At 38.2% G+C, this 72,089-nt stretch overlaps 3 protein-coding genes and 2 pseudogenes across 4 annotated transcripts; 1 reads left to right on the forward strand and 4 right to left on the reverse strand.

The window, feature by feature from the left end:
• Window positions 14,148-16,085, reverse strand: LOC18773672 (probable mannitol dehydrogenase). Its single transcript, XM_007206794.2, has 5 exons — window positions 15,930-16,085; window positions 15,679-15,792; window positions 15,034-15,547; window positions 14,737-14,890; window positions 14,148-14,625 (listed from the first exon to the last, which is right to left on the reverse strand). Exons 1-5 carry the CDS (start codon window positions 16,031-16,033, stop codon window positions 14,420-14,422), a joined length of 1,092 nt encoding a protein of 363 aa, XP_007206856.1. The 5' UTR covers window positions 16,034-16,085; the 3' UTR covers window positions 14,148-14,419.
• LOC18773771 lies at window positions 17,051-44,335 on the reverse strand (annotated as a pseudogene).
• LOC18775461 lies at window positions 44,316-50,975 on the reverse strand (annotated as a pseudogene). The gene is made up of 11 exons (XR_002272032.1): window positions 50,620-50,975; window positions 50,295-50,408; window positions 49,469-49,982; window positions 49,234-49,387; window positions 48,953-49,149; window positions 48,774-48,836; window positions 45,926-46,342; window positions 45,625-45,857; window positions 44,994-45,509; window positions 44,761-44,914; window positions 44,316-44,637 (listed from the first exon to the last, which is right to left on the reverse strand). The product of XR_002272032.1 is annotated as an uncharacterized LOC18775461 (transcript).
• Window positions 53,900-55,345, reverse strand: LOC18774854 (probable mannitol dehydrogenase). The gene is made up of 4 exons (XM_007206402.2): window positions 55,289-55,345; window positions 55,014-55,202; window positions 54,758-54,911; window positions 53,900-54,636 (listed from the first exon to the last, which is right to left on the reverse strand). Exons 1-4 carry the CDS (start codon window positions 55,343-55,345, stop codon window positions 54,431-54,433), a joined length of 606 nt encoding a protein of 201 aa, XP_007206464.2. The 3' UTR covers window positions 53,900-54,430.
• Window positions 69,295-70,745, forward strand: LOC109949726. Its single transcript, XM_020565838.1, has 3 exons — window positions 69,295-69,532; window positions 69,612-69,830; window positions 70,545-70,745. Exons 1-3 carry the CDS (start codon window positions 69,467-69,469, stop codon window positions 70,743-70,745), a joined length of 486 nt encoding a protein of 161 aa, XP_020421427.1. The 5' UTR covers window positions 69,295-69,466.

Raw genomic sequence — 72,089 nt, forward strand, 5'->3', positions numbered from 1 at the left:
TCGCGCGACAAACTTTTGCGCGACGACAATACATCGTTTGGGGGTGGAAATGAGGCAATATCTACAATACCTGGTTTAATCAGATATGTTTGGCTTTTGATCTTTCACACCTAATACTGACCCAACATAAATAGAAACAAATCCAATAAAGATCCCAGGTGGTTGAGAAGATGGGTTTAGAGGCCTATATTCTTTTGCAATATTCTAGGCCCATATATATCAACCCCAACATAGAGATTTTTATTCAAGTAAAGAAGGGTATAGATGCTTCAAAGCGAAATTCTATAGTGACTAATGATAAGAAGAACATGAGTTTACGCACTTCACTTCTTCTGCCAAAAAAGTTGTGGCGATGTGCGGTTTATATGGAGAGTCGAAACAGTAAAATATAAAATATATATGGTCTTTTTAGGGAATTAGTTGACCTTAATTACGTTGTTACAAACGCTACCAATATATAAAGCTAAGTTGACTATTGAAACGTTTGAGAATTAACCCAGTCTTAATCTTTTATGGGGTTTTTTTAATCATTATTTTGAAATCAATTATCTTTCCTTTCAAGATGCATGCTAGTTATTCCTGGTATGATACTTTCTTTTTAAAAAATTGGAGTCATTAATGTGCTAGAAATCAGGGAGTTTATGACATGCTTTAAAATATATTAAATACAAACATGAAGGTAGATCACATATATTGTAATTTAGTTAATAATAATAGAGCATATATACCATACCAATTTAGGTTTTAATTAGATGGTTAAAATTATGTGAGTTTATGTTTAGGATATAAAAGTTGTAAAGACAGCTATGTGAAGAATCAAAGACGGCACATTGCAACGGAAAGCCTGAGCACACAGAAATGACAAAATGCCAAGATAATTTTATTCAACTAAAGAAGGGTACATAAGATTGAAATTGGAAATGACGATCTAGTCTAGTAGGGGAGGAGCCCCCCTACCTAGCCAACTTAAGTATCTTAGATAAAACTGTTAACTAATTAATAATATTATGGAATAGGGTTGAAAGAAAATCAACATAAGCAATGGCAATGATGATGATCGCCAAATAGTTTGCAGATGCCTCCTTTCTCACAATCTGAAGTGCAAAATGTCCAGCATTTTCCACCGTTTGGGTTGTCATCCGCACCAGGGACACACTTTCCAAGTTCAGAATGATCAGTACAACACTTAGACCCTTCAACAGTTGTAATCTTCCAAACTGAAAAAAAAAAAAAGAAAAAAAAGAGAGAGACAATTAATTAATTCTCAAAAAAAAAAAAAATAATCTTATTATGAAATGAACCAAAAATTAAAAAACAAAAAGCCTCTTGAACAAACTCTGCAATATATAAAATTATATTACAAAATATTTACAGAAAAAACAAGTGTAGACATGAGTTTATGCACTTGAAAAAACTCTAGATTCTTAGATTAAAAGTAATTAAAAATGATCCAATTTAGATTTTCTATCGACTCATGCATTGATACGATCAACCAAAAAGAAAAAAGAAAAAAAAACCCTGATAGCTTGCATGCATGGGCATCTGTTTGACCATATATATAGGAGATTGTAAATACTTAATTGAAAAGCCTAACTAACAGGAAAAAAATAAAATATATATGATTGAAGATCATTGAAACAAACCATTGGTGGTTGACAAGAGCACCAAAATGAGGAAGAAACAAGGGATTGTAAACTTAGCCATCGTTTTTAACTAGAATTCACTTCACTTGTTCTGCTAAAAAGTTGAGAGGATGTGCAATTTATATAGAGAGTTAAAATACATAGTCATAAATATATAATTACGTTCAAAATATATATGGTATTTTTTGGCAAATAGTGGGATTTTTGTTTGGAAATGGGAAATTAAAAAAATTGTTTGGGGGTGGAAATGAGGCAATATCTACAATACCTGGTTTAATCAGATATGTTTGGCTTTTGATCTTTCACACCTAATACTGACCCAACATAAATAGAAACAAATCCAATAAAGATCCCAGGTGGTTGAGAAGATGGGTTTAGAGGCCTATATTCTTTTGCAATATTCTAGGCCCATATATATCAACCCCAACATAGAGATTTTTATTCAAGTAAAGAAGGGTATAGATGCTTCAAAGCGAAATTCTATAGTGACTAATGATAAGAAGAACATGAGTTTACGCACTTCACTTCTTCTGCCAAAAAAGTTGTGGCGATGTGCGGTTTATATGGAGAGTCGAAACAGTAAAATATAAAATATATATGGTCTTTTTAGGGAATTAGTTGACCTTAATTACGTTGTTACAAACGCTACCAATATATAAAGCTAAGTTGACTATTGAAACGTTTGAGAATTAACCCAGTCTTAATCTTTTATGGGGTTTTTTTAATCATTATTTTGAAATCAATTATCTTTCCTTTCAAGATGCATGCTAGTTATTCCTGGTATGATACTTTCTTTTTAAAAAATTGGAGTCATTAATGTGCTAGAAATCAGGGAGTTTATGACATGCTTTAAAATATATTAAATACAAACATGAAGGTAGATCACATATATTGTAATTTAGTTAATAATAATAGAGCATATATACCATACCAATTTAGGTTTTAATTAGATGGTTAAAATTATGTGAGTTTATGTTTAGGATATAAAAGTTGTAAAGACAGCTATGTGAAGAATCCAAGACGGCACATTGCAACGGAAAGCCTGAGCACACAGAAATGACAAAATGCCAAGATAATTTTATTCAACTAAAGAAGGGTACATAAGATTGAAATTGGAAATGACGATCTAGTTTAGTAGGGGAGGAGCCCCCCTACCTAGCCAACTTAAGGATCTTAGATAAAACTGTTAACTAATTAATAATATTATGGAATAGGGTTGAAAGAAAATCAACATAAGCAATGGCAATGATGATGATCGCCAAATAGTTTGCAGATGCCTCCTTTCTCACAATTTGAAGTGCAAAATGTCCAGCATTTTCCACCGTTTGGGTTGTCATCCGCACCAGGGACACACTTTCCAAGTTCAGGATGATCAGTACAACACTTAGACCCTTCAACAGTTGCAATCTTCCAAACTGAAAAAAAAAAAAAGAAAAAAAAGAGAGAGACAATTAATTAAATCTCAAAAAAAAATATAATCTTATTATGAAATGAACCAAAAATTAAAAAACAGAAAGCCTCTTGAACAAACTCTGCAATATATAAAATTATATTACAAAATATTTACAGAAAAAACAAGTGTAGACATGAGTTTATGCACTTGAAAAAACTCTAGATTCTTAGATTAAAAGTAATTAAAAATGATCCAATTTAGATTTTCTATCGACTCATGCATTGATACGATCAACCAAAAAGAAAAAAGAAAAAAAAACCCTGATAGCTTGCATGCATGGGCATCTGTTTGACCATATATATAGGAGATTGTAAATACTTAATTGAAAAGCCTAACTAACAGGAAAAAAATAAAATATATATGATTGAAGATCATTGAAACAAACCATTGGTGGTTGACAAGAGCACCAAAATGAGGAAGAAACAAGGGATTGTAAACTTAGCCATCGTTTTTAACTAGAATTCACTTCACTTGTTCTGCTAAAAAGTTGAGAGGATGTGCAATTTATATAGAGAGTTAAAATACATAGTCATAAATATATAATTACGTTCAAAATATATATGGTATTTTTTGGCAAATAGTGGGATTTTTGTTTGGAAATGGGAAATTAAAAAAATTGTTTGGGGGTGGAAATGAGGCAATATCTACAATACCTGGTTTAATCAGATATGTTTGGCTTTTGATCTTTCACACCTAATACTGACCCAACATAAATAGAAACAAATCCAATAAAGATCCCAGGTGGTTGAGAAGATGGGTTTAGAGGCCTATATTCTTTTGCAATATTCTAGGCCCATATATATCAACCCCAACATAGAGATTTTTATTCAAGTAAAGAAGGGTATAGATGCTTCAAAGCGAAATTCTATAGTGACTAATGATAAGAAGAACATGAGTTTACGCACTTCACTTCTTCTGCCAAAAAAGTTGTGGCGATGTGCGGTTTATATGGAGAGTCGAAACAGTAAAATATAGAATATATATGGTCTTTTTAGGGAATTAATTGATCTTAATTACGTTGTTACAAACGCTACCAATATATAAAGCTAAGTTGACTATTGAAACGTTTGAGAATTAACCCAGTCTTAATCTTTTATGGGGTTTTTTTTTATCATTATTTTGAAATCAATTATCTTTCCTTTCAAGATGCATGCTAGTTATTCATGGTATGATACTTTCTTTTTAAAAAATTGGGGTCATTAATGTGCTAGAAATCAGGGAGTTTATGACATGCTTTAAAATATATTAAATACAAAACATGAAGGTAGATCGCATATATTGTAATTTAGTTAATAATAATAGAGCATATATACCATACCAATTTAGGTTTTAATTAGATGGTTAAAATTATGTGAGTTTATGTTTAGGATATAAAAGTTGTAAAGACAGCTATGTGAAGAATCAAAGACGGCACATTGCAACGGAAAGCCTGAGCACACAGAAATGACAAAATGCCAAGATAATTTTATTCAACTAAAGAAGGGTACATAAGATTGAAATTGGAAATGACGATCTAGTCTAGTAGGGGAGGAGCCCCCCTACCTAGCCAACTTAAGTATCTTAGATAAAACTGTTAACTAATTAATAATATTATGGAATAGGGTTGAAAGAAAATCAACATAAGCAATGGCAATGATGATGATCGCCAAATAGTTTGCAGATGCCTCCTTTCTCACAATCTGAAGTGCAAAATGTCCAGCATTTTCCACCGTTTGGGTTGTCATCCGCACCAGGGACACACTTTCCAAGTTCAGAATGATCAGTACAACACTTAGACCCTTCAACAGTTGTAATCTTCCAAACTGAAAAAAAAAAAAAGAAAAAAAAGAGAGAGACAATTAATTAATTCTCAAAAAAAAAAAAAAATAATCTTATTATGAAATGAACCAAAAATTAAAAAACAAAAAGCCTCTTGAACAAACTCTGCAATATATAAAATTATATTACAAAATATTTACAGAAAAAACAAGTGTAGACATGAGTTTATGCACTTGAAAAAACTCTAGATTCTTAGATTAAAAGTAATTAAAAATGATCCAATTTAGATTTTCTATCGACTCATGCATTGATACGATCAACCAAAAAGAAAAAAGAAAAAAAAACCCTAATAGCTTGCATGCATGGACATCTGTTTGACCATATATATAGGAGATTGTAAATACTTAATTGAAAAGCCTAACTAACAGGAAAAAAATAAAATATATATGATTGAAGATCATTGAAACAAACCATTGGTGGTTGACAAGAGCACCAAAATGAGGACTAAACAAGGGGTTGTAAACTTAACCATCCTTTTTTCTTGAATTCACTTCACTTGTTCTACTAAAAATTTCAGACGATGTGCGATTTATATAGAGAGTCAAAATATATAGTCATAAATATATAATTACGTTCAAAATATATATGGTATTTTTAGGGAATTAATTGACCTTAATTATTTTGTAAATGCTACAAATATATATAGCTGAGTTGACTTTTGAGAATTAAGCCTAGTCTTCAATCACGTCGGCTGCAAAACTAGGAAAGGAAATGCATACTTTCTTTCTTTTATGGGGTTATTGTTATGGAAAGGAAACGCATCCTTTCCAAGATGCACTAGTTATTCCTGGTATGATACGTCCCCTAGGATCATTTTTGTTCTTGTAATTTGCTTTATTTTGTTAATAAAAAAAGTTGTCGTTTCTTCTACAAAAAGAAAAAGAAAATCAAGCATAAATTATATCTTTTCCATACAATACTATTAAATTTTACACATGTTATGCATGTAAGTTCCACATTAAAATCTGTAATCTAATATATGAAAATTTTAGAATTAGATTAATTAGAGAGGAGTAGTTGATTTCTCTCTCTCTCTCTCTCTCTCTCTCTCTCTCTCTCTCTCTCTCTCTCTCCAGTTTCTCACTTGCCCGATTCAAGACTTTCCCTATAGATAGATATGACCCATATATATGTTGGCGTGACTTGTGGATATTGACTTACTTTCCTTACACACCAAGAATTCCTATTATAATTGTAATTGATTTACTTTAATTCTTGATTTCTTACTGTAAATAGATTTAGGAATTTATTATTTACTTGCCCATTCAGGTTTAAATGTATTATAAATATGACCTCCTACAAGGAGAATGATACATAGAAAATTCCCACAAACAAATATTCTCTCATAGTTTTTATATTTTAGCATGGTATCAGAGTGGCGATCTTGGAATTGCTGACTCTAGTTTCAAACCCCCGCTGCCGCTATGGGGGTTGATTTTTTCAACCCTCACGGAGGTAGCACCACTGACTCTTTCTCTCTTTCTCAACCAGCCATTGTTGAGTTGAGTGCCCAGATGGCTCCGCCCCTACAGATGCAGACTTTGACCCCGAATCCGATCCAGAATCAGGATCCTCTTTTGATGACCCAGACCCGGACTCCGAAGACGACCCCGACCCCCACTCCAATGATGACCCCAACCCCGAATTTGTCTATGATTCATACCCCGATCCTAATTTCGACTCCGACTTTGACCCCGACTCAGGCTCAGATTCCGATCCAAATTCCTACTCAACCTGTATCCTATGCATCTTCCGCTGCACAGATTATGACTTCTAGACTAACGACCCCGACATATGGACCAAATTGCGCATATTGTGGTGATCCGAGATACACTTGTGAGACTTGTTTTAAATCACATGGCTACCCTAATTGGTGGGCTACTCTTACAGATCGAGGATAATGCAATATGACTAGTAATGGTACTGGTTATGGATTCCATACTTCCGATAAGATTGATTCCAAGAGCTAGATAATTGATTCCGGTGCAACTGATCATATGACGTTTGATCCTGATGATTTTCTGAATACTATACAACCTCGACGAACCTGTATTGCAAATGCCAATGGTGTTACTTATCCTGTGACAGGGGCTGGCACTGTTGCACTCTCATCCTCTCTCATATTGTCTAATACTTTACTTGTTCCATCTTTATCCACTAAATTGTTGTCAGTTAGTCAGCTTACTGAACAATTGAATTGTTGTGTACTCATTTACCCGAGTTTTTATTTGCTTCAGGATATTCACACTAAGGAGATTCTTGGTCGTGGTACTAAGAGAAGGGGGCTATATTATGTTGATGACTTCAGTCCCAGCGTGGTTAACAGTGTGACACATCCTTTTGATAGCAAACAAAAGCAAATCTGGTTGTGGCATCGTCGATTGGGACATCCGTCTTTTAGTTATATGAAGCATCTTATACCAGATTTATTCTCAGGTTTCAAAGACTCCGACTTCACATGTGATACTTGTATTTTGGCCAAGAGTCACCATGTGCCCTATCCATTGAGTACGAACAAGTGTACTACTCCATTTACGTTAATTCACTCTGATGTCTGGGGACCTTCGCCTATTATTGCTCCTTCTGGTGTTCGATGGTTTGTCACATTCATCGATGATTGTACACGGATGACATGACTTTATTTGCTGAAGAATAAAAATGAAGTGTTTTCCAGTTTTCAGTCCTTCCACAAACAGATAAAAACTCAGTTTAATGCTCAAATCCAGATTCTTTGCTCAGACAATGGTGGAGAATTTTTCAGTCATGACTTTCTGACTTACTTCCAACAACATGGAATTATCCATGAGATGACTTGTCCTCAGACACCGCAATAAAATGGTGTTGTTGAACGAAAGAATCGACATCTTTTTGAAACCGCTCGAGCACTTCTGATTAGCACTCATGTTCCTTGCCATCACTGGGATGATGTTGTTGTCACTGCAGTTCACCTGATCAACCGCATGCCTTCTGGTGTATTGACCTTTAAAACTCCCTTACAGGTGCTTGCGCAACACAGACCTCTGCCCTCTGTTTTGGTACTCACACCCCGAATCTTTGGATGTGTGGCTTTCGTTCATCTCCACAAAAATCAATGTAGCAAACTTGATCCCTGTGCGCTTCGTTGTGTTTTTGTGGGTTATGCCACTCATCAGAAAGGCTACCGCTGTTATCACCCTCCTACCCAACGAACCTATGTCACTTTAGATGTGACCTTTCTGAAATCTGAGCTGTTCTTTCATGACCCATCATCCAATTCTGCGCTTCAGGGGGAGATACGAAGTGAAGAGCAGAATTGGAGCAACTTGGAAAACAAAGAAATTCTCCTCTGTACAGAAATGATTGATCATCCCGAGTCTGGAGCACGAGATTACTCTCTGTTGAAAAGCGACCAATCGCTCATTCATAGCGATCAGTTGCCTGACCCACTTGATCCATGCAAAGATATTTCTAATCCGAGTCTCACACCTACAGACAATACAGAACAACAAGATGAAGACCCCCCTTCTAACTCAACAGTACCAACAGACCAATCTCCTGAGAATATCTTTGAGGTAACTACTCCTACTAGACTTGTGTATTTATATGATAAAACTATTGGATATCAATTACCTTTTAGGCAAAATCTTGGGAAGCCACCAAACCGTTATTTACCTAATATTGGCAAGACATCCAAGTATCCAATTGCAAATCATGTATCAACTAAAAAGCTGTCTGAACCACTCAAGGCTTTTGTGCATCAGTTGTCTGCTATCCATATTCCAACCAAGGTCACTGAAGCATTGAACGATCCTAAGTAGGTCCAATCTATAAAAGAGGAGATGAAAGCTCTTGAGAAAAATCAGACTTGGACATTGGAGACTATACCCCGAGGAAAAAAAGACTATCGGATGTAAATGGGTGTTTACTATAAAACACAATGCAGATGGATCTATCGAGCGATACAAGACAAGATTTGTGGCAAAAGGTACACACAGACCTATAGTATAGACTATGAAGAAACCTTTGCTCCAGTTGCAAAGTTAAACACCGTCAGAGTCTTATTATCCCTTGCAGCTAATTTGGATTGACCACTACACCAGTTTGATGTAAAGAATGCTTTTCTACATGGCGAACTCACGGAGGAGGTGTACATGGACATTCCTCCTGGATATAATACTACTCATACTAGAATAGTTTGCAGGTTACAAAAAGCATTGTATGGATTGAAACAGTCACCACGTGCATGGTTTGGACGGTTCACCGTGGCAATGAAGAACAATGGTTTCAAACAGTGCAACTCAGATCATACTCTGTTCTTGAAACATCGAAAATGGAAGATAACAGCATTAATAATCTATGTTGATGATATGATTATTACTGGGAATGATAAATAGGAAATATCACAGCTACAAGACTATCTGGCTACGGAGTTTGAGATGAAGGATCTGGGTGGACTCAAGTATTTCTTGGGAATTGAAGTGGCTCGATCGCAGCAAGGCATATTTCTCTCTCAAAGGAAATATGTCTTGGACTTGTTGACAGACACAGGAATGCTAGATTGTAAACCTGCAGACACTCCTATTGTTCAGAATCATCATCTTGGAGAATATCCGGATCAAGTTCCAACTAACAAAGAAAGATACCAAAGGTTAGTGGGAAGATTGATCTATTTGTTACATACTCGACCAGACATTGCTTATGCGGTGAGCGTTGTCAGTCAATTTATGCACTGTCCAAGTGAAGACCACATGAATGCAGTTCTTCGTATACTTAGATATTTGAAGTTTGACATGAAAAAGGACTTATGTTCTCAAAGCATGGTCATCTAAATATTGATGGTTATTCAGATGCAGATTGGGCAGGTAATGTAACAGATAGAAAATCCATATCGGGTTACTTCACATTCGTGGGAGGTAATTTGGTGACATGGAGGAGCAAGAAACAGAATGTAGTAGCTTTATCCAGTGCAGAAGCCGAGTTCAGAGGCATGACTAAAGGGATTTGTGAACTTCTTTGGTTAAGAAAGTTGCTTACTGAACTTAGGTATAAACTTACATCCACAATGAATATCTTTTGTGACAACAAGGCTGCTATAGCCATTGCACAAAATCCGATTCAGCATGATCGTACTAAACATGTTGAGGTGGATCGACATTTCATCAAACAGAAGCTTAAGGCTAAAGTGTTTCAATTTCCTTTTGTGAAATCCGAGGATCAATTGGCGGATATTTTGACAAAGGCGATTTCAAGTAAAGCATTCCATAATTCACTGGATCAGTTAGGCATTGGCGACATCTATGCACCAACGTGAGGGGGAGTGTTGGCGTGACTTGTGGATATTGACTTACTTTCCTTACACACCAAGAATTCCTATTATAATTGTAATTGATTTACTTTAATTCCTGATTTCCTACTGTAAATAGATTTAGGAATTTATTATTTACTTGCCCATTCAAGTTTCGTTGTATTATAAATATGATCTCCTACAAGGAGAAGAATACACAGAAAATTCCCACAAACAAATATTCTCTCATAGTTTTCATATTTTAGCAATATATACAGAGAGCTTCAGTTGATGGATCCCTCAAAAAAGTTTATCTCAGGGACACCCATGTAGGTCCTATTAAGCCCTCAATAGGAAGGGATTGTATATACACTACTACAAAAAGTGAAAAAGATGACCACAAAAAAACAATGGTAGGATAAAATACCGTCGTTGTGTTTAGAAAGACGAGGGTAACAGAAAACCGTCTTGGATGAGTAACATAAACACCTAAAAAATAGAGATCCGCTTAGGTATTTTTAAAACACGACGCATCGAACTAAAAAAATGTCATCTTATTAAAAAGGTTTTCTTTAGACTTAAACACTGACCCCAAAAATAATGACAGCAGGTATGAAGCCACTGACGTAGAAAGTTAAGACGGCGGTTTACCAATACCGCCATCGTGTTAACTCCTAAATAAACATGACCAGCTGTTCTTAATTTGCGTCGTATAATTTAAACGGAATCCCCGTCGTTATATTACAAAATAGCATTGTCATAAAGCAATGTTCCACGACGGTAAAGATAAATTCATCGACGTCTTATTTGGGAGTGTACTACGGCGGTATCTGTAACACTTCTGTCGTATATATTAGTGGAGAACCACGACACCAGAAGAGTAGATAATGACGTCTAAATTCATAATATCCATGTCTTGTTGTACTATATCAAGATGTATTAAGTTACTACACGACGACGGTCCATATAAGTTAGTACTAACCACGTTGGTATGTTCAATTGGAGTTGTATAATATTACTTTACCACATCATGAAGTGAAAGGTATCGTCGAATTATTTCAATTAATACGTCTGCAAAATGCTAAAAGGGTATGTTCAGAACCATACTCACCCTAAAGGTTGCATTGCTGAGCGGTATATAGCTGAAGAAGCTGTAGAGTTTTGCACCGAGCATTTATCTGATGTTAGTACAGTTGGAGTGCCATCAAGCTAGAAGATGGGAGTTCCGAAGCCATTATCAGGTTGCACAGTGAGCTTAGTTGATCGAGACCTGTTGAACCAGGCACATCTATGTCTTGGAGAATACGGAGGAAGTCCTACCTTATATCGAGTATGAGTTTTATTCTTTAAGATATATGATTAATTTGCAGGTTCAAAGTGAACTTAATGGGGAAGAAAATAATGGCGTATCAGAAAATTTGAGGTGGCTAGTAACTGGTCCAAACATGTCAGTGCCATCATATAGGAGCTATCTTATTGATGGTGTTAAATTTAACACTAAAGCACAAGATGATGTGCAAACTGTCTAAAATAGTGGAGTTTATTTACTTGCACATACTATGCAAGTTGCTAGTGCCAAGGATAAAAACCCTATTGTCTCCAATATGGGTTTTTATAGTGTCATTCAAAAAATTTGGGACCTTGACTATCAAAAGTTTAGAATCTCAGTCTTGAGGTGTGATTGGATAGATAACACTTCGGGCCTTGTAGTCGACGAACCTGGATTTACCCTTGTAGATCTGAGTAAAATTGGATGTAGGAATGACCAATTTGTTATGGCTTCTCAAGTCAAACAAGTATTTTTTGTTGACGACCCAATGCATTGTGGTTGGTCGGTAGTATTAATAATGCCTAATAGAGAATTTAATGATGTTATTGGTGATGATGTGCTAGGTGATATTAGAATTGAGTGTTAGCCATTTACTAGAGGGATACCAAATATTGACACATTTGATGACCTAATGGGTGAGTTTGGGAGTGAAAATATTAGAGATGGGTGTGAAGATATATGGCTTGATTGATTGTTGTAATGACATTCCACATTAGTTATGCAGTTAATTATATGACATTAATTAATAGCTCTATATATCATTTTAATTCTGATCACATTTTCATTATGCAGGCTTTGGGCAAACAAATTAAAAATATTGGGTTAAAGGTGTACAATACAACGGTTTAGTTAAAAAATCACAAAAACAGACGTCTAAAATATAACCAACGTCGTATTTTTACAAATAACGTGGAATGACACTACAAAAGTCCGTAAAGAAATAAAAACCGCCATTTGAAAAACAAAACATGTCGGTTAATTAAAATTAAATTACACGGGCTAATAAATATTACCAAAAACGATGGTCATGAAAATAATGCACGTCGTAGATTTAAGAATACCACAACGGAACAGTACTCCAACCAACGAATTTTGAAAAACACTATTTCCATCGATTAATAATTACCGTCGTCTAAAGTTGGAAATAAAGGCAACTCAGTTTCATTAACTGTCGTAACACCTCTTCTGCACGTCGGTTAGGCTAAAACAATTGACGTCTCAGAGAATACACACGTCAAAGAGGGTTATAAAAGCGACTTTGAAGAGGCCAACCACGTCAAGACCTACACAAAAATTGATGTGGTAAGTGACATAACAACGTCGACAAATTGGATGCTTGGGACGTAGTGAAGAACTTAACCATGACCGTTGTTTTATATTAACCGTTCTTGAAGCACTAATCCACGGCGTTTCTTTTCCTGTTCACGCCGTCAAAATAATTTTTAATGTCTTACCACAGGAGTCGTGGTTAGGAGTTGTTACGTCTTTTTTCAATAAAGGTGTGCCATGTTAAATCTTTCAGACGTCAGTGTTTTAAAAAAAGCATTGTCTAACTTTGTCCAATAGGCTTTTTTTTACCATTTAAACGTCGGTTCTCACAAGAAACAGACGTGGAATATATTTAAAAAGATGATTTTTTCCTCCCTAGCGATGTGTTTAATACATTTTACGTCGGTTACGGTATGATTTTTGACATGTAATATGCTTTAGACGTCTGTTCTTTTCTCTAAGCCTTGTCTAAGTTTGTCGAAGTTTTCATTTTTTTGCGTTTTTATATATTTTAGACGTCAATTTTTTTTATTTAGTGAATGTAGTATATGTTAACCACGACGGTTTCTACGTTATACACGACGGTATTCCTTCAAATAGAGATGTGGATAACTTTTTTTTATGTCGGCGTTTATGTAGTTTTTGACATGTAACATTCTTTAGACGCCTCTATTTTTAAAAAAACTATCGTATAATGTTGTTGAAGTTTTCTTTTTATGCTATTTATATATTAATTAGACATCGGTTATTATTTTGGTATGATGTTGAATGTCTTAACGACGTCGGTTATTTGTCATCGATGTTTTATGTATCAAAAGATGGCGGTTGATTTCATGACGGTTTAAAAACCTTCTAGACGACGGTGGATTCTCGTCGTCTATTTCAAATTTTTGTAGTATATATATATACAGTCCCGATCTGTTGGACCACAGGAGTCCAAGAGATTGTGGTCACTCACCGTTGGATATTAATCCAATGGTTCAAAAAGTTTCTTAAGAGTGCAAGAGTGAGCGAACCGTTGAATTTACATCCAACGGTGAGTGACCACAAATCTCTTGGACCCCTGTAGTCCAAGAGATCGAGACTGTATATATATATATATATATATATATGCATTTGAAAACTAATTAATAGTGCTTTTTAGTGAAATTTATATCTCAATTGGTTCAAAATTAGAAAAATTAATTCTGATTGTAGCTTGTATTATTTTTGTCATGAATTATGAATGAAAGTACTATTTTTTAATTTTTTTTAGTGTTATTTTCATCGTAAACAAATTTCTGAACTTTTACACCACCAACTCTTGAGGTAACAATCAGGTATTGATGATAGTGAAGACTAGAAGTTAACATTCACCTGAAAATTTTAGAAGGACTAGAGAAGTTTATATGGAGCTCTCATATCAAAGAATGAGTAACAAAGTTTGCCTAGAAATTAATAGCCCAAAAATTTCATAAACATCGACTTTATTTCAAGAATAAGATACACACGACAAAAACTTAAGCACTCCCTTGTGCATCTTAAAATATATTCTTCGTCTCTATGGAATTAATAAGGCCAAACATCCCATGTGCGCGATGATGATCCTTAGCAATTCATCTTATTGCCAAACAAGGCATGTTGGCTAGGAAGTTATTTTCATATCAATATGGAGATTTTATGGTGTTTGCCACATCAATGACAAAGCGGTACTTAACATCAGTCTTGGCAACTCGTTCAAGGGCAGTGTTCACATAATCCATTGGAATAACTTCAACATCTGCTGTGATATTGTGCTTTGCTGCAAAGTCTATCATCTCTTGGGTCTCTTTCATTCCCCCAGTTGCACTGCCAGCAACAAGCTTCCTCCCTAGTAATTAAATCACATAATTTAGTTAATTTTGGTCTTAGAGATAGAGTTTAGATTACTCTGAAAAAAAAAGTAATGAGCAAAACTAGGCCGAAAATAAGATGAAATTACCCAAGATTAAAGGGAAAACTGGTAGCTCAGGAGGCTGGATTGGAGCACCAACCAGAATTAGTTTTCCATTGGTCTTCAACAGGCCAACCAAATGCAAGAGAGGGTGAGCGGCTGAAACTGTATCGATGATACCATCCATTGTACCCATGGCAGCCTAATTCCATATAGTGCAATATTGATATGCAAGTACAAAGAATAAATTTAGACCCAAAAAAAGTACAAAGAATAAATATAATTTAGAAGAAATTAGTGCATGTAGGCGTTACTCAAAACGAGAATTATTGCTAGCTAATGTACCTGTAATTGCTCTTGGTCGTGACTAATCAGAAATTCATCAACACCAAGTTGTTCCACAGCTTCCTTCTTCTTATTGGGGGAGGTACTTATCACAGTAACTTTTGCTCCAACAGCTTTGGCAAACTTCACGGCCATATGGCCAAGGCCACCAAGCCCCACTACACCCAAATGCTTACCAGGCTCCATCAGTCCAAAGTATCTCATAGGGCTGTAAACTGTGATCCCAGCACACAGCATTGGGGCAGTACCTTGTAGTGGAAGGTTTTTGGGGATTTGAACGACGAAGTGCTCATCGACTACTATCTTGTCGGAGTATCCACCGAAGGTTCTTGATCCGTCTTCGTGGTGTTTGTTGTAGGTCCACACCATTTTGGGGCAGTAGTTTTCCAGGTCCTGTGTACAGTTGTCGCATGAGCGACATGAACCCACCATGCACCCAACTCCGGCTATGTCTCCTACTTTGAATTTTGTGACATTGCGCCCCACCTTTGTCACTTCTCCTACAATCTCGTGTCTGCAAAATTTTGATGAAAATGCATATTATTTTCCGAGTTATTTTCATGCCTTCTCATTATTTATAGGGTGACATTTGAGATTAAATTCCATGTACTGAGCTTAGTTGAACCAATAAATTAAATAATGTACCCTGGGACAATGGGATATATGGTCATTCCCACTTCGTCCTTGGCGAGGTGAAGGTCTGAGTGGCAAATTCCACAATAAAGTATCTTCATGCTGATATCATTATCACCATTGCCTCTGCAAGTACCCCAAAAAATAAAAAAACCACACAAGTTTGGTGAAGCCTATATCTTAAGCATTAATAATTCAAAATGAGGTCTATAGTAAGATTTAGCGAAATGGTGTGGAAAGGAAAGAACAAGTAACTCAAATACCTCCTGGTGAAGTGGAAGGGAGAAAGAACACCAGAGGAATCTCTAGCTGCCCATCCATAGGCTTTCACTGCTTGTTCTTCGGCCCCTGTTAATTCTTGAGACATTATTGTACCTTAATCAATATTGTGTATGATCTGTATATGTACCTTGAGAGAATTGAAATGAGGCAGAGTGTTGTGGTGTCTTGGTTGGGGGGTTTACGAAGGGATATATAGCATATGGCGTAAGCTTCAAGAAAGAAAGTAATGCACCAGTTGGCGGAAATATTATATCATATGCATATTTGAAACTGTGAGAATCAGCAATGACGTAGTGCGATCGACTTGCCGGCCATGTATGAATTTTCTGCTCCTACTTTTCAAACCATTTTAAAAGTTTTTACCCCATCCTCAAGCCAAAGAACATGCGTTGACCAAATCAACGGAGCCACCAAGACAAAATTATGTAAGGCGAGAAGAAAAACCACAAGTCTTAATTGGATGAGTCTTGCCTCATGGAACATATTTGATTACCTTATGAAGATAGAGGCATCCACAGGGAGAGGATTAAATCGAGAGAGGAGATCAGTTTAGGAGGAGATCGGTTGGAGTGAGTCTCATTTATTTTTTTTACCTGCTAAAAGTGTAACGTTGGATTTAATATCTACTTTGGAGATTCTCTTAGTTTGTTGGCCTCTTGGAATCGGTGGTGTAGATGTCATGTTGATGTATTTGATTGTATTATTGAAGTTTATCTAATGAAATTTCTGTTTGAAAAAAAAAAAATTGTTAGATCTGATCGTATTTCTAAAGGGGATTATTTATATATATACACGCATATGTTATAACATCAATTTTTAAAGATACGTTATTTATAGGCATATATAACTCTCTCAATCTTGGTGAAAATTGATCCAACAATTATATATGCGAGCATCTTTAAGAGAATCTCCAAGGGAGATGTCAAATATGAAACATTAAATTTGAATTTAATGACTTATGTTGTAATTTGATATATAATAAAGTTTTACATTCCACCCGATATTTCAAATTAAAATATAATTTTATTCTATGAGGATTGATTGATTGATTATTTTCTAGTCACATTAATTAAAAATAATAATTAAATAATTAAATAACATCACAAAGTCAAACATAAAAAAATTACAGCAGAATGGAGACATTATTCCACTTTGAATTTAAGGAGATGCTTCATCATGATTATTTATGGTTTTTGCCACATCAATGACAAAACGATACTTAACATCACCCTTGTCAAGTCGGTCAAGGGCAGTGTTCACATAATCCATTGGAACAACTTCCACATCTGTTGTGTCTCTTTTAGTCCTCCCATTGCACTACCCGCAATAAGTTTCCTCCCTGTTTTTTTACACACCCCAAAAAAAAAAAAAACAAACAAACAAACTCCCGATATCAATTACATCAATTTGAAATCACTATTTTGTGAAAAGAAAAAAATAATAATAATAACCAAATAACAAGAAAGCAGAAAAAAATTAATAATAATAATAGGGGAAGGGAAATTGCGTACCCATAATTATAGGGAAGACTGGTAGCTCAGGAGGCTCAATTGGAGCACCCACCAAAATTAGTTTTCCACTAGTCTTGAGCAAGCCAATCAAAGGCAAGAGAGGGTGAGGGGCTGAAACGGTGTCAATGATACCATCCATAGTTCCCATGGCAGCCTAAAAATATTATATGAAAATTAGTATTATACTGAACACATTGGCTTTTTTTCTTTGCGCTTGAGGGCAATGTAAACAATTTTTTAATAAATAAAAAATCTTATTAATTAACTCCGAAAATGGACTTAAGTGTTGGATTTTTATATTTATTTTATTGTATGATTCAAACCTTTATTATTAGTTTAAATAATAATATGAAGAGTAATAACTGTTGGATTTAAAAGGACAGTCATAATCTTTTATTAAAGATTTTCGTAAAGTCATGTCTCATGTAAATGAGAAATTTTTGTACCCTTATAGTCTTCTCTTACTTTTCTTCTATTAATGGACAATCTGATAAACTCTTGGCATCCCGATTACAGTGCATCTCTTGACATCACATAGATCTTTCTAGTTCGATTTTTGTTTTATATAATGGTTTATATTTTATATCAATAAACATTCACTGCACTGCAAACTGTATCATAAACATGTCACGTGGCAAAACACTCAGGTTTTGCTCATTAATTTAACTCAAGGTATATCATTGCTACCATTTAAAATACTTGACACACATGTTCATACATAACCATTGTTTTATAAATACAAAGTAAAAAGTTAACCATTGTTATGCCTATGGACACATGTCAAGTATTAAAAAATGTGATAATGATACACCTTAAGTTAAAGCAGTGAACAAAAATATTTCAGTTTTGAGTTTAACTTGCTAAAACACCCAATCCTAATACTCTTGGCATCCCGATTATTGTGCCCATTCTAATAGCGTACCTCTTAATTATGAAATTTAGAAATTAGGGAGTATCAATAACAAATTAGGAAGTTAATGACATGCTTTAAAATAAATTAAATACAAAATATGACGATAGATCGCATATATTGTAATTTAGTTAATAATAATAGGGCATATATATCTTACAAGTTTGGGTTTTAGTTAGATGTTTAAAAATATGCGAGTTTATGTCTAGGATATAAAAGTTGCAGGGTATCTATGTAAAAAGCACACCATAAAAAACAGATGAACAATTTCATTTTATGGCGTGCATTCAATGCACGCCACACCATAAATACTGACCTATTACGGCGAGCGCTGAATGCACTGTGTAAATGACGCACCGTAAATACTTAGTTTTCTTGTAGTGTGATGACACATCGTAATTGATGGTTTATTTCAAACACCGAAAAAAAAATAGAGAAATGAGCGTATGTAAGTGAATCGGGAAGGGAAGCTTGAGCACACAAAAATAACCAAAAAGCCAAGATAATTTTATTCAACGAAAGAAGGGTACATATGCTTGAAATAAGAGATGACAATCTAGGCTGGGTAGGGAGGAGATGACGATCCAGGCTAGTGGGGGAGGAGCCCCCCTACCCAGCCAACTTAAGGATATTAGATTAAAATGCTAACTAAATAATATTATGAAATAGGGTTGAAAGAAAATCAACATAAGCAATGGCAATGATGATGGTCGCCAAATAGTTTGCAAATGCCTCCTTTCTCACAACCTGAAGTGCAAAATGTCCAGCATTTTCCACCGTTTGGGTTGTCATCCGCACCAGGGACACACTTTCCAAGTTCAGGATGATCAGTACAACACTTGGAACCTTCAACAGTTGCTATCTTCCAAACTAAAAATAAAAACACTATTAATTATTTCTTCAAAAAGATTATAATCTTAGCGTGACATGAACCAAAAATAAAAAAAACAAAATAGTAACATGGACTTGTGCAATATATAAAATTATATTACAAAATATTTACGGAAAAAACAAGTGTAAATATGGGTTTATGCACTTGAATAAACCCTAAATTCTTAGATTAATAGTAATTAAAATTGATCCAATATGAGTTTTCTATCGACTCATACACTGATATGATCAACCAAAAAGGAAAAAGAAATAATAAAAAATCCTAATAGCTTGCATGCATGGACATCTGTTTGACCATATATAGGAGATTGTAAATACTTAATTGTAAAGCCTAACTAATAGGAAAAGAATAAAATATATATGATTGAAGATCATTGAAACAAACCATCGGTGGTTGACAAGAGCACCAAAATAAGGACGAAACAAGGGATTGTAAACTTGGCCATCGTTTCTTTCTAGAATTCACTTTACTTGTTCTGTTAAAAAGTTGAGACGATGTGCGATTTATATAGAGAATCAAAATATATAGTCATAAATATATAATTACGTTCAAAATTTATATGGTATTTTTAGGGAATTAATTGACCTTAATTACGTGGTTACAAATGCTACAAATATATATAGCTGAGTTGACTTTTGAGAATTAAGCCTAGTCTTCAATCACGTCGGCTGCAAAACTAGGAAATGAAACGCATACTTTCTTTCTTTTAGAGGGTTTTTATTATTATTTCAAAATAAATTATCTTTCCTTTCAAGATGCATGCTAGTTATTCCTGGTAGTATAATACTTCCCCTTAGGATAGGATCATTTTTGTTCTTGTAATTTGCTTCACAATAACGTTTCCGTTTCTTCTATAAAAAGTAGAAAAACAAAATAGTACCAAAATCAAGCAGAAATTATATCTTTTCCAGCTCTTCTTCTAATAGATATGTGGTACCAAAGAGGATGATGCTGCCGTCTAGCTTTTTCAAATCCCAAACAACCAACTATAATTTCAACCATTGAACAAGCTTTTTCAAATTTCAATTTGCAATATTGATAAATAGTTGTTTGGGATTATTGAAAATTGAAATTTTAAGAATTTATGTGTTTTGCATCTAAGTGAGGATTGGATTGGCTCTAGTTTGGTTGTATTTATGTGTTCTGTAATTTTCTTGCTCTGTTGCTTGTTATTTTTGTTCTTCTTCTAGGAATTTTTGCGAGTATTTCAAAATACAAAAAGAAATTTTATTACTTAATTATGTTGAATTTAATTTTCCAAATTATTTGGTTTATTTATCTATTTAACACTGAAATTATTTTATTATTTATTATATATATGAATTATACAGTTATGAATTTATTATATTATATAAGTGTTAATATCTATTTGATTGGGTTTTAATTTCGTGTTAGCTGTGGTCCTATAATTGCTTTTAATATCATTTCCATACCGTTGGCATTTAAATATTTGAGTCCAAAAATTACTTGTGTCAGTTTTGGTTGACCAATTTCTATTTTGCATTTGCTATATTGGTTTTGCCAACTAACTTAAAATTTTTATGGCTATTAATTTCTGAAAAATGGGCAGAACTTTTAATGTTCTTTATTACAATTGGTTTAATGCCTTTGAGAAGCAACCAACTATAAAAAGCCTTATTTTAGAGTATGAGAAAAACGTTGGAGCAACATTGGCACCTTTCTCCAATTTGTTTTCTTTTATCAAGAGAAAGATTTGAGTTGTTTATTCGATTCAAGTACATTGCGAGTGTATGTATATGAGGGTCATAAGTTGTTGTATCTTGGAAGGTAGGCCGCCATACAACTTTGCTACACTGAGGCATTGTCTCTGAGGGGCAAAATTTACATTAAAACCCATAATTTAATATATGAAAATCCAAGAATTAGATTGATTAGGTGGTTTGGATCATTGAAAAAAATTTCGTAGGGAACCTTATAAAGTGTCCCTCAAAAGAAGGGGACTATATATATATATAGTTCTTTTGTGTCGGTGTGTATTATTGTTGAACTTTTTTTGAGATGTTTTTGCTTGTATTGATAATGAAGCTATAATGCAACGTTTTCATAATTAGAAAATTTAGTTGTGGTTATAGCTTGTATTGTGTTTATAATGATGACAGTAAAATGAAAAATTAATACTTAATAATTACCTCTAGTTGCTCCTGATTATGACTGACCAAAAAAGAATCAGCACCAAGCCTTTCCACTGCTTCTTTCTTCTTATTTGGAGAGGAACTTATCACAGTGACTTTCGCTCCAAAAGCTTTGGCAAACTTCACAGCCACGTGACCAACGCCACCAAACCCGGCCACGCCCAAGTGTGTGTCAAGCTTAGAGAGTCCAAAATATTTCAGGGGGCTGTATGCGGTGATCCCAGCGCACAACAATGGGACAGTACCAGCTAATGCAAAACCATTTGGGATTAGGATTGCATAGCGCTCTTCGACAACCCACCAAAGGCTCTTGTCCCATCTTCATGATGTCCATTGAAGGTCCATAACATTTTGGGGCAGTAATTTTCTAAGTTTACAGTTATCGCATGGGCCACACGAACCTCTTATGCACCCTACTCCGGCTATATCTCCAACTCTAAATTTTGTGACATTATGCCCAACGCTTGTCACTTGACCCACAATCTCATGCCTGCAAAAGTTATCAAACAAAATGTGATAAATTTATTTAATAATACAAAGTCTTTAGTATTGATTGATATATCATGTCAATAAATTTACAATCTTTAGTATTGATTGATATATCATTCCAATAAATTTGCAATGTAATTTTTTTTGGGTTCAAAGAGTAAATAATAATAAAAGGTTGTAGGGACTTTTTCTTTTCGGCAACTATGGATGGGCCTGGGTTGCTGTAAAAAGCAAATAGATGGATCTGCCCTTGTGTATGAGTTCAAGGATGATAGGTGATACTTGCTCTCTCTGGATGTGTGTTGTCACATCCCAGAATCGGCTCCGCCGTAGCACGATATTGTCCGCTTTGAGCCACCCTCTTTGCCCTCACGGTTTTGTTTCTGGGAACTTACGAGCAACTTCTTAGTGGGTCACCACTCTTGGAATTGCTCTAGCCCCAACTCGCTTAACTTCGGAGTTCCCATGACTCTGAAGTCAGTGAGCTCTTAAAAGGCCTCGTGCTAGATGGAGGTGGGCCATTTACATATAAGGCACATCACCCCTCTCCGTTGGTTGATGTTGGATGTTACAATCCACATCCTTAATTATCACATCCCAAGATCGGCTCTGCCGGAGAACTATATTGTCCGTTTTGGGCCACCTTCTCTACCCTCACGGTTAGTTTCTGGGAACTCATGGGCAACTTTCTAGTGGGTCACCCATCCTAGGATTGCTCTAGCCCAAACTCGCTTAACTTCGGAGTTCCCATGACTCCGAAGTCAGTGAGCTCCCCAAAGGCCTCGTGCTAGATGGAGGTGAGCATTTACATATAAGGCACATCACCCCTCTCCGTTGGTTGATGTGGGATGTTACAATCTACCCCCCTTAATTGTCACATCTCGAGATCGGCTCTGCTGGAGCACAATATTATTCGTTTTGCGCCACCTTCTCTGCCTTCACGGTTTTGTTTTTGGGAATTCACGGGCAACTTCCCAGTGGGTCACCCACCTTGGGATTGCTCTAGCCCCAACTCGCTTAACTTTGGAGTTCCCATGACTCTGAAGCCAATGAGCTCCCAAAAGACCTCGTGCTAGATGGAGCTGGGTATTTACATATAAGGCATATCACCCCATCTCTTTTGGTTGATGTGGGATGTTACAATCGACCCCACTTAATTGTCACATATTGAGATCGACTTTGCTGGAGAATGATATTGTCCGTTTTGGGTCACCCTTTCTATCCTCGCGGTTTTATTTTTGGGAACTCACGGGCAACTTCCTAATAGGTCACCCATCGCTCTAGCCTCAATTCGCTTAACTTTAGAGCTCCCATGACTCCGAAGCCAGTGAGCTCCGAAAAGTCCTCGTGCTAGATGGAGGTGAACATTTACATATAAGGCACATCACCCCCTCTCCGTTGGTTGATGTGAGATTTTACAATCCACCCTCCTTAATTGTCACATCTTGAGATCGGCTCTGCCAGAGCACGATATTGTCCATTTTAGGCCACCCTCTCTGCCCTCACGATTTTGTTTCTGGGAACTCATAGGCAACTTCCCAGTGGGTCACCCATCCTGGGATTGCTCTAACCCCAACTCACTTAACTTCAGAGTTCCCATGACTCCGAAGCCAGTGAGCTCCCAAAAGACCTCGTGCTAGATGGAGCTGGGTATTTACATATAAGGCATATCACCCCATCTCCTTTGGTTGATGTGGGATGTTACAATCGACCCCACTTAATTGTCACATATTGAGATCGACTTTGCTGGAGAATGATATTGTCCGTTTTGGGTCACCCTCTCTATCCTCGCGGTTTTATTTTTGGGAACTCACGGGCAACTTCCTAATAGGTCACCCATCGCTCTAGCCTCAATTCGCTTAACTTCGGAGCTCCCATGACTCCGAAGCCAGTGAGCTCCGAAAAGTCCTCGTGCTAGATGAAGGTGAGCATTTACATATAAGGCACATCACCCCCTCTCCGTTGGTTGATGTGAGATTTTACAATCCACCCTCCTTAATTGTCACATCTTGAGATCGGCTCTGCCAGAGCACGATATTGTCCATTTTAGGCCACCCTCTCTGCCCTCACGATTTTGTTTCTAGGAACTCATAGGCAACTTCCCAGTGGGTCACCCATCCTGGGATTGCTCTAGCCCCAACTCACTTAACTTCAGAGTTCCCATGACTCCGAAGCCAGTGAACTCACAAAAGGCCTCGTGCTAGATTGAGGTGAGCATGTACATATAAGGCACATTACCCCCTCTCCGTTGGTCGATGTGGGATGTTACATGTGTGATGATAGGTAGGAGATGCCTTTTTTTATAAGGGCTGGAAGCTCCTTCTTCCCAAGAAACCCTAGCTGGTTCCTCCCCAATCTGCCAAGTCTTCTCTTCCCTTTCTCTTCTCCTCCTTCGATTCATCCTCATTTTTGTGAAATCCTTCTCAGTCCAAACACACAGAGACAAGATTTTTGGGAGCTCTAGAGCCTTCCTGCAGCTATTCCAGTGGCTATCTCCTATCTTTGGCTACTACCTCACCTTCTTTCCTCCCATATTTCATGGCAAGAGTTAGTGGGAGAAATAAATTGGGTAAGGGCGTTGGTCTAAATGGAGCTTTTTCTCCTAACAACCTGCGCGCGCTAATATCCTTTGGTTTTTTGAATGATCTACCTTGAGGTTTGCTTTGGCCACGTACTGGAGTCTCCCAGCAGTCTACATACATGGGCAACCCTTGGACTTTGTCGTGGTTTTGGTCTCCAGCCATGTGCTGGAGACTTTAAGATATTTTCTTGGTCATTTGGGCCTTCCTAGGGTGATGGGTTAGTCTACTAAGGGAATGTGTCAACTTCTTAAAGTGATGGACAATTTTTATTAAGGTGATGAACCAATTTTCTAAAGTAATGGACTACCTTTTTGTGTCTTTTTTGCTTACCCACATATTTGGACTCAAGAAATGAGCTCGAGTTTTGGGGCTCCCAAGCAGCCCAAAACTTCCATTTCTTGGCTCATTAATGGGCCTCATGAATGCTCATTACCATCCACACCACAACCCACTTAGCAAGCCCCGAGCATTTGCGTGGCTTGGGCCCACTTAAGTTTGTAGCGTGGCTAAGTGTAAAATAAAGGGTTTTTCGCTTCGCATGATGTAACACCCCGACCCCGAATTTAACCCTTATTTAATTATTTAATTATTTAAGGGTATTTTAGTCATATATTTAACCGGAGAGAGTTTGGGGCAGTGACTAGTATTTTTGGATAGGTCGTACTGAGACGAGTTCATAGACACGTAGTGAGCTCGAATCGGAGTTGTAACGAGAGAGATATGGTCAAAAGAAACCCAGTGGCACAATCGTAAATATTTCGAAATGGGATTTTTATAAAAATCTGGTTTTCTCTCTCTCTCTCTGTCTCTCTCTGTCTCTCTGTCTCTCTCTCTCTCTCTCTCTCTCTCTCTCTCTCTCTCTCTCTCTCTCTCTCTCTCTCTCTCTCTCTCCCCCGCGACCTCTCTCTCTCTCTCCCGTCGGTCTCTCCTCTCTCTCTCCTCGTAACTCCAGCCACCGGCCGCGGCTGCGGACGGGGCCTGTGCCAAAAGAACCGGCTCGACCTCGGCGTCACGACCCAGCCCACCCCCGACATCGGCCGCCGCTCCAGCCGCCGGAAAATGGCGATTTTCGCCCGGATGTCGCCCGATCTTCACGGCCGCCGATCTCCCTCCTCCGGCCGCCATTTCTGACGATCAAGGTATGGAAATTCATCCCTTCTGCATGTTCTAGCTGATGGTTGGGTAGGATTAGATCGATTCTTAGCGTAGACAACTCGATTTTCGAATTGAAAATTGGCCGAACTTCGGCTGCCGTGATCGGCCATTTTCAGCCACTTTTTGGGGTAGGTCCAAGAACAAAAGTGGCTCCAAATAGGGTGTTATACCTAGGGTAGGAGTTTGGAGCCGTGGTTTTCAGATTTTCCGGCGAAGCGTTATCGCTTTGGGCACCCACGCGCTGCCGGCGCTTGCGGCGGCGCGTGGGCACTGTAGAAAAAGTGGCACTGTATCTCGATGAGATCCTTAGGTTGTCACGAGTGCGTAGGATTTCGCGGATCTCAATTCGGACGTCGTTTGACTATCGAACGGATATTCGCATATTGTGCGTTATCCGGGTTCGATAGGTTGGGACCGTTGGATGGTCCCAAATTTAGTATATGTTAATCTAGGTAAGTCTAGGATCGTGTAGAAATTCACGGATCTTGAATCGGAGCCCCGGATGTTCCGAATAATAATTTTAAAGTTTATATTTTATATTAATTGTCAGATCGTGCGATCGTGAACAATCCGACCGTCCGATCTGAACCAAACTCGCAGGACAAGTGTCCTATACCTGGTAGAACCCATAGGGACTTCCGGATCGGAAATTGGAGGTCGTGGGTTCCGCAGGTCCGGTTGACCAGGGTTAGAGTAGTTTGACCCTTGGTTGACCGTGAGTCTCCCGAAGTAATCTCACATTTCTAGGGAGATTATCGGGTGCTAGATGATTGTGGAGGGTTACACAATATTAGAATTAATTTATATAACTATAATTATATATGGTTGTACAAGGGTACAACAGAGTCTAGAGTGTCAGTTTGGAGTGCTATACGCACTACTTTAGGTACCTCCTCGGATGTTGGATTCACTACAAGTACCACCAAGTGAAAGTTAGGTCCCGCGTGGAGTAGGTTATCCGGCTTTGGGACAGGCCCCATACGTGGCGTTGGTTGTACCGGCATATGGGGAGCTATGTAATATGATGTTCAGGTCTCACGTGGCGTAGGTTATCTGGCGTTGAGACAGGCCCCATACGTGGCGTTGGTTGTACCGGCGTATGGGGAGATTATGTGATATTGTGTTGAGGTCGCACGTGGCGTAGGTTATCCGGCGTGGTGACAGACCCCATACGTGGCGTTGGTTGTACAGGCGTATGGGGAGATTTGTGATATGATATTGAGGTCCCGCGTGGCATAGGTTATCCGGCGTTGAGACAGGCCCCATACGTGGCGTTGGTTGTACCGGCGCATGGGGAGATTATGTGATATTGTGTTGAGGTCGCACGTGGCGTAGGTTATCCAGCGTGGCGACAGACCCCATACTTAGCGTTGGTTGTACCGGCGTATGGGGAGATTTGTGATATGATATTGAGGTCCCGCGTGGCGTAGGTTATCCGGCATTGGGACAGGCCCCATACGTGGCGTTGGTTGTACCGGCGTATGGGGAGATATTATGATAGTATGGCATGGTCGCACGTGGCGTAGGTTATCCGGCGTGTTGACAGGCCCCATACATGGCGTTGGTTGTACCGGCGTATGGGGAGATTATATGAAATACAAAGAAATGAAATAAGGTATCGCCCAAGTGTGGAATTGGGTATTTGGAAGAACTACGTGTGGCTTGATCCCTCAAGGAGGGTACGTAGACAGCCTAAGGTTATTAGGTGCAGCCGCAGACTAAATGTTAGTCATAATTTAGATTTGAATTGTTTGCCTTGTTTAAGGCATGAATTGTTTTGTTAGCATGTTTGGTAGTTGGTTAAGAATTATTGGAAGGCCGAAGGCCATTTGTGTGAATTGCATGAAATTATATTGTGCATGCTGCCAGTTGTGGATATTAAATGCGTTTTTATGCATGTATAAATTTTGGAAAATGTCCAATTTATAGGGGAGACTCTGCCGAAATTTCGGCAGGAAGTCTCAGTTTTTAGTAAGTGGGCCTGGCATCGGGGTGATGTCAGAAATTCCAAAGGGTTCGTCTCGGGTTTTGAGAAAATTCGGGGCGGGTCCTTTCACATGACATGTCGATTGGTGTGCTCATGCTCGAATTTCATCGTATTGTAAAGGGCTATGGTCGAGTCAAAACGGCGCTTGGTGGGATAATTAGCATGGGTTCATAAAGCCGGTGCATTTTGTAGGCTTGCTACAACTCTTAGCGTGACAATTTACACATTTGCTTGGTGTGGCACGTCGATCGTGACTCGTGCTAGAGCGTATGACAAACTTTCGCGAGCCCAAATCAAATTTCTTCTCAGTAAGGTATCGCATTAGGCCGGGAATATATTTGGGCCTCAATAAAAGTAAATTGCCATAGAAAAAGGTAAGTAGCATAACTTATACTTTAGGGACATTGCAAGTCAAAAGTTCTTATCTCGATAGTTAATAAATTTCACCAGCCTTGTCTATAATTTTTACCCGGGGACAGTAGGATAGAGGGTCTGCCAGACTCTATTCTTGACCAGATGAATGTCTCCATGGCAAATTGCAAGAGTAGAGTATCTTTATGGTGATATCATTATCGCCGTTAGCCCTGTACACAAAATCATGCAACGATCCTCATATATCAGAAATTACAAGTCATGCATAATACATAGTTTAAAAGATTTTGAGCCTTTCCATTTATTAGCAATTGGTTTTATCTTATGTAGTCGAATGTCGAAAAAAAAAACGAAGAGGTTGAATTTATTACCTTCTACTGAAGTGAAAGGGGGAGAGAACTCCTGAGGAATCTCTAGCAGCCCGTCCGTAGGCATTGACAGGCAGTAATTCTCGAAATTATTGGCACAACTATCACAAGATTGGCAAGATCCCACCATGCATCCAACACCTACCTTGTCTCCAACTTCGAATTTTTCTACTTTGCTTCCTAGCTCTGTCACTACACCAACAACCTCATACCTGAATTCAATCAATCAGTTCCACATTTGGTTAGTTAAATGGACATCACAATGAATTCCACATACTAAGTTCAATAACATAAAAATAATGGTAAAAAATGTTGTGCTGTTGACATTCAAACCATTAATTAAATGAATATCAACATGAGATGAAACTAATTAACTTTTAATCTAATGATATTTCTTCTTTCAGTGTCAAAAGAGGTTGGGCCTCACTCCCACGTCGTTTATCGAGATTCCCAAAAAATAAAATTAGTATATTTGTGAGACTTTGTATACGTACCCAGGAACAATAGGATAGCTAGTGGTCCCCCATTCATTTTTGACCTTGTGAAGGTCCGAATGGCATATCCCACAGTACAAAACTCTTAAAACCACGTCTTTCTCTCCCGTTTTCCTGCAACCAAATACCTTCAAAAACTGAGTTCATTGGAAGGAAAGATTGTACCAAACACAAAATAAAGCATGGAGCTTATACGAGTTCAATATATTATTTTGTTTTAATTTTTGAAGAAACCAAAGAAAGACTGGTATTCCTAGAGTGAAAAGAAAGCGGCAAATAAATAACAGGCGAGAAGATATAGAATATATAACAACCTTCTTGAGATTTTGAAGGGAGAGAGAACGCCAGAAGAATCTGTGGCAGCCCATGCAAAGGCCTTATTTGGGCACTACTACAAAAAAGCAAAAAGACGACGGTAAATCACCGTCGTGTATTTGGTTTTTCAATGGTCGTGGAATCCACCGTCATCTTTTCCCTCATAAACCACGACGCTAAATAACCGTCGTTGTTAAACTATACAACGTCATCAAAAAATACAAAACGACGTCTTTGTACTGCAAAAAGATCTAAAAAAAGCAATCGAGGATGATAATAGACGACCAATTCTCTAAAAAGACCGTCGTTAAAAAGGGAAAATATGACACATATTAAGAGAACAAGGCCGCAAGATAGACATACAACGACGACAATAAAAATACGCCGACGTTAAATATAATTTTCACGACAATAAAAAATATGACGTCTTTAAATACATTAGAAGACGACGTTATTGATACCTACTACGTCGCACATATAAACACAACTGTCGTACAATTAATTTTCCACTTCGATTTTTCGATAAAAGATGACGTGGAAATAGTTGTCAGTGTCATTATTTACGACGTATGTCTTTCTATAGTAGACGTTGAAAAACTAAACAACGTCAGTTACAAATATATGAGAGTCGTATTAAAAAATTTATACGTCCTATTTTCAGAAACAAACAACGACGATAAATATTCGACGTTGTTAAATACAACAACGTCGGAAAACAATAAAAACAGACGTGTTTAGTCTGCTAAAGTTCTAGAAAATAGTCGAGGATGAGAATAGACGACCAACTCAAAAAAATCACCGTCGTTAAAAAAGAAAAATATGACACATATTAAAAGAACAAGGCCGCAAGATATACATACAACGACGACAACTAAAATACTACGCCGTTAAATACAATTTACACGACAAGAAAAAATATGACGTCTTTAAATACATGAGAAGACGACGTTATTGAAATCTACAACGTCTCTTATTTACAAAAAACCGTCGTGAAATAAATTTTCCACTTCGATTTTTCTAAAAAAGATGACGTGGAAATAGTTGTCAGTGTCATTATTTACGATGTATACATTTATATAGTCGACGTTGTATTTATATGTATTCATTACTCACGACGCACTTAATAATATAGACGACGTTGAACTTCTAAACAACGTCGGTTCCAAATAAATGAGAGCCGTATTACAGAACATATAGACGACGTAGATTATGATGGGAGCCGTATTACAAATAACGTCGTTTAATTGTTATTAGACGGCGGTTATATGAATTTCCGTCGGAATTAATTTCGTTCCTCTTCGTTTATAAAAGAACTTGCGACGTGGAAAATGTATGATGACGTCGTATTTTTTAACGTTCAGATTATATATCTCGTTTTTTAGACGTCGGTATTATGGGATTGGAGTCGTGTTATTTTGAATTACATGGCGGTTCTTTATCCTTCACCGACGTGATATCCTGAATAATTGCTTCACAATAGCGTCGTGGTTCTTCATTGTTACGTTGCTTTAAGACGTCGGTAAATATGCTGAATAACTGATTCACAATAACGTCATGTTTTATTTGAACGTAGAAAGTGAAGAAATCACATTACAATATATTACAAAATTAATGTCATACACTGCCAATTACATAAGCATCATTCAATCCATATATCTTCACACCCATCTCGAATATTTTGACCGCCTAACTCACCTACCAGTTCATCAAATGTGTCAACATTTGGCATCCCTCTAGTAAATGGCTCACACTCAATTATCACATCACCTAATACTTCATCACCAATAACATCATTATATTCTCTACTAGGCATTGATAACACTACCGACCAACCACGATGCATCGGGTCGTCAACAAAAAATATTTGTTTGACTTGAGAAGCCAAAACAAATTGGTCATTCCTATGTCCAATTTTACTCAAATCTACAAGGGTAAATCCAAGTTCGTCGACTACAAGACCAGAACTATCTATCCAATCACACCTAAAGACTGGGATTGTAAACTTTTGGTAGTCAAGGTCCCAAATTTCTTGAATGACACCATAGAAACCCATATTTGAGAGAATTGGGTTTTTATCCTTGGCACTAGCAACTTGCATGGTATGTGCAAGTAAATAAACTCCACTATTTTGAGTTGTCCGCACATCATCTTGTGCCTTGATATTGAATTTAATACCTTTAATAAGATAGCTCCTATATAATGGCACTGACATGTTTGGACCAGCTGCTAGCCACCTTAAATTTTCTGATACGCCATGATTGTCTTCCTCAAGTTCACTTTGAACCTGCAAATTAATCATATCTTAATTCATCCTAACATATAAATAAGAAGAAAATTAAAAGAGAAATACGTTATTCAACAACATATACCTTGAAGCGTAGCCATTGAATGAAAGTGCTATTGTGCTTATCCTGCAGCCACTTTGTTCTCTTTCTAAATTTTGGATAAGCAGTCTTGATGTGGATCATATGTTGCCTACATGACACGAAACATTCAAGCATTACGGTCCCAAATATATAAGATAAACATAAGAAATAATTTTAAATGGAAACTTAAAGAATAAAACTCATACGTACTCGATATAAGGTAGGACTTCCTCCGTATTCTCCAAGACATATAGATGTGCTTGATTCAACAGGTCCTGATCAACTACGCTCACTGTGCAACCTGATAATGGCTTTGAAACTCCCATCTTTTGGCTTGAAGGCACTCCAACTGTACTAACATCAGATAAATGCTGAGTACAAAACTCTACCGCTTCTTCAGCTATATACCGCTCAGCAATGCAACCTTCGGGACGAGTACGATTCTGAACATACCCCTTCAGCACTTTCATATATCTTTCAAACGGATACATCCACCTAAAATATACTGGCCCACATAGACGAACTTCTCTGACAAGATGTACTACTAGATGAACCATGATATCAAAGAATGAAGGGGGAAAGTACTTCTCAAGCAAACACAGAGTAACTACTACATCTTCTTCCAACTTATCTAGCTTGGAAACATCAACAGTCTTTGCACATATAGCATTGAAGAAGAAGCACAAATGAGTTATTGCATACCTTGCAGGCTTCTCCAAAACAGAACGAATTGCCACAGGGAGCAATTGTTGCATTAAGGTATGACAATCATGTGATTTAAGGCCAAGAAGTCTTGAATCTTGTACAGATACAAGATTTTTAATATTTGAAGAATAACCTTCAGGGACCTTCATACCATAGAAAGAATTGCAAACCTCTCTCTTCTCTGCTCTTGACAAATTCCAAGGCCCAGGAGGCAAACGAGTACGTCTTTCTCCATACTCGGGTTGCAAATCAGTTTTGACCCCCATGTTCAATAAATCTAATCGAGCAGCAATCCCATCTTTATTTTTTCCAGGGATCTCCAGCCATGTACCAATGATACTATCGCAAACATTCTTCTCAATGTGCATAACATCTAGGGCATGCCTCACAGGAAGGTATTTCCAATACTCGAGATCAAAGAATATTGATTTCTTCTTCTAACAAACTCTGTCACCATTTTCAACCATATGCAGCACTTCTTCTCCGGTTAATGGCTCTGGAGGTATGCCATATTCAGGTTTCCCATTAAAAGCTGCACGTTGCCTCCTATATGGATGATTGATTGGTAACCATTTTCTATGCCCAATGTAACAAATTTTGTGGCCATTTTTCAACCTGTGACTAGGTGTATCATCGCCGCATATTGGACAAGCTTTATATCCTTTAACAACACAACCAGATAAGTTTCCATAGGCGGGGAAATCATTAATTGTCCACATTAATGCAGCTCTGAGTGTAAAGTATTCTCCATTATGTGCATCATACACTCCTCTAATCCCAACCCACAAGGATTTTAAATCATCAATCAAAGGCTCCAAGTAGACGTCTATATCATTTCCGGGTTGTTTAGGACCGGAAATCAATAAGGTTAACATCATGAACTTTCGTTTCATGCACAGCCATGGAGGGAGATTATATGTAACTAAGATAACCGGCCAACAACTATATCTGCTACTTAGAGAACTGTGGGGATTGAATCCATCAGATGAAAGAGCCAATCTCAAGTTTCTCGGCTCATTACCAAACTCAGGCCATTTATCATCAAGAAGTTTCCAAGACGGGGAATCCGCCGGATGAGACATCTGACCGTCAATTGATTTTCTAGCAACATGCCACCAAGTCAAACTCTTAGCTGTCTCATGTGATTGAAACATCCTTTTAAACCTTGGAATTGGGGGAAAATACCACACCACCTTCGCTGGCACACCCTCTTTCAAGATTGCATCTTTGCCTTCCTTCCACCTTGAGATACCACAAGTAGGACAATTAGTTGAATCCTCATACTCCTTCCTATACAAGATGCAATCATTGGGGCATGCGTGCATTTTCTCATAACTCAGCCCCAATGCACACAAAGTCTTTTTAGCCTCATACATGGAGGTTGGTATTGTATTTCCTTCTGGAAGCAAATCGCCTTGAAGTATCAATAATTCTGTAAAACAGACATCACTCATCCCATGTTTTGCCTTCAAATTATACAACTTCACTAATGCCGATAACTTCGTGTACTTTCTACAACCAGGGTACACTGGTTGATCTCCATCCCCAATCACATTGGCAAACTCATACGGATCCGAACCAAAATCACCAAAATCATTATCATCCATATCAATTTCTTCAGACACAAAACTGTACCTACTATGGCCATCATCTTCTTCAACATTTCTGCTAGCATTAGTAGTTGCTTCCCAAGGTTCTCCGTGAAATGTCCAATTCTTATAGCTTTGGTCAATTCCATTAAAGTATAAGTGATCCCTTATAATTCCAACCCCAAACAACTTCAAATTAACACATTTAACACATGGACAACGGATATGTGTTGTAGTTAGAAGATTTTCTACAGCAAAGTTCAAAAATGCTTCCACCCCAAACTCATATGCCTTCGATCTTCTATCCGAGTGCATCCATGACTTATCCATCTCCGACACTATAACCTATTATCTATAATAAAGTGAAAATACAGGCAATGACCATCACTATAGCAGATTATACAATGATCTAATCGCAAGTAATAAACAACAGAGACGACGGGTTTTAATCAAAAACAGACGTATTTGGCATATATAGACGACGGATTTTCAACAGACGTCGTCTATTATAAGTAATACAAACGACGGTTTATGAAAAAACCGTCGTGTATAAGTAATACAACGACGGTAGTTTAAAAACACCGTCGTGTAATCGTCGTCGTACGCCTTAAAATTCGTCGTGTCTCAGTTTATTTACAAGAACACAAAACCCATTAAGAACACAACATATATATGAAACCAAGCAAGAAACCAACATATACATGAAACCAAGCATGAAAACAATAAATCCATTCCCAATTCAACATAACATAGGGTGATTAAAAGATACGACAAAATTAAATCCATTCCCAATTCAACATAACAGATAATGTAATCCATGAACCCATTAAACAGAAAATCCATGAACCCATACCTATAAGCATTGGTGCACTTTGCACCTTCTCCAGAGCGGAAAATGACAAGATCAAATAAAGGTGTCCTTTTGCTGGAAATCATTTGGAAGTTGGTGATCTGTGTCTTTTTGTGTTGATTTCCAGCAAAAGTACACCTTTATTTGATCTTGTCATGAACCCATTAAACAGAAAATCCATGAACCCATACCTATAAGCACATTATTAACAGATCGCAAAGCATATACCTAAAACCCTTTAACAAAACAACCTAATATCATTCAATGAATTTACAAGGGGAAGATAGGGTTTGTACTTACAGGTTGGACGAGCTCACAGATTCGACGAGCCTGGAGAGTGCAACTTTTAATTAGAGCAGAAGTGAGAGAGCGAAATGTTATGTCGCGTGAAATCTGAAATTTTAGGTTTCAGGGATCGAAGTATAAGACTAAGAGCCAAATCTAAAAAAATTTAGGTCGCGCGAAAATTTTTAGAGCGCGCGCGTTATAAAACGTCGAAAGAAAAACCAAGGCGAAAGTTCTACAAGTACCGACGTAAATTTAATATTCCACGACGGAAACTTCATTTTTCGGATTAAGAACGTAAGGCCGTTCATTTTTCGGATTAATTTTAAATTTATTTTGAATTTTTTATATAACGACGACTGAAAAACCACGTCGGTGTTAAGAAATTAAAGACGTTGTAAATTATATAAACCGACTTACATATTAAAATAACGTCGTTTAAAGCGTAAACCATGTCTTATGTTTTACTGTACGACGTAAAATATGTATTCCACGACCCAACCACCGTCGTTAAAAATTAATACACTAAACCCATAAAATTAAATTATACAATTTAAAAAATTAAGTTTATAAAAGGTTTTATGGTTTTAAAGCCTAACATATAACATAGACTACCCAAAAATTATACTTTAAAAATAAACCCCAATAAATAACAACACTAATCTCTAAACCCTAGACTCTAAACCCTAAACCATAAAAATAGAAGTGATTTTATGACTCATCAAAACAATTTTGTTTTGGATGGTCATTTTAAATTTTTGTTATTCAAAATGAATTTTTTTCAAGGTTTATGTGGAAGAAAATATATCAATGACTTCATAGGAGTTGACTTTTCAATTTTCTGATTTATTTTATATTTATTTTGAATATTTTGATATAAAAATAATAAAATATTCTTACCATACAACAAACCACGTCGGTGTTAAATAAATTGTAGACGTTGTAAATTGTAATAGACTACTAAGTCGTTAAAATGACGTCGTTAAAATGAGAAACCACGTCGGTGTTAAGAAATTAAAAACGTTGTAAATTATATAAACCGACTTACATATTAAAATGACGTCGTTTAAAGCGTAAACCATGTCGTATGTTTTACTGTACGACGTAAAATATGTATTCCACGACCCAAACACCGTCGTTAAAAATTAATACCCTAAACCCATAAAACTAAATTATACAATTTAAAAAATTAAGTTTATAAAAGGTTTTATGGTTTTAAAGCCTAACATATACCCTAGACTACCCAAAAATTATACTTTAAAAATAAACCCCAATAAATAACAACCCTAATCTCTAAACCCTAGACTCTAAACCCTAAACCATAAAACTAGAAGTGATTTTATGACTCATCAAAACAATTTTGTTTTGGATGGTCATTTTAAATTTTTATTATTCAAAATGAATTTTTTCAAGGTTTATGTGGAAGAAAATATATCAATGACTTCATAGGAGTTGACTTTTCAATTTTCTGATTTATTTTATATTTATTTTGAATATTTTGATATAAAAATAATAAAATATTCTTACCACAACAAGAAACCACGTCGTGGTTAATAAATTGTAGACGTTGTAAATTGTAATAGACTACTAAGTCGTTAAAATGACGTCGTTAAAATGAGAAACCATGGCGGCTATTTAACTATACGACGTAAAATATATATTTTACGACTTAACCGCAGTCGTTACATAAACGTCGTCGATTATACCCTGAACCCTTAAGAAATTGAAGATATTGTAAACCATTAACGACTCAATTGTTCAAAGAACGTCGTCTAACTATTTTTTTACGTCGTATTTGTTTAAAACACGCAACAACAAAATACGACGGTTATTGACTTTATTAGGTCGTTGGAAAAGTATTACACGTCGGTTAAGCAATTTGTATGTTTGTTTTTTTTTTAATTTAAGAAAACCTCAACAAATTTTTACATTACATATTATAGAGAAAATTGGTACATTATACATAAATATCAAGTGTTCAATAATTGCCCTGTTTAATAATTTGGAAAACAAACTCTGCCCATTCATTCCGGACTTCATCAATGGCTTCTTGGGGGTATGAAGCTTCCTGGTTTCCCTTGGCATACTGCATAAACAATGACTATTAGGGTTTATAAATAAAAAGAAATTCAATCATAGACGACGATATTTTTCATAACCGACGTAGTATATCCATTCAACGACGTTAATTTTACACGACCGTCGTTGATAATACAAAAAACGACGTGAAATGTATGAAGGTAATTTCTTCTTACCTTATTCTCAAACCCCAAGGAAGGATCCATGATGATGTCCCTCATGAAGCGCATTACATAATACCCGCATTCGACATTGCTGGGTTGCTTTGGTGTGCCTGAGAGAGTTTTCCAAATTATATTTTTACGTCCTGCTCGGGCTATGTGGGTATTATATATTTTTAAAGCACTGTTCACGATGTTTTTGGCCTCTTCATCGACCACACGATTTCCTGGCAGAGGATCCAGAAAATAGACGGTTTCTCTCTTTGCTCTTACAATCAGCAAAATCCAATGACGGCTGCACAAAATTAATATAAAAACGACGGTTATTTACAAAAACGACGTATTATAGTATTTCACACGACGAAGTAAAGTAGCTTACGACGACATTATATATTTATCACGACGATAAATAAATACCGACGTGGTTAGTAGTTTCAAACGACTAAATAAAATAAAACACCGACGTGGTTAGTTTATAAGCTGTCATTTATTGAAAATCTTAAAAACAAAATCCTAAGGAGACTAACCCTGGATTGTAAGGCATCATGAAAATCTGTTCACCGTCTGTCTTCTGAAGTCGAGCTGCTACCAGTCGTGATCTTGCAGTTATTGTGCCAGAGTTGGCACTAACTGTAGCAGGGTCGATAAAGCCAACCATACTGCACATATTGGCTTTTTTCAAAACATCGTGTAAGTACCTAAACAAATAAAATAATATAAACAAGTCAGCACACAAAACACGACGGTTATGTATAAAAAAAACGACGTATTATAATATTTCAAACGACGTACTGAAATAGATGAGGACGTTATAATATATTTATCACGACGGTTGTTAGTTAAGACGACGTGGTTAGTTAGTTAAGACGACGCAATATATAAACCAACGAGTTATTATTTTAGAAGTACAAACCTCATATATACAGCCAATACAGTAGCTCCAATTTCTTCCATGCCTGCAAATTGTGTAATATCTTCAGGCAGGAGGAAGGTATCGCGCTCACCACCAAACACCTCCTTATCAATTGTAAATTGGACTGTCTTATCCTCAGGCAGGAGTGTCGTTTCCACAAAACGACAAAGGGTTTTTAAAGAAGATGGCGCCTCCATTTTTGAATAAGCACCAACTTCAATAACCTGTTTAAAGAAATAAAAAAAATGACGTGGTAATTCAATAAAGACAACGGTTTAAGGAATAAAACGTCGTTTTAAAAGTATTTAAACGACGGTGAAAAAATTGTCGTGGTAATTTAATAAAGACGACGGTTTTATGAATAAAGAGTCGTCTGAAACCATTTAAACGACGGTGAAAAAACCGTCGTTTAAATATTTTATTACGTCTTAAAAAAATTCCGCCGTCTAAGTTGTAAACAAACGACGGATTAAATAAAAATATCGACGTCTGAAATTTTGAAAAACAAATAAAAAAGTTATGTTAACATACCTTGTCGTCATGCTTTTCTTCATCTTCTTTCTCCTTTTCTTCTTCCTTCTCTTCATCTCTTTTTTCTTCTTCCTTCTCTTCATATCTTTTTTCTTCTTCCTTCTCTTCATCTCTCTTTTCTTCTTCCTTCTCTTCATCTGGCTGATGTTTCCCCATTTTGGCAGTATCATCCTCCAAATGTAGGGATCTCACATCACCTCCAGAGCAGCTAGCTTTGTCAGACATTGGATTTTTGGGGCTTTGGCTAATTCTTGGTTTAAGCATGCTTGGATCAAAATTGGGAATTAATTGGGAAAGCTGACTCAGGAAATGCTCCCTCTCAGCCTCTACCAATTGTTTTGTCCTAGCCTCCATCCTTAAGGCCTCTTCCCTTGCCTTAGCCTCCATCTTTTTAGTCTCTTCTTGAAGGAGAACTCTTAAACTCTCCTTCAAACGGTCGTCAAAGCTCACCCTCTGTGGTTTGGGCAAATTGAAATATTGCCTTGGGGAAACACCAGCACCAACTCCCCTCACCCTGCCTGGATGCTCGGGGCCCAAAGCCATGGTCAGCACATCATTGCTGCCATCTACTCTGACTTTGCCTTCCGAGACTTGTTTCTGCAATTCATCCTAAAACAAAGATAAACAAAAAAACACACGACGGTTATTTATGTACAAACGACGTATTATATAATTTCACACGACGCAATAACGTATAAACCGACGTTATTATAACTTATCACGACGGTAGTTATACCGACGTGGTTATTTATTTAAAACGACGAAATGAATAAACAACCGACGTCTTATGCTATAATTAAAGATAACAGAGTAGTGATTCCTATTTAGACCGTTAACGACGTTTTTAAAAAAATTTCGACGTGGTAATATCCTTCACACGACGCGAAAATGAACCACCGACGTCTTATGCTATAATTACAGAAAACATAGTAGTGATTCCTATTTAGACCTTTAACGACGTTTTTAAAAACTTTTCGACGTGGTAATATCATTCACACGACGAAAAATATAACATACGACGTAATAAGAATAATTCACAGTTTAATAAAAATTTAAAACAGAGTGAGTAGGCTTACAATTAATTTTGCCTTCTCTGCCACCTTTGGATCAGGGATGTTACCATGTTTGTCCTGTCTAGCTCTCTTCCATAAGGTAGATCGATCAATTTCTACCCCAGGCATGGTTTCCTCCAATTGATCCTCCAATCCAGCATATCCTTTTCGAGACAATCGATGATTGTACTCGAGTTTCTCCCTAATCTGTGAATGTTGAGAATGCACAGACTGAAAATCTTTGGATAGCCTTGAAGCTACAAAGGCATCCCATTGTGCTTTCTCTATGAATTTATATGTTTCAGGGGGTTGGCTTAATTTCTCCCTGTCATTGGTGTATGGAAGGATATAATGCCTCGTTAGTGTAGACTTGAAATCCTTCCATTTTTTGGCAGCAGAAGATAAAACAGAGGTCTTGCCCCCTTGGCCTACGACAAAAGCCATGTCAACTGCTTCCCAAATCTGCTCCTTTATATCCTTTGGGATTTGGGACCATTTCTTGTCCACAAGTGGGATCCTGGAGCGTGCCAAGACACCAATATACGACTGCATCTCAATATGTGCTTGGCCAACACCTTTCCCCCTTTTATTGTACTCAACAATTGGCCTCAGTTTCTGAAGCTTTCTCTTCACAACACGAGGCATTGTGCTCATACCTCGACCAGTCTTTGAATCATCAGAGATTGTTGTCTGGCTGGTTGGTTCTGTCTCAGCAGATGATGAAGCAAACTTCATCTTCTTCGAAGACTTCATCTCCTTCGAAGACTTGTCTTGGGGAGCTACCACTCCAAGCTTCTTGGAGCCAGAATCCTTAGTTTGTTGTTGAGAAACCATTTTAACAGACAAAACTGCAAGTGAAAATATTTCAGGAAAACATTAAGAACACAAACGACGGTATTAAAAAAATACGACGTATGATATGATTTTAGACGACGCAATGAAATAATCTCAGACGTAATAAATGTTTAAAACCATTATTTATATAACGTCGTGGTATATATGTTCACACGACGTCAATAGTAATACACCGTCGTGGTAAACTATTATTTATATAACGTCGTGGTATTTATGTTCATACGACGTCAATAGTAATACACCGTCGTGGTATTAACATTCACACGACGTAAAACAATAAGATATTTTGTCGTCTATATTAGATACCAACCCTAGTTTATTTTTCTTTATATTTTATCAAATAAGGGAAAAACAAAAACCATTGTTCAGCGAAATCAAACCTGCAATTAAACAAGCATATAAAAAAAGACTATTATTTTAAAAACAACTTTGTCAATTTTCAGACGACGCTAGAACAACTGACGAACCGTCGTGGTCTACCGTCGTCTTATTTAGTTGATGTAGTTGTCTTCAAAGTTGGAAACTTTCTCTCTTTGTCTGTATATTTTATCAAACTTGGAAAGAAGTAAAATGATTTTGGCCAGAAAAAAGGTAAAAAGATTTTTCAAACAAAAAACGTATGAGCATGCAAAACAATAACCAAAATAGTGAAAATGAAAGCTTACCTTTTGCGTGCAATGAAAGCAAGAGGAAGATGATCGATGTTTAAGTTCAGAGACGACGAAGAAGACGAGAGGAAGACGATGAGAAACTCTGACAATGCTCTGACAAGGAAAAAAGACTAAAAGGTTTCTCTGGGAGATTGAAATTTTTAATCGGGTTTGGAAACAGTGCATGTGTAAGTCGAAAAGTTGCTTACATATAAAACCATTTCAAAAAAATAATACGGCGGTTACATTTAACTACGTCGTTTTTAACTAAAACGACGCAATATTTTTCATTCGACGTGGAATCATTTCATTTAACGTCGCTAGGTTTAATATAACCGACGTGGATTTTAATTTTTAAATTATGAATAGAATTTTTTTTCCCGTGACCTTTCAGTTTATTTTTCAATTACAGTGCGTTATAAATAGAGTTTTTTTTCCGGAGGAAATTTAAAACGAAGGAAATTAATATTCTGCAATATGTAAAGTTTCTTTTTTGGATGACAGATTTAAATAAAATAAGAATATAAAAATAACAAATGTGTAAGTCAAGTAGACGAAAAGTTGCTTACATATAAAACCATTTCAAAAAAATAATATGGCGGTTACATATAACTACGACGTATAAATTACAAAATACGACGGTACATTTAACTTCGGACGTGGTAAATAAATACGACAGTAGTTTGTAGGTACCGTCGTAGTAAACTCAAAAATTAAAGTACATAAGTAATAACTCGCGTCATGGTATATTATTTAACACGTCGTTTTTATTAATTTACCGACGTGGATTTCTGTAATATACGTCGATCATACCGACGTTGATTTTACAATTTAAACGGCGGTTTTTTTGTAAGGACCGCCGTTGGTTTTAAAAATTTATTCTATAAATTTGTCGCTTTCATTCATTTTCGGTTTACATTTAAGGTTCCAAGTTCTTCCTCTCTCAGTCTCTCATGTCTCAAAGACAATAATTTGGATGTTTTCTCAAAGAGAAATTGAGCTTACTCGCATCAAATATATGTCCACAAGAAGAAGCTTGTCAACTAGCCTTCTCACTTCCTTGATCAAGCCTGATAGGACACTTAGTGCTTCTGAATACTCCTTGCTTTCCATCAAAAGAGATGCAAGCCTGGCCTCCACTCGCTGTCGAAGGAAAGTTCGCTTCTCAGGGAAATCTGAAGATCAGATGTGCCTGATCCTCTGCTTGATTTTCTTGCCTAAGAAGATCGTCGGATTTATTGTGATAGCCTCTTCCTTTATCCGTAGAGCTTCAGAAGAAGAAGATGGGTTTCAAGAATGCGATAAAGAATAGAAATGGCTTCAGATGGCCTCTAAAGCATGAGCAATTGAATCAGTAGTTTCTGGGAGATATGATGAAGACATTGTCAATGCTTTGAACTACACAAGTCCTGCAGAAAGATATGTTAAAGAAACTGAAACAACGGCGGTTTTCTGTTCTACCGTCGTCTTTTCTCGTCGTCTATATTAAGTTAAGATGGCGGTAGATTTATAATTACCGACGTAGATTATTTTGTTAAACGTCGTTAAGTGTACTACAACCGACGTGGATTTTAATTTTAAATTATAAATAGAGTTTTTTTTCCCGTATTCTTTCAGTTTTAGTTTTCAATTCCAAAGCGTGATAAATAGATTTTTCTTTCCCGAGGAAATTTAAAATGAGGGAAATTAATGTTCTAGAATTTGTAAACTAACACGACGCAATATTTGCAAATCTGTGTCATCTGTTAAGATTATGATGTGGAACAGAGTTCCATCTGGTAAGATTTCGTAACCCTTGGGATCTCAGACAAAACTGATTATGTCGGCGGTGTTCTATATAAACCGTCGTGGTTATTTCAATTCTTGTCATTAAGTAGATCTACCGACGTAGGATAAGAAAATCAAAGAAAAAAATTGTTAACAAAAATTCTTATTAAGACGACCGTTAAAATTAAAGGTACGACGTATAAAATGAATAAATACGACGATAAATTTTATTGTACGATTTAAAGATAACGTCGTAGAACTATACGAGAATGACGTCGATATATTTATATTTTCCGTCGTTGTAAATTAATTTAATACGGCGATATTTTGTATTTTAAAGCCGTGGATTTGTTTGTAATTATACGGCGTCTTATACGAAAACCTCGTCGTGTTATTTTATGAGTAAAAACGGCAGTTTTTATTGAAATCGTCGTCTTTACTTTCTACGTCGGTCGATTCATAACTTCTGCCGTTCTTTGTTGGCATTGATTTTACACTGCGGAAATCTGTTTCAAATAGACGTCGGTTGTTTAATTATGTACGTCGTTGTTTTTGAACAGCCATTTGAAACTCCATTTTTTAGTTGTCTAAGGTTGTATTACACGACGGTGTTTTTAGAACCGTCGTCTTTTTATAAACCACGACGGTGTTCACTTAGACCGTCGTTGTTTTCTGGTCGTCTTTTTCACTTTTTGTAGTAGTGTAATATCATTCACACGACGAAAAATATAACATACGACGTAATAAGAATAATTCACAGTTTAATAAAAATTTAAAACAGCGTGATAGTAGGCTTACTATTAGAAGAGATTGTGAAAGTAGCAATTGCAATGTTGTTCATATATATATATATAGGGAGAGAGGATGTGGGTCCTACCTACCTCAATTTGATAGGGACTTGTCCAAAGTAAACTGCTTCATGACGCATTGGGTGAGCTAAGGATGATAAGTCAAGAGATTAATTAGACCAGAAGAAAAACTCCTCACCAAATTTAAGAAGACATATTTTAATGGTTTTGGCAACTTCTTTTTAAGAAGACAAATTTTACTCGTCAAAACCATTGTGGCGAGGCAAATGTGAGTTTCCTTCCAGATTTCTTCTCCCTTGTGTTAGAAGCTGCGTAAACCATAAAATACATATGCTCTTGTTGTCAATCGTCGTCGATCATGTTGTTGCCATGATAAATAGTTTTGAATGATAAAATGAATGTTCATTATTGAAAAGTCCTAATAAGATCTGTTGATCTAATAAATCACCTTTTAAAAATCATGAATCATTATTTAACGATCATCTCTTTAAAAAATCAATCGTACCTCACTCGAAAATTTGATTCCAAGATACACACACCATTCCATTTTATTTAAGATCCATTCTGTCACATGTGCTGACAGACAGTCTGATATGTTTACACAACAGCCACAAACAACAGTTAAGACCACAAAATCGAACTTTTAATTTCGATTGCATGATGCACAACTTAAAAGGCAGGAGGCTTCAATGTATTTCCAACGTCGTCGATAACAAATCGGTATCTGACGTCCGCTTTCGATAGGTATAACCTCAACCTCGGCTGTTATGTTGTGCTTGGCTGCAAAATCAATCATCTCTTGTGTCTCCTTGACACCTCCAATGTTGCTAACACCTACCATCTTTCTTCCTATAATTGCAAAATAATGTTAATACACACTCATCAAATTCTCTCAATCAAAATTATAGCTTTCTTTTGTCCAATCCAATCTTTGAACTTTGAAGTGAGTTACGCCATTTATATGCGCCTTGCCCATTAGCAAAGGAAAAACAGGAAGCTCATGGGGCTTCTCTGGTGCACCAAGCACCACAAGTTTTCCGTTAGTCTTCAACAAACGAATCAAAGGCAAGATAGGGTGAACTGCAGAAACCGTGTCGATTATACCATCCATTGTGCCCATGGCTGCCTACAAAATTAAGGTGACAAAATATTAGATCATCCTCCTATATACATAAATGAAAGTCATTAATGCAACTTGACAATACCAGCATCTGATCTTGTTCGCGGCTGACCAAAAACGAATCGGCTTTTAGACGTTTAATAGCTTCCTCCTTCTTACTAGGGGAGGTACTAATCGCTGTAACCCTAACCCCCTTAGCCTTGGCAAATTTCACTGCCACATGGCCTAGACCACCAAGGCCAACCACACCGACATGCATGCCGGGTTTGTCGAGGCCATAATATCTCAACGGGCTGTAGGTTGTAATCCCGGCACAAAGGAGAGGAGCAGCACCCTCAAGAGGCAGCTTATCCGGAATACGAATCACGAAGTGCTCATCGGCCACCATGATGTCGGAGTAACCTCCATACGTGGTGGAATTCCGTCGTGATACTTGGCACCATAGGTGAGTATAAGTCTGGGCCAGTAGTTCTCAAGATTGTTTGCACACTTATCACAAGATTGGCAAGATCCCACCAGGCACTCAACACCTACCTTGTCTCCAACTTCGTATTTTAGCACTCTACTTCCTACCTCTGTCACTACTCCAACAATCTCATGCCTGATTTCCCATTTAAATTGAGTTAACATTTGATTAATTACATGGCTAGCATAATCAGATATCAAAGTTGATTAGCATAACCATGTGCAGAGTATGTAGCAAAGTGTGTATGTACCCGGGAACTAGGGGATAGGTAGTAATCTCCCATTCCAAATAAAAAACAAAAAACCAATATCCAAGATTGAAATGAAAATGTAAATAAAATGAAACAAGATTTGAAGGAGAATATAACCTTCTTGAGAAATTGAAGGGAGAGAGAACACCAGATGAATTTCTGGCTGCCCATCCAAAGGCCTTCATTGGGTGTTGCTGCTCTTGAGACTTGGCCATATTTTTTTTCCTCTTACACTTAAACCACACACCGACTATATGTTAGTGTTAATCAGTATATATAATGGATGTAGTGACCGAGTGACAGTCTGAGAAGCAGCAGTATTCCCAAGTGGCAGTATGAGGGAGTTTATGCGTTGTCCGTGTAGAGAGGATGCGGCAGCAGGGTTTGGTGCATGCTGCTGAGCTGACGCATTTTTGGTGAAAAACAATAATGGCAACAGGAAATTATCAGAAATTTCCATGAAAGAGAAAGCTGTTGTTGATAGCCATGTCAGAATGATTGTGAGTAGAGAATGCCACGTTAGAGCACTTCCAGCGGTAAGAGGAAGCCTAGATAGGAGAGGGCTTAGGCCCGCGTGACAGCGCCAGCGTGTAAGGACAAGCTCGGGCAAGGTGTGGGGACCATCAATCCGAGCAAGCCCACAGGCAAATTCAGCCTGTGCTATTGCCTGAGCAAGTGGCGTAATGCTGACATCAGCAAATTCATGGCTAGTTGTTGACTAGTCATAATTATATTTGGTTAAGTTTTAAAGTGTGTGAATATTACTATTGTTGAGGCCCAAAAAATCCACGGTTGGGCCCGAAAATATTCTCGGCCCAAAACGATATATTATTGAGAAAAGACCCAATTTGGAGCACACGAAAGTCCGCCATGCACAAGTCACACTCCATGTGCCATGCCAAATAAATAATCCGTCATGCTAGGAATCGAGATTAAGATTATAAAATGCATTAGCTCTACAAATCCATGCTAATTATCCCACCAAGCATCATAATTAAAACATGCCAAGCGACATGCTATGCCAAGCACGAAATCGTTATCTCACACCCAACCACGCTACAAACCTAAGTGGGCCCAAGCCACTCAAACGCCCAGGGCTCGCTTGAGTGGGTTGTGGCATGAATGGAAATGAATCAACATGAGGCCCATTGATGGGCCGAGAAATGGAAGGTCTCGGGTTGCTTGGGAGCCTCGAGACTTAAGCCTATTTCTTAGGCCCAAACATGTCGGTGAGCACAAGGGAGAAAAATAGCCCAATAGCTCAAGCAAAATAGCCTATTGACACAACCAAAAAGCCCAATGTTTAACAAAAATAGCCCACTTGCTTAAGGAACCACCTTGGCCCATACAAAACCCCAAAATAAGCCCAAAAATCTCAGCCCTTTGCTGGAAAAATAGAAGCCACGTAGAGAAGGCCTGCAGGATCATTGAACGGAGCTGCTGGGAGGTTCCAGCACATGGAGGGAGTAAGTTTCAAATCCAAAACATCCAAGGAACCAGGGGTATTAGCGTGTAAGATACCAAAGAGAGAAACACCCTTCGAAGCAGCATATATATCCCAACTCCTTTTCTCATCAGACTTGGCCATGGAAAAAAGGGAAGAAAGTAATAAAAGAGATGGCTGGGAAAGGAAATTTGTCATTGAGACAACTACGGGAAAAGGGGGCCTTAAGCTTCCAAAAAACTCTGATCTTGTGCAAATAGACAGAAGGGATTTCATCAAAATGGGAAGAGTCAAGGAGGGAGATGAGAAATGAGAGGAAAAGCTTGGCCAAAATGAGTAGAAGCCATTAGGGTTTCTTGAGAAGCGATGGTTTCCAGCGGCTATAAAATGAGGCTTCTCCTACCTAACAAATCCAACCCAGATTCAAAGAGCAAGCTTTCTCTCTAACTTGCAAAAACCTAGCAATCTCGTGCACTGTTCACCCTCTTCTCCATTTTTCTCTTCTGGCAGACAGAGTATCTGTCAAGCTGCCGGAAGAGCATTGTTCTTCATTTCTCTCTTCCTAGCCAAATCTCCTACAAATCTCTCCTTTCTCACCTTAACACTTCCCCTTTTCCCCCCTAAGAAAGCCTAAATTTCCCCTCAGTGCTAAACTCATGTTGATTTTGCTTCCATGCCACATGCCTCTCATGCCAAGCTCAAAAGTTTATCTGTAAGTATGCAAAAATTACTTGTAAGTTGCCATTGTTTTGGCTGGTGAAGGTAACCAAAATACTTCCTAAGGCTTTGCTGCCCTTTCGAAGCATTTTTGGAGCTTAATTTTCGAACTCAGACAAAGAGGACAATTTCATCAGTCTGCCCTTTACGGCAGCCCAGCCCATTTACAGCTGCCGAAAAAAAAAAGTCTCCTACAACTATCTGTCTGAATAGCATTTAAATTTACCTCTCGTCACCTGAGTACCAATTTCAAGGAGGAATTCCTCCTCAAAATAAATAGGATTCTCACATTTGTCAAATTCTTTTAGCTGTTTTTAGCTTTTGAATTCCTTTAATTTTTTTCTTTTAAAATTTAGTGAATGTTAAAATTCCATTAAGAGGAGTTCCTCCTTAATTTTAAGGTGCCAAACCATGCTCCCCTTTAATATATGCTCCTCATTACTACTGCCTCAGGTATGCTCCTCGTTACTAGTGCCTCAGGTGGATCAACAAACAATTGCCTCTTCAAGATCTCTGATTTGATAATTGGAAGCATTCAGATTTTAGGTTATTTGTGTAAGAATTATATATTCGTAGAAAAAATTGGCTAATTTGAGATATTTTTAGTTAAACTGTTATCTACACTCCAATAGAGAGACAAAGAACATAGCCCCAAAAAGGATTCTTGCAAACAATAGAATAAGATGCAAAACAATAAACACAACCATTGCAAACATACAGTGAGCAAAGTCAATTCTCATAAAGAAATTAGATATAAAAAATTCTTAAAATTCAACCAATATTAATATTTGAAATTGTAAACAAGATCTGTAAACGAGATCAGTTATCAATACTATCCTCTCACAAAAGACATCTACGGATGCGCATAACCAATATATTATCTCCAGCACATATGTGAATTTGAGAATTCCGAACATGGTTGATATGTGATTGTTTTTCAAACTATTGAATTGGTGGAACTGGAATCCTTGATTGGAACAAAACAAACCAAATCCTCACCTGAAACTTTTCCATTTATTCTTTTAGATAAGATCCATCCTATCATATTGTGCTGATAGTACCAAGAAAAGTTTACAGAAAACACAACAAAAATTGAGACCACAAAATCAAACTCAATTTCGATTGCCAGTTCATCCATTGATTTAGACCGGGATGCAAAAGTTAAGTAGACTTCAATGTGTTCCCAACGTCAATGACAAATCGGTATTTGACATCTGTTTTGGCAAGGCGCTCCATGGCAGTGTTCAAATAATCAACTGGGATAACCTCAACTTGGGCTGTTATGTTGTGCTTGGCTGCAAAATCAATCATCTCTTGTGTCTCCTTCATGCCTCCGATATTACTACCAGCAACCATCTTTCTTCCTGTAACATTTCCAAACTAAGTGCTTGAATAAACCATCATCCAATGCAACTCCATGAAAGAAGTGAGTTATGTCATAGGCTTACCCATTAGCAAAGGAAAAACTGGAAGCTCAAGGGGTTTCTCTGGTGCACCAACCATAACAAGCTTTCCATTAGACTTCAACAAAGCAATTAAAGGCAAGAGTGGGTGGACTGCTGAAACCGTATCGATAATGCCATCCATTGTGCCCACGGCTGCCTACCAAATTAGAAGACAAAAGATTAATTAGATCATAATCTAGTTAAATTCATGATCAATGCTACATGTTTAAGTAATCACCTGCATCTGATCTTGATCACGGCTGACCAAAAACAAATCGGCACGAAGATGTTCAATAGCTTCCTTCTTCTTATTAGGGGAGGTACTTATTACTGTAACCCTAACGCCCAGAGCCTTGGCAAACTTCACTGCCACATGTCCAAGACCACCTAGACCAACCACACCCACATGCATACCGGGTTTGTCAAGACCATAATATCTCAATGCGCTATAGGTTGTGATTCCTGCGCATAGAAGAGGGGCAGCACCATCAAGAGGAAGGTTGTCCGGAACACAAATTACGAAGTGCTCATCGGCCACCATGAAATCAGAGTAACCTCCATATGTGATGGTTACGTCATGGTACTTGGCGCCGTAGGTGAGTATATATTTGGGGCAGTAATTCTCAAGATTGTTTGCACAATTATCACAAGATTGGCAGGATCCTACCACGCACCCAACTCCTACCTTGTCCCCAACTTTGAATTTTTCTACTTTGCTCCCTACCTCTGTCACTACACCAACAATCTCATGCCTACATTGCCCAATTGAGTGTGCATGCATTTCATTAGTTAAGTTACTCAAGAACTAGATTCATAGCATTAGTCCAATTCACGGAGAAATCATCTCAGTCCCGGCAGCTGCCATTATGTCATTCTATCACAACCAAACATTCCCTGTCCCACCCGAGAGTGGCCATGGGCCTCGCTTGGTTGTGCGGGTGGCCGATGCCGGACCAAAAGAATTTCTCTAAGTATAACGTTGTTAAAATTGATAGAAAATGAATGTAATTTTTTGTTAAAAGTTTGTATATGTTTAGTATAGTGGATGGTATATGACTACATACCCAGGAACCAGAGGATAGGTAGAAAAACCCCAGTCATTCTTAACCATGTGAAGATCAGTATGGCATATACCACAGTATAACACTTTGAATGTCACATCTTTCTCTCCTGTTTCTCTACAACCAAATCAGTTCAATTTTAGACGACAAATCTAAAACTGAGATCCTGGAAAGCAAGAACTACCAACTAAATCATAAAAAAAGAAAACAAGAAACCAGAAACTTGTGTACTTAATCATAAAAAAAGCAGACAAATCCAAGATGAAGTGAAAATGTAAATCAAAGAAACAATAATCGGATCTAGTAGTAGGGTTAATAATGTATGTACCTTCTTGAGAAATTAAAGGGAGAGAGAACACCAGATGAGTCTCTAGCAGCCCATCCAAATGCCTTCTTGGGGTGTTCATGCTCTTGAGATTTCACCATTTTTTCTCTTCAAACTTCAAACACAAATCGACTGATAGCAGAGTGAGAGTTTGTGTGAGGGACAGATTGTGAAAGTAGCAATTTACAAGTGGCACTATGAGACCTCATGCATGTATATGTAAAGATGATGTGGCAACAGGTTTGGTGCTGAGCTGACGCATCGGGTGAGCAAAGGGCAGAGAGGGAATCTTTCTTTGCTGACCAGAAAATTTTCTTGCAAAAGTACACGGTAGTCTTCGCAGTGCCTCTAAAATCTCTCGTATTCTTTATAAAAAGCTTGACTCCTTCAAAATGAGGTGCTCGTTCTAAAAATAAATGGAATTTTGCCATTTATTAATTTCTTTTTCTAAAATAAATGCTGCTCTTTTCATTTCTATTTTATTTTCCCACCTACTGTATTTTCTTAACTACTATATCAATTTGAAACAACACAATTCTATATTTTCACCTATCATTATTTCTAAAATATGCTTTAATTAGATTCACTATTATACCCAATTTAAGAGCCCAAATTATTTAAAAACAAAACCCCTATATGAAATAGAATTTATAACACACCCAAAACCCATTTATAATATAACAAAAAGGCTTTTAACTTCTTTTAAAATACAAAACTACCATTGATTTATTAAAACAAACTCAACTCCAAAACTTCATAAAAAGCCCAACACTCAATGGGACATCAAAGTAATAAAATTAAATTCAATTGGGTCAGCTATCATTTTTTGGGTTTGTTTATAGAAATGAAATGGTGTAGGGTTTATCTATAATATTAGTGCTAAGAATGGGTATATGACTAAATATCTCTTATTTTTTAAACCTTTAATTATTAATTCAAGCATTTTCTATTTCCTAAAATAATTTATTTGATAAAAGTTCAGTAGTGGAAGTGAAGGTAGTGGTGAAAGAGATGAAGGTGAAGGTGGCAGTGATAGTGGAAGTGGTTGTGGGTGGTGATGAAGCTAGAGGCAGTGGTTGTGGTAGTGATGGTGGTGGAGATGGTGGTTGTAGAGGTGAAGGTGGTAGCGGTGGCGGCATGGTGGTGTAGGTGGAGGTGGAGGTGGAGGTGGAGGTGGTGGAGGAGGAGGAGCATGTGGTGGTGGCGTTTGGTGGTAGTGGTGGTGGAGGTGGTGGAGTTGCATGTGGAGGTGGAGGTAGTGTCACTTAAAAACAATTATGATGGTATTTTGGGAATTAAAATAATTCATTAAAGACTTATCTCTGCTTCTTTTGAAAGTAGCTTTGAAAAGCAACCAAGAGCTTACTTTTAAAAGCTGCTGTCAAAAGGCCACTACTTTAAAAATAATAGAGATATTTTATTTTTACTAAACACCTTAAACTGCTTAATTTTAAAGTGAAGCAGGTTTTTGGCAATTAAAAGCAATCCTAAACGAGGCCTTACACTTTCTTCTTTTTTTCTTTTTTTCTTTTTGTCAAATGGTAAAATAGGTTGATTACGCGAGTTTAGGTTTTTGGATTAAGTCCTCATAAGTCATTTTACAAAGGGATAAATTTGTCTTTAAATTTTTAAAGATTAGATGGGTGAGGAAATATGACAGGTAAGTGGAAATAGCAACACTCTTCTAAAATTCTTATAACTTTTTTTTTTTGTTTTAGAATTTTGTAAGTGTCAAAATCTTATTTGCTTTGAGGGGAGTCAAACTTTACTCTTATTTTTGTCTTGACTTATCATGAAAGTAAATGCTCTTTCCCTCACAAGAATTAATATTATATATGCCTAAAAAATGTTTAGGTTCGTGACGAGCCTGTAAACTGAGGACAAAAGCTTTATAAGGGAGAATTGACAACAAAAAAAACTTTAGGGGAGAATTGACCAAAAAAGAAAAACCTTTACAAAGGAATAAATTTGTCTTTAAATTTTTTAAGATTAGATGGGTAAGAAAATATGACAGGTAAGTGGAAATAGCAACATTCTTCTAAAATTCTTATAACTTTTTTTTTTTTGTTTTAGAATTTCGTAAGTGTCAAAATCTTATTTGCTTTGAGGAGAGTCAAACTTTACTCTTATTTTTCTCTTGACTTATCAAGAAAGTAAATGCTCTTTCCCCCACAAGAATTATTATATATGCCTAAAAAATGTTTAGGTTCGTGACTAGCCTGTAAACTGAGGATAAAAGCTTTATAGGGGAGAATTGACAACAAAAATAACTTTAGGGGAGAATTGACCAAAAAATAATAATAATAATCTTTAGGGGTCGTTTGTTACGCAGGACTGTCTTGGTATGGACTAAGCTTAAATACTGTCATGGATTGACTTAGCTTGGACTAAACTTAATAAGGCTTGTCCAGCGTTTGGTATAATGCGGGACTAGGATTGGGACTTGAATAAAAATATGTTTATTTAATTAATTAAAAAATTAAAAAACTAATAAAAATATTTTTTTATTTAACCTAAAGCCACACTCACCCAAAACCATCAACAAGCAGCCACTGGATCTCTGCAAGGGAAGTGAGAGTTCCCAAAAATTATCAGCACTCTCTCTCTCTCTCTCTCTCTCTCTCTCTCAATTTTGGTTCTTCCATTTCATGGCGATTTCAGATTCGCCGAGGCATTGCAGGCACCAGCACGAGCCCTCGCATGAACTCAGATCCATGGGATTTGCTCGGCGATTGGGTCCGAGCTCGACGGCACTACATTGTGTTCTGGAGTCGTTGTCGATCAAGAACTCGACTGATTTGACGGATATGAGGAGCAGAAGGATGAGCATCCTCAATTTTGATTTCAATAATGTGAATGATGATGATGATGTTAATGGTGAAGCCAGTGTGTTGAATTGGAATCGGGATGATGGTGATTACATGACTTGAATTGAGTGGCTGAGTATGAGCTAGCACATAACGCAAGGGATTTTTTTTTAAAAAATTTCTCTTGAAAACGCACGGGATTGTTCAGTCCCCTCTTTTTACATGGGATTAACTAACACCTTCTAAGGAAGTTTTTTTAGTGGGCCCCACATTAATAATCCCTGCTTAGAATTAGAATTAGAATTAGGTGAACCAAACGTGGGCCTAATTTTAATCTAATCCAATTCAGGCTTGAGAGGTGTACCAAACGAGGCTTTAGGGGAGAGTTCTTATATGGTGCAGGTTTCATAGGGCATAAGACTTCTGCTTCTGTTTTATTTAGGTTTATTCAGGATGTATGATGCTTCACATATTAATATCTTATTTTATTTATGAATATATTTATTGGGACTTACAAATAGTTTTAGATTTGGCTTTATCTCTTAATCATTGCGTCATACTAACTTTACTTATATGATTCAACGACTAAAAAGATAGGGCTTATAAAACCATCAATATAGAATTCTACTATTTAACACATGCAAGTTTCATGGTCAAATAAATAAAGAGCCTTGTATTTGTAAGCCCGAAAACCTTGTTTTTATTTGTTTGTCTAGAACACTAAAATAATAAAGTAAAGAAATAAAGAGTAGAGGGGCGACTGATGAAGAAGAATAGCTAGAAAATAAAAAAACACAAAAGCAAAAAACAAAAGTTGTCTGGGAAGATTAAAAAATGAAACAAAAAAGTTGTCAAGCAACATTAAAAAAACAGGATGATTGAGAGAAATCATGCCCTGGCTTAAATTTGTGAGACCACTGGTTTATTATGCCCTCGCTTAAACTGCAAGATTGTACATAGCACAAACCAAAACCTCATACGAAAAATTTAAAACTGAAACAAGCAAATTAAGAGCTAGGCTTCAATGTGTTTCCAATGTCAATGACAAAGCGATATCTAACGTCTGTTTTAGCAAGACGCTCTATTGCAGTATTCACATAATCAATAGGGATAACTTCAATATCAGCTGTAACGTTGTGCTTGGCCGCAAAATCAATCATCTCTTGTGTCTCCTTCATACCACCAACGCAACTACCAGCTACTATCTTCCTTCCTAGTAAATTTCAGAATAAATATAAATAGTTAGGTTAATTAATGGAGAAAAAGAGCCAAAAATATGTACATATATACTTAAACGCAATGAGACATTGAAGGGAGTTTCATCATATGCTTACCCATCAGCAGAGGAAAAACCGGAAGCTCGGGACGCTTCTCCGGTGCACCAACCATAACAAGCTTTCCATGAGACTTTAACAAATCAATGTAAGGTAAGAGAGGATGGTTTGCAGAGACTGTATCAATAATACCATCCATCGTGCCCATGGCAGCCTATGCATAATGAAGCAAAAATTTAAAAACTTGTCAGGTCATCTACTATTTCTTTGTACGGTCTCAACTGATCATGTATTGTAATGAATCGTACGGTCTCACCTGCATCTGATCTTCATCACGACTGACCAAAAACGAGTCAGCATGAAGATGTTTAATAGCTTCCTCCTCCTTTCCAGGGGAGGTACTGATCACAGTAATCTTAACCCCCATAGCCTTGGCAAATTTCACAGCCACATGGCCTAGACCACCAAGGCCAGCGACACCTACTGTTAGTGTTTGAATTCTTAGCTGGGTTTCTATGGAAGGTTTGAGTAGAGAGGAAAACACAGAGAGAATAGAGGAAGATTCAAGCTATATGTGTAGTGCTCTGTTACTCTCAAAGTCTGAGAGTGAGTGTATATATTTTTATCAAAATTCACGCACAAAGGCATGAGTACACAACCGTTAGCTTTAGCTGTACACACACAATCAACAATACAATCTCAGCCTTACACTTGTCATAATCTAGACTAAGTGAATACACAATTTAAAACAAGGCTTATTTACTCTAACTTTACTTAGCTCACAGCTTATACACTAATACTCCCCTTTAAGCTTTGAGCTGATACAACTCCAAGCTTATCTCTGAGATAGTTGAATCTATCTTTTGGTAAGGCCTTTGTAAAAATGTCTGCTACTTGTTCTTTGGTTGGGCAGTATACCAAATCAACAATTCCTTGCTGCAAGGCATCTTTTATGAAATGATATCTTCTGTCAATGTGTTTAGTCCTCTGGTGAAACACAGGATTTTTAGATATGGAGATTGCAGATGTATTGTCACACTGCAAAGGGGTTGCTTCAGCTGGTAACTCTCCAAAATCTTCAAGAACAAACCTGAGCCATATTGCTTGAGTTGTTGCTTCAGCAGCACTTATATACTCAGCCTCTGCAGTGGAAAGTGCAACACAATTCTGTTTCACAGAAGCCCATGAGAACACTCCACTACCAAAGGAAAACGCATAGCCTGAGGTACTCTTGCTGTCATCTACTGATCCCCCCCAGTCACTATCACAAAAGCCAACTAAAACTGCCTTCTTGCCTTTCATATAATGTAAACCATAGTCCAATGTTCCTTTGACATATCTGAGCACTCTCTTAGCTGCTCCATAGTGCTTGTTTGACGGTCCATGCATATATCTAGCTAACAGACTAGCTGCATACATCACATCTGGCCTTGTAGCAGTAAGATACAGTAAACTGCCTACAAGTTTTCTGTACTGCTCTTCATCTGCAGCACCACTTCCATCTTCTTTACTTAACTTTTCAGTAGCCACAAGAGGAATAGAAACAGATTTGCATTCTTTCAATCCAAACTTATCCAACAAAGCAGAAGCATACTTCTTTTGATGAATGAAAATGCTAGATTCTGTTTGAATCACCCCCATTCCCAGAAAATGATGAAGAAGACCCAAGTCTGACATCTCATACTTCTCCTTCATATCTTCTTTAAACTCCTCTAGCATCTCTTGATTGTTTCCAGTATACACAATGTCATCCACATAAATGGAGACAATTAGTATATCATGTTCTCCCCTTGTTTTAGTGTAGAGAGTTGCTTCACTTAAGCTTTTCTCAAACCCACACTTAGCAAAATAGCTATCAATCTCTCCATACCAGGCCCTAGGTGCCTGTTTCAAGCCATAAAGAGCCTTGTACAGTTTGTACACCTTATCTTCCTTGCCATTAATCACAAACCCTTCAGGTTGATCAACATACACTTCTTCCTGCAATATTCCATTTAAGAAAGCAGACTTAACATCTAATTGAAATAGCTTCCAGCTTCTTTGTGCAGCAAGAGCAATCAGTGTTCTGATTGTATCTAGTCTAGCAACTGGAGCAAATGTTTCATTATAATCAATGCCTGGTTTCTGCACATACCCTTTAGCAACCAGCCTTGCCTTGTTCTTCTGTACAGAGCCATCTAAGTTCAACTTGGTTTTGAACACCCATTTCACACCAATAACCTGCTTATCACTTGGTCTGTCTACAAGCTCCCAAGTCTTATTTTTTTCAATCATGGACAGCTCTTCTTCCATTGCTTTTATCCAAGCCTTATCCTGTGCAGCCTCTTCATATTTTTCAGGTTCCACAATACAGAGATTGCATTGTGCTAGAATGTCATTTATGTTTCTCCACTTTAATGGAGTATGATCATAGGGCTGAGAGATATCAGCATGCTCAGGAATGGCATTCTCTTGTTCTTCAGCTTGAGAGAAAATGCAAGGACTAGAAGGACTTCTCTCGACTTCAGTCAACTCATGTGGAATCACTTCAATTCCATTTTCAGGTTGCTTTGGAACATAGGTCATAGCAACAGAATTTTCTGAAGTTTCCTTCCAGTTCCAAGACTTGGTTTCATCAAAAACTACATCCCTTGACAGAATCAGCTTCTTAGTGCTTGGATCAAATACTCTGTACCCTTTCTCACAGGTTGCATAACCCACAAACACACCTTGGACAGACTTTGCATCAAGCTTTTGTCTTCTTTCAGTTGGTACATGCACATAACAGAGTGATCCAAACACCTTTAAGTGACCAATTCCTGGTTTTCTTCCACTATAAGCTTCAAAAGGAGTCATGTTATCAAGGGCTTTTGTAGGTGTTCTGTTTAAAATATAGACAGCTGTAAGTACAGCTTCTGCCCAGAGAAAGTATGGTATGCCTTTATCATGAAGCATTGCCTTTGCCATCTCTACAACTGTTCTATTCTTTCTCTCCACTACTCCATTTTGTTGTGGAGTATAAGCAATAGATAACTGTCTTTGTATGCCTTCAGATTCCAGCAATTTGCTGAATTCAGTTGAGAGAAATTCTCCCCCTCTGTCACTCCTTAGGCATTTCACTTTGAATCCACATTGTAACTCCACCATTGCCTTGAACTTTCTGAAACAGATTAGTGCCTCAGACTTGTGTCTTAGCAAATAAACCCATGACATCCTTGTGTGATCATCAATAAGCAACATGAAATATTTATTCCCAGCAATTGATTCATTTTGCATGGGACCACACAAATCTGTGTGTATCAATTCTAGGGGATTCTTAGCTCTCCAAGCTTGTTCTTTTGGAAACCAATCTCTGTGTTGTTTTCCCATTTGACATCCTGCACATACACCATTTACATCTTCAAGATGTGGAAGACCATGCACCATTTCCTTTTCTCTAAGCTGCTTGAGACTTCTAAGGTTTAGATGTCCTAGTCTCTTATGCCAAATCCAGGTACATTCAGTCACACTAGCCTTCAATGCAATGTGATCAGCTTGCATTAGAGACAGAGGATAGCATCTGTTATTTTTCATCTTAACCTTGATAACTAGACAGTCAAGTGAAGGACCATCAAAGATACAACACTCTCTTCCACCAAATAGCAAGTAATATCCATGTTCATCCATCTGTCCCACACTCAGCAAGTTTTCCTTCAAACCAGGTAGAAACATGACTTCCTTGATGCACTTTCTGCCAGAATTTGTATCAATCATAAGTGAACCTATTCCAGCAACATCTACCAGATTTCCAGTGGGCATTTGGACTTTTCCAGTGACATTTGTCCTTACATCCACAAGGAGCTCAGCATTTCCAGTCATGTGGTTGCTACAACCACTATCAATGTACCAATTCCCACTCACTTTGATCTCAGTAATTGCACTGTTAGCATAGAATAGATTTCCTGTTACATCTGCCTGATTAGCACAGTTTGCCTTCTGAACAACCTTGTCTGCTGTGCATTCTCTAGCCCAATGTCCAAATCTATCACAGTTGTGACATTTGGATTGTCCCTTGTATCGACATTCTCCAAAATGAAACTTAGAACACACCTTGCATTGTGGCTTAACTGTATCTTGTTTCATAAATCCTGCAGAGGTTGAATTCTGTGCAGGATTAGCAAATGACTTTTGCTGAGACTGAGGCTTTGAATCCCACTTCTTGCCCTTTCCATTCCAGTTTTTCTTAGTTCCACTTGACTGAGAATTACTCTTCTGTTGCTGACTTTTTGGATTCACAGAAAAAGAACCAAAAGCTTTATCAGTGGCATCAACAGTGTGCATATCAAACCGTTGTTCCTGGCTCTTAAGAATTGCCAGAACCTCCTGTAATTCAACTTTGTCTATACACTTCGTATTCTCAATCACAAGACAGATGGGATCATAAGGTTTGCTAAGACTTATTAAAACCTTTTGCACAAGCCTTTCATTAGACAATACCTCACCAAACGTCTTCATTTGATTAATTAGTTCATTCAACCGTGTAAGATACTCAGATAACGTTTCATCATCACGCATCCTAGTATACTCAAATTCACGTCGAAGATTTTGGAGTTTAACTGATCGTACCTGATCACCACCGTGATATTCACCATATAGCAGATCCCATGCCATCTTTGCTGTATCAGCATTGGCAATTCGAGGGAATATTTGATCCGAGACTGCATTCTGGATAATACCCAGAGCTTTCGCATCTCGCATGTGTTCTGCCACAGTTTTCTCATCATCTTCCTCTTTTTCACTTCCTTCAGCCATCATCTTCTTTGAATCAGAGATCGTAACCCCCTGTTCAACTAATTTCCATAACCCATGAGATTTAAAGATTGTCACCATCTTGATTCTCCAGAACTCGTAGTTCTCACCGGAGAAGATTGGAGTTCTCACCTCAGAACCTCCAGATCCAGCCATCTCTAGGCTTAGATGATACGAATCTCAAAATCAAAAACGATGGGGTTCAGCAATTTCACCTGAACTAGAACGAGCTTGAGTGCAGCTCGATTGCAGCAACGTCGCACAGTCTACGCCCAGATCTCAGATCGAACCTGGCTCTGAGGCCATGTTAGTGTTTGAATTCTTAGCTGGGTTTCTATGGAAGGTTTGAGTAGAGAGGAAAACACAGAGAGAATAGAGGAAGATTCAAGCTATATGTGTAGTGCTCTGTTACTCTCAAAGTCTGAGAGTGAGTGTATATATTTTTATCAAAATTCACGCACAAAGGCATGAGTACACAACCGTTAGCTTTAGCTGTACACACACAATCAACAATACAATCTCAGCCTTACACTTGTCATAATCTAGACTAAGTGAATACACAATTTAAAACAAGGCTTATTTACTCTAACTTTACTTAGCTCACAGCTTATACACTAATACTCCCCTTTAAGCTTTGAGCTGATACAACTCCAAGCTTATCTCTGAGATAGTTGAATCTATCTTTTGGTAAGGCCTTTGTAAAAATGTCTGCTACTTGTTCTTTGGCGCGACGATTTCAGTTATTCGTCGCGCAAAAAATCTATGCGCGACCTAAATTAATTTCGTCGAGCAAAGGTAATGGATAAAAACCCGGTTTTTTTTGTTGGCGCCAAAATCTTGCGCGACGACAAAAATCGTCGCGCATGACAATATTGCGCGACAATTATAAGCGTTCGTCGCGTAAAGATGGACAGAAAATTGGCTCCTTTTTTTGGCGGTAAAAAAATTTGCGCGACGAGAGTTTTCGTCTCAAAAGACAACTTAGCGCGACGAAAAAATGTACCGTCGCGTAAGAAAACGAGGGATACTTATTTTTGGCGCCAAAATGAAGGGTGGATAAATTTTTTTTGCGCAACGGATTTATCTTCGTGGCGTAAAGTTTAATGCCGGTGCGTTCTTGCGCGACGAAATTAATAATTTGCGCGACGGAATTTAAACCTTGCGCGACGAAAGTTGGTGCGACGAATAATATTGTTCGTCGCGCAAAAAAGCAGATGTCGGCACGTAATTGTGCGATGGAAATGTTGTTTTGTGTGACGGAAAAGTGGGTTTTTGCGACGGCATTTTGCGCGACGATTTCAGTTATTCGTCGCGCAAAGTCCTTCTTCTTCATATTAGCATCTGCCATTGCAGAGGCAGAATGCAAAAATTGCATTCTGCGTCTCTCTCACTCCCCCTGCCGCTGCTCTGCTGTGAATTCAGTACGTTCATTGGGTATATATTTTTTGTCGTTAGTTTAAATGTATTAATGTAAATTCGTACTAACGCTATTAATTTTGTTCTCGTTAGGGATATTTGTGATTAGTGATTAGTGGAGAACGATTGAGAAGGTATGTTATTGTAAAAGTTTGTTTGTTATGTTTGTAATTTTTTTGTGAAGTTATATGTGTATAATGTTGTGAAATTGTGCGTGACGTAGCACAATGTATTGTGATGTACGAAGTTAATTGAAATTAACTTCGTACTTTTATTTTTATGTTTAGTAACACGTAGTTTCCTGTTCGAGATTAGTTGGATTTCGTGCATGGATGCGTAAGGCATGACTGCGGTCCAATTAATTCTTGAATTGTCCCATTATTTGGACAGTTTGGTAATGCATAGTGTTGTCACATAATCTTCGGCTACAGGATTAGGTTTCGATTGTGGAGATTTCGATGTCATCTCGATATGTTCTTCAGGTGGTACGTAGGTATTTATACCTATGCCTACTTCAAGAACTGTGTCGAGATGCTGCCAAAATTAATCCACGTCGAAATCTAATCTCATGTAGCCGTAGGTTACGTGACAGGACTATGCATTCCCGAATGGGATAGGGCCCTTACCGGAGGCATAAGGTGACATTATAACTTCGTATGAAGTTGTTGTGATTGTTGTGTCGTGATTGTGGTTTCAGGAATTATGAGCAGAAGGTGGATACAGAACCCGAATAGATGCGCAGACGAATACTTTGATGGAATCAAGGATTTTATTGAGTTTGCACGTAGACACAACCCGGGTGCAACTAGAATCCGTTGTCCTTGTAGGAGGTGTAACAACATGTTGTGGGAGACAATTGAAAATGTTGGATTTCATTTAGTAAGGAATGGAATGATTGAAACATATAGCATTTGGAATCTTCGCGGCGAACAAGTAGACCATGCTTCGTCTTCAAATGCCCCAAGAGTGGACAATGTTGAACCTATTGTGGATCCTAATGATCAAGTCATGGGTATTATACAGGATGCTTTTCCATTCGCATCGACCAACATCAATCAGGAAGGGAAAGATGACGTGCCTACACCAATAGACAGTGCGGAGTTTGAACAGTATGAAAAACTGTTAAAAAATGCCAACCAAGAGTTATACCCGGGGTGCGAGAGTTTTTCCGTTCTCACTGCCATTGTGGAGCTAATGCACGGAAAAATAAAGTATCGTATGTCGAACTTGTGTTTCGATTACTTTTTGGGGGTTTTCAAGAGAATGCTTCCGACGGACAATTGTTTGCCGAAAGACCATAAACATGCACAGAAGGTGTTGCATGGTCTTGGATTGGGTTATGAAAAAATTCACGCTTGCAAAAACAATTGCATGTTATTCTACAAAGAGCATGAAACGTTGGATACATGCCCTATATGTAATGAGTCGAGGTTCAAAATGACATCACAGAATAGAACGACTAAGATACCACAAAAAGTCATGCGTTATCTGCCCCTTAAACCTAGGTTGCAGCGATTGTATATGTCGACGCATACTGCCACAGACATGAGATGGCATAAGGAAAAAAGGATAGACGATGATGTGATGCGGCATCCTGCAGATGGGGAGACATGGAAAGAGTTCGATCGAACGTTCCCCGAGTTTGCTGCTGATCCCCGAAATGTTAGATTGGGACTTGCCACTGACGGATTCAATCCGTATGGGGTTCTAAACCAACACCACAGCACTTGGCCGATTTTCGCATTCCCATATAATTTGCCGCCTTGGAAATGCATAAAAAAAGAATACATGATGATGACTGTTTTGATAAATGAGGATCCTGGCAGGTCAATTGATGTATACTTAAGGCCTCTGGTTGATGAACTGAAGGATTTATGGACAAACGGTGTTCGCACGTACGATAAATCAACTGGGAGGATGTTCACTTTGCGAGCAGCAATTATGTGGACTGTGAATGATTTTTCAGCATATGCAATGGTTTCTGGGTGGAGCACAAAGGGTTATATGGCATGTCCTGTATGCAAGGAAGATGTAACTTCTGGTTGGCACGCGGGAAAAGTTTGTTACCTTGGTCATCGGAGATGGTTGCCATGGGACCACGAGTGGCGAGAAAAAGATAAAGAGTTCGACAGTAACACAGAGTGTCGCCTCAGACCTAGAGAATGGTCCGGTGATGAGATCTTGGAACAGCTGAACCGTTTGGATTTTGCTCCGTTCGGGAAAACAGTTAGTCGGACCAGACCTTCTACACATTTGAACTGGACGCACAAGCCTATGTTTTTTGAGCTCCCATATTGGTCAAAACTGAAATTGAGGCACAATCTAGATGTGATGCATGTTGAGAAAAATGTATTCGACACATTGGTGGGCACGATTCTAGATATCGAGGGGAAGACGAAGGACACGATCAAAGCTCGTCTTGATTTGGAAAGAATGGGCATACGAAGGGGTTTATGGATGAATAGGGACAGTGATAAAGCTAGAAGGGATCTTGCATTCTTTTCTATGAAACCGAATGACAAAAAAGAGTTTCTAAAGTTTGTATCGTCTGTCAAATTTCCCGATGGGTATGCTTCTAATATCGCACGTTGCGTGAATGTCGATGGGGGTAAATTTACTGGACTTAAGAGCCATGACTACCATGTGTTTATGCAACGCCTACTTCCTGTGGGTATTCGACACCTACTGCCGGAAGATGTGGTGAAGCCAATCATCTTGTTATCCAGATTTTTTTCCCAACTGACGGTAAAAACATTGCGAAGGACAGACATGTTTCAGTTGCGCCATGACATTGTCCAAGTCCTATGCAAGTTTGAGATGATATTTCCTCCAGCTTTCTTCACAAGTATGATGCACGTGATGGTTCACTTGCCAGAAGAAGCATTGCTTGCTGGGCCTGTCAACTATCGCTGGATATATCCAATAGAAAGGTATATAATCCTTTTCGTTTGTGTATGCATCATTATCACAGGCTTGCTAATTTGTATCATATCTTTTTATTTTGACAGGCTTCTCGGAGAGCTGAAAAAAAGTGTACGCAACAGGGCGAAGCTCGAAGGATCAATTATAGAGGCTTGGGTTCAATATGAGTCGCTTACTTTCTGTGGAATGTATTTAAAAGATGTGGAGACGGCTTTCAATCGTCCTCAGCGTAATAACGACGGAGGTATGAGAAAGGAAAAACTTTCTGTTTTTGCCCAAAGCGAACGGCCCTTTGGAGATCTTGGACGAGGGGAGTCGTTTTCTAGAAATGACATGGAAGTAGCGCATTGGTTCGTACTGAACAATTGTGATGAGATAATGGCATACTTAGATGAGCATGAAGAGATGATGAAGCGAGAACATCCATCACATTTAGTTGCCCAGAAACAATGTGAATTATTTCCACAATGGTTTTTGGAATCTGTAAGTTATAAGTGTTTTGTATTTGACAAATATAAATTGTAGTATTTAATTTTATCAGACTAACATGTGAAAGGTTTTCTATTAGGTGAATAAGTTGAAATCATCGAATTCCCCCACTTACAGTGATGAGTTATATAACTTGGCCTTCGGCCCGATTCTCGCTGAATTGTTTTCGGGTTGTTATATTAACGGCGTTAAATTTTTGGGGGCTGCACGAGATGACAAGTTGTGTACGCAAAACAGCGGTGTCCATGTCCCAGGTGGAGGCGAAAGTACGAACATTGATTTCTATGGCAAACTCACAAATGTCGTTCAATTGCTTTACAAAGATCGATACCAAGTGATCATGTTTAAGTGTCGATGGTTTGATAGCAACCCAAATAGGCCGGGAAGTGTTAAAATCGACCATGGCTTACTATCTGTGAACATTAACAGAACTTGGTATGATGACGACCCTTACATTTTGGCGAACATGGCAACACAAATTGTGTATCTAGATGACCCTAAAGCCGGGAGCAGTTGGAAAGTTGTTCAGAAGATGGATCATAGGAACGTGTATGCTATACCAGAACTAGACCTAACTGACAACGACGTCGACAATGTGGCTGACCAACGTTTAGAATCATCAATGGAAAATGATGCGGAAACACTTCGAGATACACATGTTATACAAGAACCGTTTCAAATCCAAGGAGTGTCTTCAATCGAAATACCGATTCAGTCAATTACAATTGACCTCGGGGATCTTCCAAGATTCGATGTTGCAGTGGGCATGAGCAGCGAAGATGATGTAGTTATAGTAGACGAGGAGGAGGAGGATTGGGAGACCGAAAGTGATGATAGCGACGATAACGAAAGTTATTATAGTTCAGATGATGAATAATTAAATTTGTTCTAATTTTATTATGTTAGTGTACAGACTTTGTGTAATACAAATGTTTGAATATATATAGTACAAATATCCAAACCTTATATATGTGGACAACTGAAACTTTATTCAAATAAATTTCATTATAAAACATTGGTAAATCAATATATCCAAACCCTTTTAATAATCATTTTTAATTTTTTTTTTTTTGACAAAACACATTTATAAAATGAAAATGATACAAAATTTGTTATAAAACATTGATCAATAAAAATATCCAAACATTTTTATACAAAGTTTGAAAACTATTGACAATAAACATTTTTCAAAACTGAAAACCCTTGCGCGACGAAGTGGACCTCGTCGTGCTATGTTTGCGCGACGAAGAAAACCTCGTCGTGCAAAGTTTGCGCGACCCAAAATACACTAGTCGCGTGAAGTTAAATAATTGCGCGACAAAGTGTCTTCCGTCACGCGCGAAAGTTTGCGCGACGATAAACATATGTTCGTCGCGCAAATATATATTATTTTATAATATATATTATATATACACATATATATTTGAAATTGACGATCGAGTTAGAGTATTGTATTCATATAGGGTCATGGAGTGTAGGTGTAAAAATTCATCAAAATCGGAGTTAAAATAACCGTTAAATCATGAGTTTTCATTTATAACCGTTCAAAAGTTTTGTCCCGTTACTTGATCTCTGAATGTTTTATTTTTTCGATTTTTGGGGTCTAAGATCTCGAAGTACAAATAAACAACTTTGACGGCTGGATTGCTGAAACTACTTTCGTAGAATGCGTTTGCCATAGCAACCATATATTCACAAACAATAAATAGTTTAGTTATACATTCGTTAAATATAATATAACATTATGTCATATCACCCTAGTGTAAACATCTGAAATTGAAGATCAAATTCAGTAATTGTATTCATATAGGGTAAAGAAAAGTAGCTGTAAAAAATCATACAAATCAAAGCTAAAATAACCGTTAAATCATGACTTTTCATTTACAACCGTCGACAAGTTTCGTCCTGTTACTCGATCTCTTAATGTTTGTTTTTTTCGATTTTTGGCATATACGATCTCGAAGTGTAAAAAAACAAGTTTGCCGGTTGGATCATGAAAACTAGTTTCGGGTTTAGGGTTTCTGCGGTTTAGGGTTTAGGGTTTAGGGTTTAGGGTATAGGGTTTGCGCGACGAATAAAAGTGTTTGGTCGCACAAAGCCTGCCAAGGACGGGGTTGCGCGACGAATACAAGACAGGTCGTCGCGCTTTCTCCTTCAACACTTGGTCACAAATGTTTTCTGGTTTACAGAAGGCTAACTTGCGCGACGTTTCTCATATTCGTCGCGCAATATCAGCCAGAACTTTCACCTTTCACTCTTCCTCCTTGGACACTTAGTGAAAATTTTTTGCCAATTTTTGCGCGATGCTGTACGTGCTCGTCGCGCATTCTCTCCACAATAAAACACAAAATGTTGCCGTTAAATTGGTCGCAGATAGCCTACATGTAACAGTCTTGTGCGACGCCATACCAGCCAGAACTTTCACATTTCACTCTCTTCCTCCTTGGACACTTAGCGGAAATTTTTGGCGAGGTTTTGCGCGACGCGGTATGTATACGTCGCGCAATCTCAGGCAGCCCTTTCTCTTTGGACGGTTAGCATATCATTTTTTTTGTGAGTTTTTGCGCGATGCTCGTGGTATGCGCCGCGCAAAAATTCAGTCTGTTGGCAACATTGGGCGACGACATAATGTCAAGCGTCGCGCAAGTTTTCAATTTCTCCCGCTAAACCCTAGGACCCAAATTCAGGCTATTGGCAACATTGCGCGACGACATTGCTTTAGTGCGTCGCGCAAGAATTCAATCTCGCCCGCTACCCTAAATCCCAAATTTTGGCGGACTGCCAACATTGCGCGACGACATCGCTTCAGTGCGTCGCGCAAGAATTAAATCTCGCCCCCTAAACCCTAAATCCCAAATTTTGGCGAACTGCCAATATTGCGCGACGACATCGCTTCAGTGCGTCGCGCAAGAATTCAATCTCGCCCGCTAAAGCCTAAATCCCAAATTTTGGCGGACTGCCAACATTGCGCGACGAAATACACATTTTGCGTCTCGCAAAAACTACCCTTTCACCAAATTTTGGCGGATGAATGACATTGCGCGACGGAACACACATATTTTTCGTCGCGCAATAGCCATTTAAAATTTCTTGCGCGACGTTATCTTGACTTCGTTGCGCAAAAACGAATAAAATTTCAGAAACCACGCGATGGCCTCCTTCTTCGCCAGATTTCTGAAAAATCCTTCCCCGCCATCTCTCTCCCTGCCGTCAGCTCAGCCTCCTACCCCGGTGGATTTGGACTGCACCCGCGACATTGGTGGTACCCCGAAGCTCCCCCGCCATTACCGTCGAGCCAGCCGCTGCGATTTCTTCGGTTTTCACCGAATCTGCTCCGCCGTGTTCTCCCTCCTCCGACGACCAATTCCAACACCTGAGGTATGGTTTCTATCCTATTTTTCATGCTTTAGCTGATGGTTGGGTAGGATTTCTGAATTTGTTGCACTAGGGCACTTAATTTGAAACCCTAAGTTTCGGCCGGATTTTGATTTTCAATTCCGGCCACTTCCAGCAATTTTTCTGTAAGATCCCACATCAACCCACGGAGAGGGGGTGATGTGCCTTATATGTGCACACCCGCATCCATCTAGCACGAGGCCTTTTGGGAGCTCACTGGCTTCGGAGTCGTAGGAACTCCGAAGTTAAGCGAGTTGGGGGCTAGAGCAATCCCAGGATGGGTGACCCACTGGGAAGTTGCTCGTGAGCTCCCAGAAACAAACCCGTGAGGGCAGAGAGGGGGGCCCAAAGCGGACAATATCGTGCTACGGCGGAGTTGATCCTGGGATGTGACAATTTGGTATCAGAGCCACTCTGCCGTATGATGCGAGTGTGCCGACAAGGACGTCGGGCCCTTAATGGGGGTGGATTGTAAGATCCCACATCAACCAACGGAGAGGGGGTGATGTGCCTTATATGTGCACACCCGCATCCATCTAGCACGAGGCCTTTTGGGAGCTCACTGGCTTCGGAGTCGTAGGAACTCCGAAGTTAAGTGAGTTGGGGCTAGAGCAATCCCAGGATGGGTGACCCACTGGGAAGTTGCTCGTGAGTTCCCAGAAACAAAACCGTGCGGGCAGAGAGGGGGGCCCAAAGCGGACAATATCGTGCTACGGCGGAGTTGATCCCGGGATGTGACATTTTCGGGGTATGTCCGAGAACAAAAGTGGCTCCAATTGATGTTTTGAACCTAGGGTAGGAACCTTGGCCCTTAGTTTTAAGAATTTTCCGGCGATTGGTATCGCTTTGGACACCCGCGCGCTGCAGGCGCGTGGGGCGGCGCGTGGGTTACTGTAGCCACCTGAATTAGGTCCTAGTGCAATCCTGTAGTTGTCACGAGCGCATAAGTGTTTTCGGATTGGAATTTGGTTACCATTTGCGTCTCGAATGGATTTTGCCTATTGTACGATTTCCGGGGTTGTTATGTTCGGACCGTTGGATCGAACTCAAACTCACGTATGGTGTACCTTGTATTTCTTGGATCGTCTACGATTCGACGGATCGTGGATCGGAGTCCCGGATACTCCGAACTCGCAAACCCTAGGTCAATAATGTGAATAACATTGTATGTGTTTTCAAATATTCGTATATTTTATTAATTTGTATGTGTATTAATGAAATTGTGCAGATGTCAGACCTGATTAGACGTCCTAGGGCGGTGACGACCACGCAGAGTTCGGAGCCCTCGACTCAGCCGACATCTACTGCCACTGCTCCAGCATCTGCTGCCACTGCGCCAGCACTGATGGACCACTTGGCAGTTGGACCTGCGGGGTCCCAGGCGCCTGCCTCATCAGCGTCATCAGTGGCGTAACCTGTTAGCGCCAGGCGGCATCATCGGCCCGCCAGCACCACCGACACCACATCCACTGATGCGTCGGGGTCACAGCCAGGTATAGCTTTCCTTTTTCTCCAATTAATTTTATTTTTTATTTCTTGTTTTTTTTTGTGTGTGTATTTGATTGTTAAATAATTATTTATTTAACATTCATGTCATCTTTCTTTGCAGCCAAGAAGAACACCCGAGGGCCGTGTCGGCAGTTGAAGACGGCGAAGGTCACCCGGGTGACCAACAGTCGTATCAACATCGGATACGACGAGCGACATCGGGCACCGACGGCGAAGTTGCATAGCTCCTTGGCCCACGACATTGGTCATGTCATTCGGAGCTATTGCCCGATGCAATGGAAGTCTTGGAAGGTGATGCCTGACGAGACCAAGACTGAGGTTCGCGGCCAGTTGTCGGTATGTAGGCCTTTTCATTCTTTTTTCTTTCAAACGTTATATTTATATTATTTAAATGTATGTAATTAATTTATTGCAGACGAACTACAACTTGGAGGACCTTGATGAAGAGTCGTTGGCGTACGTCAACAGACTCTTCTCTGAGAGGTACAAGCAGTGGAAGAGCGACTTGCACCACCATTTTGAGGCGTTCGATGATCCGCAAGTCGCCCTTCAAGAGGGTTGCCCAAAAGAGCTTGAGGGGCGGGAGGATAGTTGGGCGTGGCTCTGCGCTCATTTTCAGGCGCCCGCTTTTGTGGTAATTTTTTATTTTTATTTTTATTTTCTTACTAATGTTTATTTAATTTTTTATATTTAATTTCAATTTCAACTAATACATTTTATTTTTTGTATAACAGAATAAAGCCAAAGCCAATAAGGGCAATAGGAAGAAGAAGACTCTTCTCCATCATTCGGGTTCCAGGCCCTTCTCCTATAGGATGGATGCCCGGCGTCAGGTAATAATAAAATAATTTTTATTTAATTTTTACTTTTTCATTATTCTTAATTTATTTTTTCGTTCTAATATTTTTCTTCTTTTGTTCAATTTAGGGGGGGTCCAAATTCCTAGAGATCGACGTCTTTGGCGACGTTTATGTTTGACCTGGGAATGAATTGGCCGAGTCCCTTCATGTAAGTATTATTTAATTTTAATTCTTATGTTACGCATTCAACTTTAAAGGTTATTATATGAATGTTTGAATTTATATTTTATGTTATGCTAAACAGACGACGATGGTGGAGAGGAGCCAGTTGGTTCTTCAGGAGTCTGCCTCCCAACTTCCTCCAGATACTCCGATCGAGTCTGTGGATCCTCCACAGGATGCTGGGTTTCAGATCTTGACGGAGACATTGGATCAGACTCTAAGGAGGAGACCGGGGACATATTGTCGAGGGATGGGGAATGCCAGGCGGAGGGAACCCCCGTTCATCAGCGCAGTCAAACAGTCAGGTCACTGCTTTGACAGCATAGGTGGCCACTCTTCAGAGCCAGATGTCGGTCATTCTGCAGTCCCTCGCACAGTCCGGCATTCCAGTCCCGCATTTTGATGTGCCGACCTCCGAGCCCGTCCATCCCGAGCATCCCCACAAGATGCCGGCCCCTGTAGACCCCCAGACCTCTGAACCGCATGTGCCAGACGATAATGTAGATTTTGGAACATTATTCGATTAGTTTTTTTATTTTCGTAATTATTTTTTAAATCTTTCTCTTGCAGCATACATTTATTTTATATAATAAATTTGTTATTTACATAAATTTTTTTATTATTGGAATTTCATTTTATTACCCAAAAAAAAACCAAATTTATTTTTTTATAAAATAAAACAAAAGTAATATTATAATTATATATTAATTTTGCGCGACGAACTCTTTATCGTCGCGCAAATTTATATATTCCGAAAAAATAATGTTTCATTTTTTTAAATAAATATAATTATTTTTGCGCGACGAAAGCTTTCGTCGCTAAAATGGATTTCCGCTACATCAGTATTGCGTCGCGCAAAATTTGTGGGCACGTATCGCGCGACGCAATATACCGTCGCGCAAAATGTTACGCGCCAACTTCTTTTCGTCGCGCAATATATGTACCGAATTACGCGACGATGAACCCTTGATGCCGCAAATGTCTACGAGACGTCTTGCGCGACGAAAACTATTCGCCGTGCATTGTTGTGGCGACGAATCACGTTTCGTCGCGCGTAATTTTGTGCGACGAACAATTCTGTCGTCTCTGAACCTTTTGTGTAACGAAGGATAAGCGTCGCACAAAATTGCGCGACAAGTGATAAAATCTGTCGCGCAAAGTCTTTCTTCACGACCTTTGCGCGACAGATTACGCGCGATGATTTTTCTGTCGCGCTTGTATTTGTGCGACGAAATTTTCTTCGTCGCGCAAAGAGTAAAATGTAGTAGTGATATAATATTTCATCAGAAACTAGTAGAGACAAATACTTAGTTACATAATTCCACGACGAATAAAACGATAAATCGAACAAGAATTGGATAAAGAAGATAATTGATAATGTACCTTCTTGAGAAATTGAAGGGAGAGGGAACACCTGATGAATCTCTGGCGGCCCATCCAAAGGCCTTCTTGGGGTGTTCTTGTTCTGTTGACATTTTCTCTCTAATAAGCAAATAATATTTGCAGGCATCGAGTAATAGTACTCTGAATTAGTATGAGAGTCTGAGGGAGTGCATGCATGATATATAGCAGGGGAATTTGGTGAAGGCTGACGTACTGGGTGAGCCAATTTGAGGTCTCTTTCGAATGAACTAAATTTTGTTGGCTGACCAGACAACTTCCTCGGATAAAAGTACACTGATGATGTCGTCACAATGCGTAACAGCTTACCTACAGATGTTTTGGTTGATAATTAATTTTGCTGTCGTTATCACGGAAAGAGGAATACATTGACAATAACCATGCCTATATGCCTATGCGGGTGTGCTTGGTCAACAAGTATCTGCTCCTGCTAGAAAATGCCGTTTATACCATGCCCCACACATCTATCC

The sequence above is a fragment of the Prunus persica genome, chromosome G6 (genome assembly GCF_000346465.2).
Source record: "Prunus persica cultivar Lovell chromosome G6, Prunus_persica_NCBIv2, whole genome shotgun sequence".
Taxonomy (NCBI): domain Eukaryota; kingdom Viridiplantae; phylum Streptophyta; class Magnoliopsida; order Rosales; family Rosaceae; genus Prunus; species Prunus persica.

What these genes read in the sequence shown, in the direction of transcription:
- LOC18773672 (XM_007206794.2), bottom strand. Translation starts at nt 16,033, where the DNA reads ATGTCTCAAGAATTAACAGGGGCCGAAGAACAAGCAGTGAAAGCCTAT. An exon ending in CCCTTCCACTTCACCAGGAG is followed by an intron (nt 15,793 to 15,929) that starts GTATTTGAGTTA and finishes GGGTACTTGCAG; the next exon opens with AGGCAATGGTGATAATGATA. An exon ending in ATATATCCCATTGTCCCAGG is followed by an intron (nt 15,548 to 15,678) that starts GTACATTATTTA and finishes AAAATTTTGCAG; the next exon opens with ACACGAGATTGTAGGAGAAG.
- LOC18774854 (XM_007206402.2), bottom strand. Translation starts at nt 55,345, where the DNA reads ATGCCTTTGTGCGTGAATTTTGATAAAAATATATACACTCACTCTCAG. An exon ending in CTCACTCTCAGACTTTGAGA is followed by an intron (nt 55,203 to 55,288) that starts GTAACAGAGCAC and finishes ATAGAAACCCAG; the next exon opens with CTAAGAATTCAAACACTAAC. An exon ending in GGTTTTTCCTCTGCTGATGG is followed by an intron (nt 54,637 to 54,757) that starts GTAAGCATATGA and finishes GAAATTTACTAG; the next exon opens with GAAGGAAGATAGTAGCTGGT.
- LOC109949726 (XM_020565838.1), top strand. Translation starts at nt 69,467, where the DNA reads ATGCAATGGAAGTCTTGGAAGGTGATGCCTGACGAGACCAAGACTGAG. An exon ending in AGGTTCGCGGCCAGTTGTCG is followed by an intron (nt 69,533 to 69,611) that starts GTATGTAGGCCT and finishes AATTTATTGCAG; the next exon opens with ACGAACTACAACTTGGAGGA. An exon ending in TTCAGGCGCCCGCTTTTGTG is followed by an intron (nt 69,831 to 70,544) that starts GTAATTTTTTAT and finishes TTGACAGCATAG; the next exon opens with GTGGCCACTCTTCAGAGCCA.